This window comes from Pinus tabuliformis, chromosome 8 (genome assembly GCF_031772625.1).
Source record: "Pinus tabuliformis cultivar Carrire ecotype Pingquan chromosome 8, CPIR1, whole genome shotgun sequence".
Classification (NCBI taxonomy): Eukaryota; Viridiplantae; Streptophyta; class Pinopsida; order Pinales; family Pinaceae; genus Pinus; species Pinus tabuliformis.
The window spans coordinates 1,866,469,546-1,866,541,634 of record NC_142294.1 but is presented as its reverse complement, the minus strand read 5'-3'; the positions used below and the strand labels follow the sequence as shown (position 1 = coordinate 1,866,541,634).

The 72,089-nt window shown below is 37.4% G+C and overlaps 1 protein-coding gene across 1 annotated transcript; it reads left to right on the top strand.

Annotated features, from left to right (window-relative positions):
* The first annotated feature begins 48,024 nt into the window (after positions 1–48,024).
* On the top strand, positions 48,025–50,624 carry LOC149243773 (lipase-like PAD4). Its single transcript, XM_089371306.1, has 4 exons — positions 48,025–48,044; positions 48,340–48,688; positions 48,940–49,557; positions 50,073–50,624. Exons 1-4 carry the CDS (start codon positions 48,025–48,027, stop codon positions 50,622–50,624), a joined length of 1,539 nt encoding a protein of 512 aa, XP_089227432.1.
* Positions 50,625–72,089: the final 21,465 nt, after the last annotated feature.

The window sequence follows — 72,089 nt, the reverse complement described above, 5'->3', positions numbered from 1 at the left end:
TGAAACAACAAATCCTAGCAATCGACCAGTCTCTATAGAGAACACACACTTGTGGGGATTCAACTGAATTCGATAATGCCTACACCTCATGAAGATTGCTCGTAAGTGGACAAGGTGATCTGCTCGGTGTAAAGAATGAGCAGGCAAATCATCGAGGTACGGTTGCACAATGTGCTTGATGTCATGAAATGCGTAAGACATCGCCCGTTGAAAAGTGGCCCCGGCATTCTTAAGTCCAAAAGGTAATTTGCAATAAGCAAATGTCCCCCATGGACAAATGAATGTCATTTTTGGTTGGTCGGCAGGTAGAATATTGATTTGATTATAGCCCGAAAAACCATCCATAAAGGAAAACATTTCACTTCCGGCACAATCATCAATAATTTGATCGATATAAGGCGTAGGATAGTTGTCTTTTGGACAAGCTCGATTTATATCCCTATAGTCGATACAGATTCTTATTGTTCCTTGTTTCTTGTTGACCGGAACAATATTCGATACCCAATCCGTTAACGGGATTGGATAAATGAAACCTGCTTTCAACAACTTTTTGACTTCTGCTTTAATTGCAGCCGCTTTCCGAGGGTGAATTTGACGCAACCGTTGCCGGACGGGTTTAGCGTCCGGGTAGGTCTTTATTTCATGAACAACAATGGCAGGATCGATTCCCGGCATTTCCTCGTAAGACCAGGCAAACACATCGCGGAATTCTTGGAATAGGGCTTGGTAAGTTTGGATTTCATCTTCTGTACATGAGGCACCTATATGAATGTTCTCCTCAATTCCGGGCTTCACTGAAATATCAATGGGAATAGTGCGAGAATTATTCCCTAAATTCAACTCTGAATCAGAATGTTTCGTTGGATTCTGAGCGTCTTTGACATATTCAGCGGTAAAGATAGATGAAAAATCATTTTCAAAAGCATCGTCCTTAGGTAAAAACGAAGATCTGTGATGGAGATCTTCCCATGGTAGATCGTCTACACTTAGGATTTCGCGAAGTTGTTCGTCAGATGACACGACTTCGGGAAACGCTATCCATTCTAAGGTTGATGTGAAAAGTGATTCTTCACTGACCACATTCATTTGGCCGATTTGTGTTGAACGCGAGTCGGTAAAAGACATGACGGCTTCATAAGCAATTTCATATGGACTCAAAGGCATAGCATCACCGAATGAGTCTATCTCAGATTCAGATGGGACAATCCAAGGATCATCATAAATAATGTTTTCTGATGTAATCATATGAATTGATGCAAATGAAGGGTCTGCGTTGATTGGAGGGAAAGGAAAAGTTCCCAGTAAACCGGAATCTTTAACTAAACCTACGCCAACGTCCCTATAAGGGATTGTCGTCTTACCGACATGCTGGATACTCTCTGAAGAGGCTGGGTCGGATGAAAAGTATGTCAGCTGATCAATGGTCACGATCTTACCGTTATATGGAAACTTTATTACTCTGAAGACCGATGAAACGACTGCTGTCATAGCATATGACCAACTTCGACCCAAAAGAAGGTTGTAGTCTAGAGGGGCATCAACCACCTCCACATCTAGACTAACGGTTTTACCTTCTACCCCTATAGGCAATTCCTGTAGAATACCAAACGGACGGAACCCACGGCCATCAAAGGCCTTAAGGATGGTCGGGGATTGGTTCAACGAAGGAGAACCAAGCGATCTCCAACATTGAATCGACATAATACACGTAGAAGCTCCCTCATCAATCACAGTCCGATGAATAGGCCTGTTTTTTACTATCATTGGAATTTGGAAAGCCATTTGATGGGGTAGATGCGGTGTACTATTTTCTAGATCGAAGATTATCAGGTTCGGGTCCTGAACATCAACAGCTCCGATAGCCGACAAAAGTAATTTTCGTTGTGCTGGGCATGATTGCAGCACTTCTAAAGCCGACATTGCTGAGGGTGAAACAGCTAAGTCCTCAACAATGTTGTAATTTTGGGCCGCTCTCGCATGTGGATTGAAAGCAGACCTTCGAAGTACACCCTTGGCGGGCGGTTTAATTACTAAGTCTGGGTTAGGTTTTTCGATCTGTAGTGGATCAGAACCAGGAGCTGAGGTTGATGGGTTAGAATGAGAAGATTCTGCTTCCTTACCATCAACAGGATTCTTACTACCATAATCTTGCGATCGAGTCGCAATCCTCACATGAGACATCATCAAAATGGGTTCTTCACTGGCAGTCGAGGAAGAACCTATCATTTTACTTTCCTGCTTTGGAAATGGATCTTTTAACACAGCAGGAGTGGGAGAACCTTTGACTATTTTCACGACCTCGGCCCGATGAGGGCAATCTCTCGTAAAATGATCCTCTTCACAAATAAGACAAGGATATCGAGGTTTGTGCTTTTCGTCATTGGTTTCCGACTTTTCCGTTTTCTCCTTCGGAGCCTTGTCTGCTTTAGCCTTCTTCTTTCCTTTCTTCTTTCCACCGTTTTTTGATTTGGCCGTAGATGACTCTACAGCGTGAATATCGGCGGAAAGTTCAGGAGAAGACTCTCCTGTCGGGGAATCGGGCAAAGTGATTATAGGAGTAGTTGAAGCCTTGGAAGACTTCTTCTTGCTCTTTGTATTCATGATACCAATCATACCATCAGCGGCATGAGATCCCGAAGGAGCAGCAGCGATTTGATTCGATTTTGGAAGATCTGGAATCTTCTCGTGTAACGTACCCGACTGAGTGTAAACTAAGTCAAGGTACTGCGCCTGAGCAATGACTTGCTCCTCAGTAACTACTCCGGCCTTAGCTACATCTTCAGTAATCTTCGGTAATAATGATTTAACAAACCATTCAGCTAAGATTTGGTCCGGGATAAAAACTTTCACTAACCTTCTTCGACGTCTCCACTCATGAATATGATCAGAAATATACGTGGACGTTGATTGTTTTAGTGAAGTTAATAACTCCGTGCCGTTATCGTATCTGACCGGCAACTGAAAGTGAGTTAAGAACGAGGTAGCTAACTGGCCCGTGGTAACTCAATGTACCACTTGGCCGCGAGACCAATGAGTGTACGCTGGAAAAGACGTAAGCGGATCGAATCATCCGAGATAGAATTTGAAGCACACCAGAGGTGGTAAGTCATCACATGATTGGACGGATCCTCTCCAGACTTACCTTCGAACTTGGGTATATCACTGGGAAACTTATTTGGCATTGGCGGCCAGAACGGAAGATATTGAATTGGATCGTTCGTTAGGCGCGTCAAGTCTGGTAAATCAAAAGTTGCGATAAACGGTAACTGCCGGTTAGGATCTCTAAAACTCTGGGTCACAAGACCAGTCCCAGGAGGAGGATATCCAGGATAACTAGGAACAGGAGTCGCATTAGGGATATTATATCCTCCTGGAAAACTAGGATTAACCGGACCGTACTGGGGTTGTTGAGGTTGTTGATAAGTGTACCCAGGATACGGTTGATACTGGTAAACCGGCTGTTGGACAGCTTGCCCATGTTGGTACTGTCCCTGGTACGGTTGTTGAACAAATTGAGGTTGAGTAGTGACAACCGTACTTATACCAGGTTGACCTGTAGGCATCTGGACCGTGGTTTGAATCGTAGATCCAGACAACGGTAAAGATGTCTGAGGAGTGGTTACAGAGACAGTAGAAACCGAAGCTGTCGATACTCCAGAAGTAAGTGCGGCAGATGTAGCGGTAGTTGCAACAGCCGTTTGAGATGGAGTACTAGGTGCAATTGGCGGCTGAGTAACTACCGAAGTTACAGAAGTTTGAACATTTGACTGGACAGGTTGCGGTTGCTGGGGTGGACCAGAAACTACGGGTTGTCCAGCTTGAGGTACCAACTGTATACTTGGCTGCAACACCTGTTGACCCTGTGATGGATCCCACACTAACATTCCGGGGTATTGACCCATAACAGGTTGAGGATACTGAGATCCATAACCGGATTGAGGATAGGATTGATAATTGAAAAGTGCAGTTCCCATACCTTGAACATATGACTGACCTTGAGGTGGTTGATAACCTTGACTCGAGTATTGACCTTGAGGTTGATAACCTTGAGGTAAATACGGATACTGGGGTTGACCTTGACCTTGAGGTTGATACCCTTGAGGCTGATACCCTTAGGGTTGATACCCTTGAGGTTGCCATCCTTGGGGTAAATATTGATACTGAGGTTGACCCTGGGGTACATATTGAGGCTGGGGTTGACCTTGAGGCATGTATTGCACCATAGGTACATACTGACCTTGAGGTTGCCCCCCAGACATGATTTGTGTACCTTGAGGTTGCCCCCCAGGCGTTAACTGAGGCTGCCCCCCAGGCGGTAATTGGCCACCTTGAGGTTGGGAAACAGGAACTGAACCTGACATCATGTAAATGTCTCCTACACCCAATGGTATATTACCATTGTTTCCAGTTAATAACCCATGATCAATGGGTTGAGGAGATGCCCCCGCAAAGGTACCAGAAAGTGATTGATACCCGGTGGGAACAGAAGGACCACCGTGTAAGAAAGATTCAGGAGTTTGAGTAAACACGGACGACTGACCAGACATATTTACAGGAGTATAAATACCTCCAGGTGGAAAGGGAGTACGAGGTGTAGAAAAACCTACCCCTGAGTTGTCTAAATAATTGGTTAACGAAAGGTACCAAGTAGTACTTCTAGGAGGACTGTAAAAGATAGATTCACGCTCCCTGAGGTCAATAGTAAGTTGATCTTCAAGGTTAGAGACGCCTATTTCTTCCTCTGGAGCAAGTTCTTCGATAGCAATAAGACCAGCAGGAAGATTTTCGGTGATAACTCGTTCTACTCTTGCTGAATCTGGAACACTAGAAATCGGAGTAACAGGTTCAAATATTTCAGGTTCTTCGCCTGTATCACTAGCAGACGAAAAACTACCAACAAGTTCAGAAACTGTAACAGCTTCGGGATTATAACCTGTCTCTAAACCTTGGTAATCTGAATAGACCAAAAAGGAAGATTCTCCTTCTTCAGGCGAACCTACTCTACTGCCACTAAGAGGAGTTACAAGGACCTTCAAACCTTCTAAATTACTGGGGTCGTCTCGAGGAGGTTCACCCCTAAGTCTACGGGATCTTCTCAACAATTCGGCCACAGAAACAACTTCAGGAGACTGGCCCCGAAGTCTACGGGACTGTCTCGGTAATTCCGCCACAGTTAAAAACTTTTAACTACTACACACGAAAACAAAGTAAAATCTCAAATCAAACCACCTAAAGTCTCTAAAGAACCAAACAAATTTGAATCACACGCCTAAAGAATCTAGGGCGTCAAACCAAGCACAAACAGTAGCCTTCCAGACCGAAAACACTAGTTGGAGATGAAACCCAACATCGCCGGATTCAGTACAGAAGTGGCGGGTGGAACAGTTACCCCGGCAACCTGCTTAATGAATAGACCGGCACAAGTTCCTCCACTTTAACCGTCTCGAGTGAAGTGAACCCCCCGGAAAATCCAAGTGAGTCTAGCCGACGTCTGCTCCAGGTACAGTGGGATCTTCCCTCCACCGTCACCTCGGTAGAATCCTAAAGATAATGGTCACTAAGGTTACCAACCGCAACAAATGCACCTGGGGGAACAGTCTACACTCCGACAACACGCAAGGGCAGAGTATCAAGCTCAATCCCCTTGCCGGTTCCTTGACAATAATCCAAGGTTTACCGACAACTGACCCTTGGCTCCTCGACAATGGTTAATCCGAGGTTTACCGTTTGTAATACGTGCGTATCTGGCATCGTTCCCAACGAGGGGGGATTGATCCCCTCACTGGTTCGGACACGAGCTCGTGCTTCTCCTTTAAGAGGAGCTTTCCAGAGTACAAATGAGACAATTGGATTTATTCTATCACAAGATAAGCTACTTGTTTGGTTTTGTTGTCTTGGAGAGTTAATTACTCTCCTACTCCAAGACACTAGCCTGATCTAAATTGGTGTTTCAGAGCCCTAGTAAATAAAAGTTACTACGTTGATTTTACTTTAAGCGTTAATTTTATGGTTTTTCTTAAAGACAAAGGGTAGCGGAAGTGAAACCAATGGTGTGTAGACTCGACTCAACCACTACAAAGATGCACCTAGGATGATTTACGCTACTTTTCTCTTTCAATGAAATTCCTAACTAAGAGAGTTGAGAAATGCAAATTTTATAGAAAACAACTTTCTTAGTAAAGACAATCAAAGAAACAATTCTCTTTATATTTCCAAGCATACAAACATGACCACTCCCTACGTGCACGAAAAACTCTTTTTCTTTCAAAAATCTTCAAAGCTACTTGAAACAAAACTTTTCAAAGGAGATGTTTTTGTATTTTCTCTTATTTAATAAAGCATATAAACCTATTTTAACGAAAATCAATCTCAAAAGTTATAAAATCTATGAAAACTTGACTCACAAGCAAATCAAAAAGAAATGTACTCTAAGCAAACCTAACGAGGCAAAAGCCTACAAGGATGATTCTAGGTTGTTTTACTTGACCACAATCAAGTCAAGGACCAGCTAATGCAGAATCAAAAGACCAGTCAAAACAAAACTCAAATCTTTTTGTTCTTTTTGTAAAATGGAATTCAATACTCAATCAACAAGCACTTCGAAATTTGCCAAAGAGACAACTCAAAAGTAAGTTGCTCTCACAGGTAGACTTTATGACAGGTCTGACTTCTAAGAAGGCTGACAAAACCAGAGAGATCTAAGGCTTGACAACTTCTACCGCCAAAGTCACTACAAGACCTACTCAAAAATCAAACCCTAGGGCTTAAACTTCTATGAAATCCACTAAAACACTCAATGCTATCGAAACAAGTTCAGGTGAAGATCTTTGGCAAGAGACTAATGGATCTGGGCAGTAAAAACTAAGAAAAAGAAAAATCTAAGAGAAAAAATGCAAAAAATGGAAATTTCTTAATTTTTAGCAGGGGACGCAGGCAACCAGTTAAGCCAGGTGCGGGCCCGCTCTGTGCACACAGCAACAGTGCGTACAAGGACGCACTGTGCAATACTCAGAGGGTGCGTCCTACTGAAAAAACCAAGAAAAACTAAATTCAATCTAACCCTAAGCTAACCCACCCAAATGCAAAGTCACAGAGCCAAAAACCAGAAAATAAATGACTTTTCTCAGATCAAAGTTGCATACAAAGGAAAAGACTTTCACATCAATGGAGTCCCCAGCGGAGTCGCCAATTTGTCAGGCGGAAAGAGTCGATAGTGCGGACACAACCAACCTCCCTAGGAGCCTAAGACTCTCTAGTGACAAACAAGACAAACAAGAGCAATCCTTCTCTAAACATGCATTTACTATATAAGAAATCAAGTGTTTAGATCCTACCTGTAATCCAACGCTGTTGTAGCAGTCCAGCCTCACTGATCTGGATGAGCTCCTCCTTCACTTTGAAACCTGCATCCACTAACAATCAAACGATTAAATAGCACTTGATAATCTCATAGAATAAAACATATTTAACACATAGACCAAGGAGTACATGAAACAACTCATAAATAACAAGTTATTGAGAAGAATGGACTCATTTGCATTAATAGGAAACAAAAGGAACAATTACAACCTGAGCCTTGGTGTTGTGCAAGTCCCTCCCAGGGTCCATCAAGAGTTCTCCTTTACTTTGACAAAGCTCACCCACTTCCAAATAGAACAAGCAAAGATGGCAATCTCTCCTCACAAGCTTCTAAATGGGAGTCCTAATTCCAGCAGCATCTACCCTTAAAAATCTTTAGCTTCCAACCTCTCCTCCTTCTGGCCCAATGCGTGTATTTATAGTGCTCAAGAGGAAGTTAATCAGGTCCACCATCAATGGGATAATCCCCTCTTTGGATGGGATAGCTCCCTCATTGATGGGATAAGTTCCTCTTTGGTAGGGGTACATGAACCATCTGGAGGCGCTCAATACACGTCGAACAACCTTCTAGAATGCTCTAGAAATGACCACAAGTAACTTTTTAAAGATGAAACTTACGCATTTTGACCTTTACAGGGGGACGCACCTGCCCCTTTACATACAGAGTGTACAAGTACGCAGTTTTTGTGAACATTGGGTGCATACCCGCAGGTAAGGTTGAGAGAACCTGCGTACCCAGAGATAAATACATTTATAAAGACTTTCTCTCTTTTTGGAGTTTGACATGGAGAGCAGAGGCAAAAGACTTGCCCAGGAGGATAGCATGACTGTTGATAGAGACATACTAACTGTAAATAGTCATGGTGACATTTTTTAGTGTAACAGTAGGTCAAACTTTACTTTTGTAGTTGCAACTTCAGTTTCAGCAGCTTCCGGCTTCACATGTGTGAGGGAGAGACCCTTTTCTGCGCAGTAGAGAAGTGACTCTTTTCTGCACAGTAGAGAGAGAGAAAGATGTAATGAGATGAGTGAGTCCAAATGAGGAAAATTCCTTCTATATTTATACACAACGTTGATGTTTGAATAGATGCAACTGTTGGGCTTTTGAGCCTACATGAGTTGTAGGTCAGCTTGATAATAATTCCATAATCAAAATAAATTCATATCTCCATGAATACTTATTGGAATCGGATGATCTTTATATCAATTCTACACCTCTCAATGAGAGGAATCTAATAAAAATATTATCAGCCATGAATAAGATGACCGACATGAAGTTTTTCCCTAGTTGCCAATTTTAACACTCCCTCTCAACTAGGGAGAACTTCATCTGCAATCTGTCTATCAGTCATTACTATTCATCCATCAAATGCACTGCCCTGTACAGCCTGACCCTTGCCCTGCTCTACTCTATTCTGCCTATTCTGCTTTGTCTTGTTCTGCCCTGTACTGATCTGTATGGCTCTGCTCTATTAAGTGTTGCTCTGCTTTGTTCTGTTCTGCTCTACTTTTGTCTGAATTATGAAGAAGAAGAAATGATCGAGGATGTATCATACTGACTCAAAGTTAGTCTCAGAGTTTGTACCACTGGTCCCAGATCAGTCTCAACCACCTCGAAGTCAGTGTCACAGTGAGTACAACTCCACTGGTCCCAGACTAGTATCATCCTCCACTGACTGAAATTCAGTCTTAGAGTGCGTACCACTGGTCCCAGACCACTCTCAACCGACCCGAAGTCAGCTTCATAGTAAGTACCACTCCTACCACTAGTCCCAGACCAGTGTCGGAGTTTCTGAGAGTGTACCACTGGTCCTAGACTAGTCTCAACCGACTCGAAGTCAGCGTCATAGTATGTACCACTCTCACTGGTCCCAGACCAGTACTGCACTAACACGAAGTCAATCTCAGAGTATGTACCACTGGTCCCAGACTAGTCTCAACTGACCCAAAGTCAGTGTCATAGTATGGTACAACTCCTACCACTGGTCCCAGACCAGTATCATTGATCCCAGATCAATGGAGGTCATCCTAGCGTAGGGAGTATGATAGATACAACGATGCATCCATCTGTACTACTATGGTCCCTAACTTCATTTCCCTGCTCATTGATCAGATTAGAGGTACTTCCCATGAGTCCCAAACTGCATGGGTAGGATGCCTTGATAGGATAACTAATCACTCTTGTCTTCACAGGAGAACACATCAATCCTGCTACAATCGCCATGGAGAACACATCAATCCAGGCCTCACAGGAGAACACATCGATCCTGCCACAATCGCCATGGAGAACACATCAATCCAGGCCTCACAGGAGAACAGACCAATCCTTCTACAATCGCCATGGAGAACACATCAATCCAGGCCTCACAGGAGAACACATCAATCCTGCTACAATCGCCATGGAGAACACATCAATCCAGGCCTCACAGGAGAACTAATCATCCTGCTACACAGGTGATAAAATCATCCTGTTCCACAAGAGAGCGAATCATCTTGTCCCACAAGAGAGAAAATCATCTTGTTCCAGTGTGCACCACCAGGGGAGGGTGAGTCACCCTGTGGTCGTATGTTGTTCGAGTAAGAACCGCAAGCCCTCAGAGCTCCCAGAGCTCAATGTATGCAACATGCAGGACCCTTGTACAAGGCTTTCTTGACGACTCCAAGTCATTTGGGAAGATCACAGATTAGATCTTTCCTTGGGGCTTTAACAAGTTGTATCAACCTGTACATCATCTTAATGCGATGGAGCCTCCTTTCTCATTGACTTACCATATCCCATATGATGTCTATCTGCTGGAGCATTCGACGAATACGAGATTCCTCAATAATCGAGTCCCACCTCTGGTTGTTACAGAGAATCACAGTGGTATGTGTTCAAACAGTTCACTGAAGAGCTTCCCTAACCAGGCAGCTTCATACGAGATCATACTCGTAGATATGTATCGGGTCTCGACGGTGCTTATGGCAACCAACTTTTGCTTCCTGCTCATCCATTATATCGAAGCAGAATCCAAAGAGAAACAATAGTAAAAAGTGCTCCAGTGATCCTCCACACTACTTGCCTAATCAGCATTCGAATAATCATGTAGTTTCATATTTCCAGTAGTGGATCTCAATCCATGAGAGATTGTGTCCTGAAGACATCTCAGAAGATTCTTGGCACCAATCTAATGAGGCTCAACCAAATATGAGCTAACAGTGCTAACTGCAAAACATATGTTTGGATGGAGGTTCACGAAGAACATCAACACGAATGAGTTTTTGAAACTCAGAGGCATTTCCCAAATCTCATCTGACATCACTACCATATAACTTCTAAAAGTTAAGATCCTTGAGGTAGTCATAGGCTTGCAATCCACCATACCAAATCTTTTCAGAATCTTCACCACATATTTTCCTTGAGATAGGAAAATTTCCCTTGGCTTCTGCCACACTTCAAGTCCTTGGTTCTTCATTTCAAATTCAGAATCCAATTCCCTCTTACATTTGTGAATGAGAGGGTATGCCCCTATTAGAATGAGGTCATCCACATACAACACCAATATGAGAGGCTTGTCATCTTTAACCTTAAAGTAAAGGTTAGGATCGGCTTCACTCCTAGTGAATCCCAGCTTCATCAAGTAGCTATCGATCCTATCATACCATGCTCGGGGTGCTTGCTTCAACCCATAGAGAGCCTTCTTCAACCTGCATACATGAGATTTTCAATCATAAATATCAAGTCCTTCAGGTTGCTCCACATAGACCTCTTCTTTGATCGAACCGTGCAAGAACGCGATCTTGACATCCATTTGATGTAGGTTCCATCCTTGTGAAGCCACAAGGGCTATGATCAAGCTGATGGTCATATATCTCGCAACAGGTGCAAATATCACATCATAGTCTATACCTTTCTTTTGGTAGAAACCACGAGCAACAAAACGAGCCTTATACTATTCCATACTTCCATCTGCTGCAGCTTTATCTTGTAAAGCCATTTTGAAGTAACAATTGTCTTTTCCTGGGGACTGGGAACTACTTCCCAGACATCATTCTCCATAATGGTCATAGCATCCTTCCATACTTGATGCTTAACGGCATCTGAGAATGATGAAGGCTCATTTTGTATGATTGTGCTCATACTGGTCAGGTATCCATGATACCTGTTGGGTTTCTTACTTTCATGGAAGGTTCCTCAGGGTGCAGCATGTCCTTCAGCATCATCAAGTATCCCCCTAAGCCATGAAGGCCTTTTCCTAGAAGAGGAAGGCTCATATGAAGGAGGATCAATCAGATTCATGGGTTCTTCTACATCAGGCATTGATTCATCATCCTTTTCTTTCAGTTCGCTAGTGTCGGCTTCTTGAGAGCTCCTCAAAGTCAGAAGATTGTCCACCTTGCTGAGAGCCATATCTTCGTCAAAGGTGACATCATGACTAATCACGACTTCCCTTTGACCGGCTACATAGATTCTATAGCCTTTAGTATTTTCACCATAGCCCACAAAAATTCCCTTCTTTCCAGATGCACCCAATTTATATCTTTTCTCTTTCGGCACATGAAAATATACAGGGCTTCCGAAAATTCTAAAATGAGAAACATCAGGTTTCCTATCGGTGAACTTCTCTTCAGGAGTCTTGGAACCCAATGTTTGATGAGGGCATCGATTTTGTACATATACGACAGTGTTTCCAGCTTCAACCCATAGAAACTTCGGAAGTCTTTGATCATGTAGCATGGCCCGGACAGCTTCCATAATCATGCAGTTCTTCCTTTCTACCACACCATTCTGTTTAGGAGTATATGGTGTAGTAGTCTCCCTCTTGATGCCAGCCTCTTTACAAAAATCATGGAACTCATTAGATTCATATTCAGTCCCATTATCAGTTCTTAAGATCTTGATCTTCTTTTCGGTTTGATTCTTGATCAGGGCTTTGAAGTGTCGAAACCAAGAGAACACTTCATCCTTCCTTTTCAAGAAGTATATCTAGGTCTTTCGTGAATAGTCATCTGTAAAAGTAAGATAATATGAATATCCTCCTAAGGAGTTCACAGGCATCATACCAGATATGTTTGAGTGAACTAGTTGTAATATATCGGAGGTCTTGCTTTGACTTGAGGGGAATGGTCCCCTTATGAGCTTTCCTTCGGCACATCCCGGACACACACCTTCTTTCTCTACTTGGAATTCGGGCATCCTTGTTACCATCTGTCTTACATCGGGTATAGCTTTGTAATGAAGGTGGGCCAACCTCCGATGCCAAAGTTCAGACTGAAGATTTGTGTCACAAGACATGACACCTAGCGGGCTCCACCGACCTGATATAAAGAATCAACTCGAAACCCAAAAGTGAAAGCATCTTTAACATTATTTTTCCATATACATACCTTGCCATCGCTGAAGGTTACCTTGTAGCCTTTTTCTTCCATTGCTGAGATGAATACCAGGTTCTTTTTGAGATCAGGTACATATAATACATTATGGAATTTCTAGCCTTCTTGAATGGATGTCCTCTTCCTTGATTTCTAGCATTCCTTTTACCTTTGCTATCAGAGGGATTTTGATCATCATCCCAGTGTGAGTACTTTTTATTAGGGCACTCCCTTGCATAGTGACCTGCTTTATCGCAGATGTAACATCGTTCTTTTATTCCACCCTTAGGTCCAACCTTTCCTTTTGATTTAGTCCCGGAATTATTTCTTTTCGTAGCATGAGAAGAAAAGGTAGCAAGAGGACCTTTAGGCATTGGCATTTCTTGCTCTTCTACCCTTGTTTCTTCTTTAATGCATCTAGCCATTAATTTCTCGAAACCAGGAATTACATTATTGTTCAGAAGAGTAGTCTTGAACACGTACCATTCGGATGGTAATCCTCCAAGAGTCGTGAGTGCCATTTCTCTGTTAGTAATAGTCTCCCCAATAGATAGGAGATCGTTCTTGATCTCGGTGATTCTTAAGAAGTATGCTTGCATACTCTCATCTTTACCCTTCTTGATTTCCCTCAGCTTATTTCTAAGAAACAAAACTTGATTTGCATCATTAACTTTAAATAAACTCACCAGTCTATCGTAGATTTCCTTGGAGGTGTTCAAGTCGGAGATGTAGGCCACCAAGTGCTTGTCGATAGAGTCCTGGATGATCTTCTGTTTTGACTTCTCTGGTTTTCCATTTGATCCATGTAGCAGCGGATGCATTTGATGGAGGCTCAACAATATTGCCTCTTACATGGTCCAGCACTCCTTAATCTTCTAGGGTTAGATCGATAGACATCTTCCATCCGTGATAGTCAGCTTTCTCATGAAGCTTGTCTTCGGTAGGAAAGAGTGTTGAGGACCCCATAGTTCTTTTAGGATAGCCTCGCCAATCTTCTCTTTGGTGATTGCTCTTGCTCTTGCTCGGGCTTTGTCTTCACCTCAGTTCTGATACCATGTTAAGTTATGGTATGTTCTCTGCTTATAACAGTTTACTTCTTTTCCTTATTATATTCCACAGATTAGCAATCACATGTACATAAAGTAAAGTGCAGATAGAACATCAAACAATCGACAGAAAACAAGCCAAGACAAGAGACACAAGATGTGGCGGCTAGCCAGGGACAAACCCCACAATGTGTGGGGAAAAACTTTGATCAAATCTTCTTTTCTCTTCAGTAATTCAGTAGAGAGAAATAGTACAATAAATCTGATTTATATCAACAGTAGCAAACCCTAGATCAGTAGCATCATCATTAGTGGCTTCATCATCAAACTAAGGCAGACGATATCTCACAAGCAGATCGTCAGATCAACTTGATTCCACCACCAAAAGTTGCGGCTTTCAGAGGAGGTTCAGATGAAACTACAGTGCAGTTTAGATGAGGAGATCTTCTAGTCCACGCAGGCCAAACTTCACTTCTGTAGTTGCAGCTTTAGTTTCAGCAGCTTCCTTCAAACTAGGGTAGTCAATATCTTGCAAACCGTCTATCGGATTGACTTGATTCCACCACCAAAAGTTGCGGATTTCAGAGGAGGTTCAGATGAACCTACAACGCAATTTAGATGAGGAGATATTCTAGTCCACGCAGGTCAAACTTTACTTCTGCAGTTGCAGCTTCAGTTTCAGCAGCTTCCGACTTCACATGTGTGAGGGAGAGACCCTTTTCTGCGCAGTAGAGAAGAGACTCTTTTCTGCGCAGTAGAGAGAGAGAGAGATGTGATGAGATGAGTGAGTCCAATTGAGGAAAAGTCCTTCTATATTTATACACAACGTTGTTGTTTGAATAGATGCAACTGTTGGGCTTCTGAGCCTACATGAGTTGTAGGTCGGCTTGATAATAATTCCATAATCAAAATAAATTCATATCTCCATGAATACTTATCGAAATCGGATGATCTTTATATCAATCCTACACCTCTCAATGAGAGGAATCTAATAAAAATATTATCAGCCATGAATAAGATGACCCACATGAAGTTTTTCCCTAGTTTCCAATTTTAACAAAGATCAAGAGACCCAAGAGATTGACTAGGTAAAACAGTTACCCACAGCAAAGGAATTGCAGCCAGAAAGAATTCTGGACAAGACGGTGTTTAAGAAAACAAGAGGACAAGAATACTTCCAGTATTTGGTAAAATGGAAGGATCAGCCAATCGATGAATCTACTTGGGTTACAGAAAACATGCTACAGAAATTAGGCAGTTTTGTAGATGAGCTCATGGACAGGAGCCCATGAAGAATTTTGTCCTCAGGAGTCTGATGTAGGAGCATGTGACTTGGAAGGAAAAATCTTCAAACTTATTCCAAAAATAAATAAATAAAACTACATGAAAAGGAGTGGGGTCCTTTAGCAATCAATTTCCATGCTTTTCTAGCTTAGGATAAGGATAAAATTTAAGAATAAAGATCATGTTGTAATAATCGCTTATTGGATAAGCTGTAGTAAGCTTTATGGATAATTGCTTTAAATCGCTCTATGTAATTAGCATGCTTTTTTAAGGGATAAGGACCGAGAGGGATTATCTATTATTTTAAAAAAGAAATAATGGGATTTCTTTGAGGGGGGTTGGCCCGGAGACATTGTGATCTTGAAAAAAACCCTCTCTCTGTGCATTGGAATTTATGGTTCTTTGTTAACTGGTAATTGTATGCGTGTATCAGTTTCAGTTCCTTCTTCTGAGTCTGAATATCAATGAATTAGCCTTATTTTCCAATTAATACTTCGGCTGAAGCCTTTAGATTGTGTTTCCTTCATATTAGCGAGCCTGGCTTCTTTATTTTCTTTACAGAGTTCTGCGGGCAAAACTCTATTTTACACAGAGAAGTCATGAAAATACTTAGCCAGAGCAGAGTTCCGGACATGAAATTTTATTGAATCTGGTTCATACCCATATCGGGTCTGAACCATTATCGCATCGTAGAACCACAAGTGAATCGGAAGGACCTTTGGAACTATCGAGTGCCGAAACTCCGACAGCTCGGACCCGAAATACTATAGAGAAGGGTGGAAAATAATTTCTGGTCCACGATTGTTATCACATCACAAGATCGGAGTGAGAGGAGCCAAGCCTTTAGAATATTGGAGTCATTGATTACGATCTCCGATAACACTACGTGTTATCGCATCGGAGGAAGGAGCGTTGGAAGGGCCGATTGTAACCACCGATAGTGTTATCTGGGTATAATGCTTTTCTTTGAAGTCTTGCGCCGATAGTGTAATTCTTTGGAATTAACACTATAGTGGTTTTAAAAGTGCTGATAGTGTTATTCTGTTCCTTTGGAACAGAAGCCCGCTGACTGTGTATTTTGCGTTGAAAACGCAGTTTCCTCATTTTAAAGCAACACTAGTATATTATTATAATTCCTATGGAATTATAGTCCGAAAGGAGGAAAACATGCAAAAATATGATTTGTGGCCTATAACAAGGGTTGGAGTGATCAGAGAGAACCTCATGAAGCAGTCAATCTAACAATAGATGAATGACACACCAGTTGAAACAGAAGAAGGAGAAATTCAGCCAGAGTTAGAAGAAATTATATCAAGTTTCGGCCACTTATCTCTATCACCTGCACCCAGGCCACCAATTAATCCCTTGGGTTTATTATTCATTTGGGTTTATAATGTAAATAAGTTGGGTTTACTATTCCCTTAGGTTTATAATATCAATCATGGTCAACCATTTTCAATCATAGCCAACCATGGTCAACCATGTTTGAATGTTGCATTGTGACAAGGATTGTCTCACCATCAAAATAAACCATGTTTATTTTAGTGTTCGTAGTATTTATATTTGGGTTTATCAATATTGGGTTTATAATATTAGTCCCATGGGTTTAATATTATTCCCTTCGGTTCATAATCCCTTGGGGTTTTAGTATTAATCCCTTAGTTTTATTATTCCTTTGGGTTTATAATATCAATCCCTTGGGTTTATTATTCCCTTAGGTTTATAATATCAATCATGGTCAACCATGGTTGATTCTCGCATTCTAACAAGGATTGTCTCACCGTCAAAATAAATCATGTTTATTTTGATGTTTGTAGTATTTACATTTGGGTTTACGATTGTTGGGTCTATAGTATTAGGCCCTTTGATTTAATATTATTCCATTGGGCTTTTAGTATTAATCCCTTGGGTTTATTGTTCATTGGGGTTTTAGTATTAATCCCTTGGGTTTATTGTTCATTTGGGTTTATAATATCAATCCCTTGGGTTCATTATTCCCTTTGGTTTATAATATCAATCATTTTAAACCATTGTCAATCATAGCCAAACATGGTCAATCATGGTTGAATGTCGCATTGTGACAAGAATTGTCTCACCATCAAAATAAACCATGTTTATTTTAGTGTTTGTAGTATTTATATTTGGGTTTACCAATGTTGGGTTTATAATATTAGTCCCATGCTTGAATGTCACATTTTGACAAATATTATCGCACCATGAAAATAAAACATGTTTAATTTAGTGTTTGTAATGTTTATATTTGGGTTTACGAATATTGGGTTTATAATATTAGTCCCTTGGGCTTAATATTGTTCCCTTGGGTTCATATTCCCTTGGGGTTTTAGTATTACTCCCTTCGGTTCATTATTCATTTGGGTTTATAATTAGTGTTTGTAGTATTGATATTTGCCTTTACTCAATGTGAAGTTTATAATATTAGTCCCATGGGTTTAATATTATTCTCTTGGCTTCATAATCCCTTGGGTTTTAGTATTTATCCCTTGGGTTTAATATTCATTTGGGTTTATAATATCAATCCCTCGGGTTTATTATTCTCTTTGGTTGATAATATAAATCATGGTAAACCATTGTCAATCATAGCCAAACATTGTCAACCATGGTTGAATGTCGCATTGTGACAAGAATTTTCTCAGCGTCAAAATAAACCATGTTTATTTTAATATTTGTAGTATTTATATTTGGGTTTACCAATGTTAGTTTTATAATATTAGTCCCTTGGTTGAATGTCTCATTTTGACAAAGATTGACTCACCATGAAAATAAACCATGTTTATTTTAGTGTTTGTAGTGTTTATATTTGGGTTTAACAATGTTGGGTTTATAATATTAGTCCCATGGGTTTAATATTATTCCCTTGGGATTTTCGTATTAATACCTTAGTTTTATTATTACTTGGGGTTTATAATATCAATGCCTTGGGTTTATTATTCGCTTAGTTTTATAATATCAATCATGGTCAACCATGGCCAACCATGGTTGAATGTGACATTGTGACAAGGATTCTCTCACCATGAAAATAAACCATGTTTATTTTTGTCTTTATAATATTTATATTAGGGTTTACCAATGTTGGGTTTATAATATTAGTCCCTTGGGTTTAACATTATTTTCTTTGGTTCATAATCCCTTGGGGTTTTGATGGCAGGGTTACCCCCGCTTACACCCACAGTATGCATGTAAAATGCATGGACACCTTTTTTCCCAGGAATTTAACTCTCTAATGAGTCAAATCTTCAACCATGAATGGTTAAGGCCCTATTCATCAGTTCCTTTATATCGGAACTCAATCACCCCACTTAAACCTCCTATCGGGACTTTAAACCTCCTCATAACCTTCATTATCTCTTTACCCGCATATATATAACCTTTCCTTTCTTTAGGCTTGGTTAATATATATTTATCGCATAAAATCTTCTATCGGCACTATTTTCCTTATAAAACCTTTTACAAAGGAAATGCCACAAAACATGCCTTTTTGCTTTATATGGCCTCTGCACGTCTTTCGAGGTTCCACCTTTATCGCAATTGGGTATCGACTCCTCCGCGGTTCACAATAATACACACCTCCTCCACACCCGATATGCGATTAACTGTCGGACTTCACAAATGCGCCCATATAACCCTGTCGGAGCCTTTTACACTATCGAGAGCATTAATCTTTCGGTTTTCCTTTAAAAACCCTCCGGGACAACAAAATATCAAAAATACATAGAAATTCAAAGGAAAACTCCGCCGGAACACAAAGCCAGATCTTAAATATTATGAACCCGAATCTATGAATCGTCGGGTCTGCACCTTTGTTACTTTTCTGCAGCGCTCCGACCTCCAAAACCTCTGATCCCCGATCAGCGATCACTCCGATCACTATCGGTGTATCGATATATCGCATATCAGCCATCGGAGTATCAGGCCATCGGCAATCAACACTTCCTTCAGCAAGACCCCTTCCACTTGAATTATCAACAAATAAAGGAGTCAAATCCTTTTGCTTCTCCTGCAAGTCTTCAAGTATTTTACGAAGCCGAATGATTTCTTTGGTGGCTTTAGCTGCTGCAACATATTCGGCTTTGGTGGTAGAATCAGTAGGGACAGATTTCTTACGTGACCTCCAGCTAATGGCCACTGATCCCAGATTCATCAAATAACCAGAACTAGAGATCCCATTCTCCTTTTCACCATCAAAGTCAAAATCTGAATATCCAATGAGATGGAAATCTGCAACTTTGGAGTATTTGATGCCAAAAGATTGAGTGCCTTTCAAGTATTTCAACACTCTTTTTGCTGCATTCCAATGACCTTCACAAGGTTGATGCATGAACCTGGAAAGTATCCTTACAACAAAAGTAATGCCAGGTCTAGTAGTGGTTAAAAAAATTAAACTTCCAACAAGTTGCCTATACTTTGTTGGATCATCAAACAAACTTCCTTCAGTGGAAGTAAGCTTCAAATTATGCTCCACGGGAGTAGAAACAGGGTTACAATCATGCATTCCAAACTTGTTTAATAGTTTTCCAACATAATTCTTCTAAGAAATGTAAATGTGTTTGGTTTGTTGAGCAACTTCATTTCCCAATAATAATGCAACAGATCCAAATCTGTCATGTCAAAGATTTTCTGCATCTCCCTTTTAACAAACGTTATATAACTATCATTGTTCCCTGTATTCATGAAATCATCAACACAGACAACTAGATATACAACAAATTTTCCAATCTTTTTGACAAATAAAGTTGCATCATCTAGGTCAAAAATTTTGTAATTCAACTTAAGGATGTGTTCAGTCAACTTTTCATACCAAGCACGAGATGCTTGTTTCAATCCATATAATGCTTTGATGAATTTGCATACCTTATTTTCTTTGCCTTTGATAGAAAAACCCTCAGGATGAAACATGTAGACATACTCTTTCAAATCTCCATTCAAAAAGGTTGTTTTCACATCCATATGATGTATCTTCCATCCTTTTTGTGCTGCAAGAGAAAACAGAGTTCTGATTGTGCCCCATTTCATTGTAGGAGAAAAAGTCTTTGTATAATCAACACCTTCCTTTTGAGCATAACATTTAGCTACAAGTCTAGCCTTATATTTGTCAAGTGAACCATCTCCTCTATACTTGACTTACAACCAATAGGTTTGATGCCAATAGGAGGATCCACTAACCTCCATGTGCCATTTTGAATAAGGGCATCATATTCTTTCTTCATTGCATCCTTCCATTCATCACAATTAGTAGCTTCTTCAAAACAACTAGGTTCACTAATTATGGAATAATTACAATCATGAGAAACATTACCTGTAGAAGAATTGCATGTCTCATAATCATCATATTTTCTTGGAAATTTGCGAATACGAGTGGATCTTCTCAAATATTGTTGAGGTTGTTGTGAAGGACACTCATCTCGAAGTGCAGGTTCTTCAGGAACACTTTCTGATTTTGTAGAAACAATGTTATCTTCCAAATGTTCCTCAATAGAAACATCTTCATGAATTAAATATGGAACACCCACAGACTAATTCAAAATGGGAATTCCCCTCTCAGTATGTGGAGTTGTATTGTCATATTTAAAGTAAAATTTCTTGGATGCAAATTTCTCTTAATGAGCAAGTTGTTTATCAATAGTAGATAAATCTTTTGTAGATTCTAAAAAAATGACATCTCTGGAAAGAATAATTTTTTTCTTTTCTTCATCATATAATCTATATGCTTTTGAAGTATTGGAATATCCCAGAAAAATACACTTTCGACTTCTAACATTTAATTTGTTTCTTTGATTCTTAGGAATAAGTGCATAACAAGTAGATCCAAAAACTTTAAAATGTTGAACTGTTGGTAACATGTTGTACCAAACATCAAATGGTTATTTGTTGTTGAGGATAGAAGGACATCTATTTTTAATATATGTTGCACAAACTACTGCTTCTCCCCAAAACATTAATTTGACATTTTTGAAAAACATCATCGATCTAACCATGTTAAGCAAAGTCCTATTCATCCTTTCTACAACATCATTTTGTTGTGGATTATATGGAATAGTAGTATGGTGTTTGATGTCATTATCTATTATATATTGTTCAAAATATTTTGAAGTATATTCACCTCCATTATCCGTCCTTAAGATACCAATATTCTGTTGATTTTCATTTGTAACCATAAGATGAAATATTCTGAACATACCAAAAACTTGTGACTTTTCCTTCAAAAGATAAACCCAACACATCCTCGAATAGTCATCAATAAAGGTGATTATATATTTATTTCCATTTGCAATTGGTACATGCATAGGTCCATGAAAATCGAAATGCATAAGACCTAATTTTTTGGAAGATCTAGAAACAAAATTATGAAATGACTGTTTATTGTGTTTCCCCAAGATGCAAGCATCACATGGTGTGAGCTTTCTTGGAATAGTGGGAAGAACTTTAATGCCCTATTATTTCATAGTTGATATGACCAAATCTAGCATGCCATAATAAACATGAAGATAAAAGATTATCTTGTTTCACTAACAGAGTTGAATTTGTAGAAGACTATGTAATAGATGAATTACTATTCCATTTCAATAGTGTACCTTCTTCAACACCAGTCATAATTACTTAATATAAAGAACATCCTTCAATATATAATCTACTAAACGTGGAATTTTTAATCTAATTGATCCAATTCTTGATGGTTTAACTTCAGACTTATCAACAAAATAAACAACACCATTAACATTATCACTAAAACTTTCAAAAACATTTTTCCAGAATGTCATATGACAAGTAGCATCTGAATCTAAAACCCAACTATTATCGCATGAAGAAAATGTAGTATTAAAAACATTATCAATATTGAAATCGCAGTGAGAAAGTATATAATGTGTAGATTCATTTCCTTTATTTTTTTAGAATATGATTTCTCTGTCTTGTCGTTAACTGGTTCTTTCTTGTCGTTATTAATATTCTCCCAAGGAACCCTACAATTAACTAAACTATGACCAATTTTTGCACACCTATAACATATGATATTTGATTTAGACTGAAAATTTTTCTGTGTCTGGGCATTTTGATGTCTATCTCTTTGATTGTTGTTATTGCTACCCCCCTGCCTCTAAAATCCATTCTGCCTCGACCTCTGGGATTCTTTCCACCTTTGGCAGACTCATTTTGTGATTTACGTTATTTTTGTGCGTGACACAAGGTTTCTGTATTAGTAGCAGAGACAAACTCTTTCTTCCCAAAATCCTTTTCTCTTTCTGCAATTTAATTCACTAATTTATCAAAAGTAATTTCCTTTAATTGTCCACTAGCTTGAAGAGATTCCAAGTAGTGAGAGTATGCAAGGTGTAGGGCTTTGATGAAGGCAATTAATTGTAAATCTACTTTAACACCTGTGGCTTCTATATCATGGAAAATATCCTTTATTTCATAAGTGAATTTCATTGGATCATTGTCCTTCATTTACAAATTAAATAACTTCAATAACAATTGAATAATCTCCAATTCTGAATGTGAATCATAGAGTTCCCTTAAAATTTCTAATGTTGCATATGTTGTCTTACAGGAATGAATGTATCTTCTTACCTCTTCAGAAACTGATGTTGTAATCATAACATAGGCTTTATTATTCTTGACTTCCCAAATGACACAATGTTTGTCATCAACTGATCGTTCTGGTGCAATTTATTTATCTTCCGCGTCTTTCTTTCCTTGGCAAACATCTTGCCACAATTCATTAAAAATCAATGCACTCTTGAGTTTTCTTATCCATTATGGGTAATTTTCTTTCCCAGAAAGTACAACTCCAACCAAAGGAATTATAGATGTCATGAAATTAAAAAAATCTTTTAGTAATTATGACAAATTGCAAAAGTTTGTATGAGAAATATTTCACTGTCTGTAAAAAATCTGCGAGCTCGATCGACATTCCGGAAAGGTCTACCAAAATGCAACCAAAGTTTAAAAACTTAATAATTTACCAGCTATCAATTGTCGACAATGTTGGCAAAACAAAAGTTCACAATGTAAATGGTGGGGACAACACACAACCAATCCAACCAACGATCGTCGTAGATGGCAGGGACAACAATCAAGAAGACATCATATGCCATTCAATCAACGATCCAATCCAACATATCAACAGTATGAGGTGGAACAAACATGCAGAAAATTATGAGGCCGGTGATTCCGTAATCGGTTGCAACAAAACAACCAATGCGTAAATCGAGGACCCTCATTCATTGTAGGGGCATGCAGGTGGGTGGAAAATATCCCTGACTGTGGTCCTATAAACCATCCATTGCACTCTAGTGGGTTGCAAAATTTACCAACACACGGTCAACCCACGTGTAATTCTAATTCCGCCACGTGTTCTATAGCAATAGCAACAAGCCAATGGATTTCTAACTTGGTATCCTCAACCCCGCTCTTATACCACTATTACGTGCAAAACAAAAAGAACTCCATGATTGAATCATTTTTTATTAAGAGAAATTTTTAAATACTTATACAATCAAAGATAGTTACCAGATCATTACGAACTGACTGGTAGTTTTGCTAACAGCTTGTAAGCAAAGAACTAATTCTAAGCTAGTATTGTACAATATCCTGTAGGATTAGTTAACAAAGTTGCTGAGGCATACCAATGAATTTTCTTTCGAGAATTGTAGGATATCAAAGGGATGACAAAACTATGTTAAGGCTTAGGTTTTATGCTGGAACTATTGTCAAGTTTATTCCTGTAGTCCTTCCTTTGGTTAATCGGCTCCAATATTGTGTACAATATCTACTTCGACATTTTGAGAACATCTTACCTCTCTCTGATCTAAAGCAGGTTCACTTGACCAAGTTGAAGAAGCATCATTTGATTCTTGGAGGGCTCAATTCATGTTGGTATCAATTCATGTGGTCCTTTTTTAACAATCTTTTGGGAGATTTGTTTTTGTTAAATGTGCTTTCTCGAAAAAGTTTTTGGGCACGCATTTTTTATTTCCAAGGATTTTTTACAAAAAGTGTTAAGAGCATTTGTAAATGATGCCCATTAAAGAACAGTCATATTCCCCTGCCATTTGGGTGTCACAGTGACGAGGTTATGAAACCATTCCTTGTTGGCTAATTATGTAAATCTACTTGATTGATCTTATTTATGTGGTGATTGGGAGTGTGAAGCTATTGTCATCAGCAACTTTCCTTTGTAGCAATTTTTTCTTTGCGAACTTGGTATTTTCAAGATGGGTCAAAGATTGCAGGAACTTTGTTAGAAGAAGGCAACGAATGAACTTCGTAAAGAGGTTCTTCAATTGCAGTTTGTGGTAACTCTATTGCAAGCAAAAAATGAAACACTTAAAAATAGGTTGCAAACATTAGTAGCTGAGAAAATCCACAAGGTTGAACATTTGGAATCAACCATGGGAAAATATTTCAAGATGCTTGCAGATGAATTTCAAGAGAATATTGATCTCCTTGATGATTTGCAGGAGGAAGTTGAGTCTTTTTCTTACTCAAATTTGAAGAAGAAACTAAAAGAGAAAAATAATCAACACATTATGGAGATTGATTATTTAAAAGAAACAATGATGGAGCATTATCATTTTCTGAAACAAGATTATGATGCCTTGTCTCAAAAGCTAATTGAGAAGGATGAGGTCATTCAAAAGATGCAAGAGTCTAAGCAAGAAACTGAATTGGAAGTTAGTCATCTTAAAAAATTTGAGATGGAGACAGTTGATGTTAAGGTGCTAAGCTCTCCTTCTTCCACACTTGATGACATTGATTTTCAGATGACTGATGCAGATGATCATGAATCATCACATGTTATTGTCACACACAGTTTTGAAAAGCATACTACTGGTATTTGATCCTGAATTCTGAGCAAAATGGGATATACGGAGGTGGAATTGGGAAAAATGGATAGGGAATCATTGCTCCTATTAACCGTGTAGTGCAAACATCAAGATCATGTCTTGGATACGATCCTATTGCTGCCTCATCACCTACATCCAACTGTGTTGTGCTTGAAGAAAATTATCATGATAAACATATTGATGACATAGCTGTTAATTTCATTCCAGATAAAAACGTTGTGGCACCCAACTTTGAGTCTGAAAAAACAAAAAATGAGTTATCTGCACATCCTCATCAGAATAAATTACCCAACAATCAACATGCTTGTTCAATTGCTAGTCCTGCATTCAAATCATTACAGAAGAGACGTGAAAGAATGAATTGTGGAATAGTGCCAACCATCAGGATCGACTTTGGATAGATCGATGAATGGTCATGACATCATTTGAACCAATGCTTGAAGAATTCATATAATTGTATTGCATCAATTGTTCATTATTCATTTCCATTACCCTCAGTTATGTTTCAGGGGGGGAATTTGTTGACAACGAAGACTGTTGATTCTTTCTTCTTGAAGTTATGTTTTAGAAGGGGGGGGGTGTGTGACAATTAGATGATGAAAAATATTGTTGTCGTTGCTTTGTTGAAAATTGTCATCTTTTGTGTTTCATCAGTGTGATAGTGATAGTGTTAAGACAACTTCAGGAGTGTTGTTGTACGACATTTGAGTTGAGTTTGTCATACTTGACATGCCTCATTGGTTGTTTGTTGGTTGATGGTGTTCCTTATGTTTGAAGCCTTTGTCTTGGTTCTTTACCATCACCTAGTTTCTTTGAAGAATTTTTTGGAGAAGTTGACAATGTTTTCAATCCTCGTGCCTCTGCAACAATCGTAGTTCATAGATCGACCAAAATCATTGGGGTTTCATGGCTCTCATCTTCGGAGTTCCAGTACTTCAACACTTCCCATTCAATGGATCATTATGGGATCTACAATTTAAGCTCCACAATAATTTTAGCATTGGTATCTTTCTCTGTTTTTCTTTGGGGGGGTGGGTCTTTTCCTATGGTTTTTTCTCTCTTTCTCGACTAATGTGAGTTTTTCCATGGGTACCTAATTAGGCCTCATTGTCAGGATCCATTCTTTGTTTTATTTTTTCTTTAGTTACTCCCTATGTTTCACGTAAAGGGGGGTGATGGAGTTTGTCTTTTCCAACACTTCATTTCCCCATGAGCTAAGTATGGTGAGTTGTAAGCTCATGTAGGGACTTGTATTTACCCATTTGTTGTTGTTATAATTATCTGACACTGGGATTCATCCATTGCTATATAATGGAGGCTTTCTATGTACTTTAACATAACAATGTGAGTAACTAAATATAATTTGAGCACTAGCATCTTTGTCTCTTTTTGGGGGGGGAGTTTTCTCCTACGGTTTTTTCTCTTGTTATCCTCTTATGAGATTTTTGTACATGGGTACCTAATCAGGCCTTATTTTTAGGACCCATTCTTTGTTTTCTTTCTTCTTAAGTGACTCCCTATGTTTCGCTTAAGGGGGGTTGTTGGAGTTCATCTTTTCCAATGTCTCATTTCCCTATGAGCTAAGTATGGTGAGTTGTAAGGTCACATAGGGACTTGCATTTTCAAGTTATCGTAGTTATCCTTAACTGACAATGGGCCTCCTCCATTGATATATAATGGAGGTCTTCTATGTACTTTTATATAAACTTGTGAGTAACAAAATACTCTTTCAATCTATCCTCGTTGAGCTTTCTATGCCTTTTTTTTGTGTAAGCTTGGAAGTACTTTATTTTTTCTATTAATCATATATAGGCTGGTAACAAAAAATATGTCTGGTGGCCTCAACCTACCTGAGGGAAACCAAGTTCGTTGGCCACCGATCAACATCATATGCTGTCCAAAATTTAAATAGTTTGAGAATCTCCATCCATGCTAAATAAGCTATTGTATCTACTATAGGTTTAATCATTCTACTATCAAAGTAAATGCTATTCGACCAAATCATTGTAGTAATAAAAAAAATGCATTACTTCCTATCTTATCTTCATTCATTCATCTACTGATTCATTGGGAGCCAGGTCATTAGCACTCAACCTAGGAATTTCATTCTGCAACAAGCTTTGAATTTGTTTGTCCATTCGACCTAAGCGGACATTCTGATGATATTGTTGCACCTATGCAACCTGAATCTCCCTTTGAATATCCTTTAAGCTTGACCCCTCTTGTTGTGTTTATGGTGGTTCCTCCAGATTCCTATTTTCTATCATGGCCCTTGCCAGTAGGTTCTTAATCACCCAGTAAAGTTGGACTGTCTATCTGAATAGCATTTTCTCGCCTCGAGTGTGTCCCAGGTCAATGACCAAGGGATCCCATTCATCCATTGGAAGCGGCTCTATCCCTGCCTTGGCATTCAACTCTGCCTCCCATGTTGAAATTATGGCCTTAACCTGTGCTGGAGTTCCCCCATGGTATGCATGAATGATGTTCTACATTCTTTCCTCTCAATTTTTCTCGCCCCTCTTCTGCTGGGTCTTGTTGGTCAAGGCCATTGACCTTTTCTTTTTGTTGTTTGTATGTTTTCAAGCACGACGACCCCCTCTTCTTCCTCACCTCACTTCAACCTTCATCATTTTTCTTTCAATCAGAGTTACTTCCAGCCACGACCACTCTTGACTTCTTTCCTTGTCCCAGAGCAGGAGCGTCGGAGTGAGAAGGGGAGGAAAATTAAATAGACATGTAAGAGTAGCGTAAGAAGAAACATTAAAACCAAACCATATGTCAGTGTTGGCCTCCGGCTATTCCATGTGAAGCACCATTACGGAGTCTCGATTCCGGGTTTGAGGGTTGTAACCCGAATTCCCCCCAATCCCTTCACAACTTGCCTTCATCCTAACTGTACCTAGATGTAAGTGATTTTAATTCCTCTGCCTCTCAATTCTCCCCATGGTGCAACCTACCCGCAAGCTTCCTGGCTTAGGCTCTACGACAACCAGTTTGATAGACACATAGGTTTTGGGATGCACAGGAAAAAGGATGCAAGTGGCTGACCAAGTTCTAACTAGAATGATAGGCCCGCCAAGGTTTGGAGACCCCGGTTCCTCACTCCTACCCATCTAGACATTGAAATTACCATGTAACCTGACTTTGACTGAATTGGATGAGAGAATGGTGAAGGACATAACCAGGATAGACAACATTCCCTCCCCCAATTTGTCATTCGACCCTCTACCTTGCCATGTCTCCCGTTCCTCGAAATTAGCCACGCTAAGGCATAATTGACAGTCGAATCGGGGTTCGAGTCCCCTAATTCCCTGTTATTGCCCCTCCGCTCCAAATGTTTACCAAGAAGCCAAGCTACGACCAGTTGGCCAAGCTTTCCAACTTTGTGATGCCCCAACACCCCGTTCCTAACCCACTAGGTCTGAAAATCACCCAAGAACCAGAAAAATCTATATTGGACAGATATGCAAGTGGTTTGGATCCCAGACCCCCATTTGTTCCTATTTGGCTTAGAGAATTGCCAAGCAACCTCAGGCCCTCAGGGAAGCCTCAGCCCCTTCTTAGTCCCAGACACCTGGTATTAATGAAAGCAAGAGCGAAGTTCACGACCCAGGTGCCAAGAGCCGCCCCTAACCCTCCATTTATCCTCTTTTTCCCCACCAAGTTACCATATAATGTAGAAATTAAAATACTAAACATCAACAACAAGCTTTCTATGTCTTTTTTAAATGTAGATATGTTTAACTTATATTTGAATTTTTAATAATAGTAATAATAATAAAGTTATAATTTAGTTGGTTTTTTTTTTATGATTTTAAATTTTTTTACCAACATGTGGATGTTCATTATAAATTGATATCTATCTATGTTTACCATCCATTTAATTTAAATATAATCATTAGAAAATCAAATGCACATAAAATTTGAGAAATAATTGATTAATAAATAACATATTTACAAGAGAGATATTGGCCTCTCATTCTTCACTCTCACACACTTTTACATACTTACATGCCTCATCGGCTCACCTAGATTTATACAAATGGATTTGAACCTAAATTAGGTTCTAGATCCTAAACTAACTCTCGAGTAGGGGAATTTGAGGTCTAAAATGGGCCTCCTAAGGAAATTATAAAATATAGTGGAAATAATAAAATAAGATTAGGTTACATCATCAAATTTTAGAGGGAAAAAGGAAAAAACTATTTTATCAACTCGTATTTTCAAGTGATCTCCCTATGGGTTTACTCAAAATTCAAATGGAAATACTCGTTGGATGCAAAATTTGATTCTTCATCCTAGTACCCATGTTACATACTTTCGATAGACCCTACTACATGAAAAATGAGAAATACATTAAAAATGTGATTGCAATCACGTTTTTTCATGTATTTCTCATTTTTCATGTAGCAGAGTTCATTGAAAATAGGAACCATGGGTACTCCTTGGATAAGGAATCAAATTTTTCACCCAACAAGTACTCCCACTCAAAATTGAGTAAAACCTTAGGGATATACGTTGAAAATATGAGTTAAAAAAGTAGTTTTATTATTTTATTATTTATTAATCTTTTTACTTTTTTGCTCCAAAAATGGTGAATCATCGCCTATGGTTGATATCATCATCTTAAATCCTATTGGTTCTTATAAAGTTTATTTTGGTTGTACATTTTTCTTAGGTGGCCCATTTTAGACCTCAAAATCATGATCCATAAAATCTCTCATCCAATCCCTTATCCCTACATAAGAGCTAACTGTTAAAATTGGAAACTAGGGCCAAACTTCATATGGGTCATCTTATTCATGGATGATAATATGTTCATTAGATTCCTCTCGTTGATAGGTGTAGGATTGATCTAAAGATCATTCGATTATGATAAATATTCGTGGAGATATGAATTTATTTTGATTATGGAATTATTATCAAGCTGACCTACAACTCATGTAGGCTCAGAAGCCCAACAGTCGCATCTACTCAAACATCAGCAGTTGTGTATAAATACAGGAGGAAGTTTCCTCATTTTCACTCACTCATCTCATCACATCTCTCTCTCTACTGTACAGAAAAGAGTCTCTTCTCTACTGCACAGAAAAGGGTCTCTCTCACACACACATGTGAAGCCGGAAGCTGCTGAAACTGAAGTTGCAACTGCAGATCCAAACTTTGACCAGCGTGGACCATCAAACCTCCTCTTCTGATCTGCGTTGTAGGTTCATCTGAACCTCCTCTGAAGGCTGCAACTTTTGGTGGTGGAATCAAGCTAATTTGACGGTCGATTTGTGAGATATCGACTGCCCTAGTTTTGATGATGAAGTCGCTAATGTTGATGCTGCTGATCTAGGGTTTACTACTGCTGATATAAATCAGATTTATTATACTATTTCTCTTTGTTGAATTATTGAAGATAAAATAAGATTTGATCAAAGGGTTTCCCCACACATTGTGGGGTTTGTCCCTAGCTAGCCACCACATCTTGTGTCTCTTATCTTGGCTTGTTTTCTGTCAATCATTTAATGTTCTATCTACACTTTACTTTATGTACATGTGATTGCTAGTCCGTGGAATATAATAAGAAAAAGAAGTAAATTGTTATAAGAATAGAACATACCATAACTTAACATGGTATCAAAGCTGAGGTGAAGACAAAGCCCGAGCAAGAGAAAGAGCAATCACTGAAGAGAAGATAGGCAAGGCTATCCTAGAAGAACAAGGAGTGTTGGACCATGTGAGAGGAAAAATTGTTCAGCCTCCATCAAAAGCATCTGCTACTGCCAGGTACAAATGGAAAACTGGAGAAGTCAAAACAAAGAAGATCATCCAGGACTCTATCGACAAGCACTTGGTGGCCTACATCTTTGAATTGGACACCTCCAAGGAAATCTACAATAGACTGGTGAGTTTATTTAAAGTTAATGATGCAAATCAAGTTTTGTTTCTTAGAAATAAGCTGAGGTAAATCAAGAAGGGTAAAGATGAGAGTATGCAAACATACTTCTTAAGAATCACCAAGATCAAGAAAGATCTCCTATCTATTGGGGAAACTATTACTCACAAGGAAATGGCACTCACGACTCTTAGAGGATTACCATCTGAATGGTACGTGTTCAGGACTACTCTTCTAAACAATAATGTAATCCTTGGTTTCGAGGAATTAATGGCTAGATGCATTCAAGAAGAAACAAGGGTGGAAGAGCAAGAAATCCCCTTGCCCAAAGGTACTCCTGCGGCTTTTTATTCTCATGCTAAGAAAAGAAATAATTCCAGGTCTAAATAGAAAAGAAAGGCTGGACCTAAGGGTGGAAGAAAAGGACAGTGTTACATTCGCAATAAAGCATGTCACTATGCAAGGGAATGCCATGATAGAAAGGACTCTCACCGAGATGATGATCAAAATCCCTCCCATGCCAATCAAAGGAATGACAAATTCAATAGCAAAGGTAAGAGGAGAGCTGGGAATCAAGGAAGAGGACAACCATTCAAGAAGGCTAGAAATTCCAAGATGTATTAAATGCACCTGACCTCAAAAAGAACCCAATGTCCATCTCAGCAATGGAAGACAAAGGCTACAAGGTAACCTTCAGCGATGGCAAGGTACGTGTATCAAAAAATAATGTTAAAGATGCCTTTACTCTTGGGTTTCATGTTGATTCAATATTTCAGGTCGATGAAAGTCAGATAGGTGTCATGTCTTATAACACATCTCTTCAGTCCGAACTTTGGCATTGGAGGTTTTCCCACCTTCATATAAAGATATACCCGATGTAAGACATATGGTAATAGGGATGCCCAAATTCCGAGTAGAAAAAGAAGGTGTATGTTCAAGATGTGCCGAAGGAAAGCTCAAAAGGGGACCATTCCCCTCAAGCCTAAGCAAGACCTCCAATATATTACAGTTGGTTCACTCAGGCATACCTCAGGCTGGCATTAAGAGGGAGACTACTACACCACATACTCCAAAATAGAATGGTGTGGCATCATACGATTGTGGAAGCTGTCTCTATGTTTAGATGATGTAACAATGCTTGATGTGGAAGAACCGATGGATCCTATTTATCCACCTGAGCCTTCCTCTTCCAGGATGAGGCCTTCATGGATTATGGGGATACTTGATGATGCTGAAAGACATGCTGCACCCTGAGGAACCTTCCGTGAAAGTAAGAAACCCAACAAGTATCAGGGATACCTGACCAGTATGAGCACAATCATACAAAATGAGCCTTCATCATTCTCAGATGCCGTCAAGCATCAAGTATGGAAGGATGCTATAACCATTATGGAGAATAATGTCTGGGAAGTAGTTCCTAGACCCCAGGACAAGACAATCATTACTTCAAAATGGCTTTACAAGATAAAGCTGCAGCAGATGGAAGTACGGAATAGTATAAGGCTCGTTTTGTTGCTCGTGGTTTCTCCCAGAAGGAAGGTATAGACTATGATGAGATATTTGCACCTGTTGCCAAATATATGACCATCCACTTGATCATAGCCCTTGTCGCTTCACAAGGATGGAACCTACATCAGATGGATGTCAAGACTGCATTCTTGCATGGTTTGATCAAAGAAGAGGTCTACGTGGAGCAACCCGAAGGATTTGAGATTTATGATCAAAAATCTCATGTATGCAGGTTAAAGAAGGCTCTCTATGGGCTGAAGCAAGCACCCCAAGCATGGTATGAGAGGATTGATAGCTACTTGATGAAGCTGGGATTCACTAGGAGTGAAGCCGATCCTAAACTTTAATTTAAGGTTGAAGATGACAAGCCTCTCATATTGGTGTTGTCTGTGGATGACCTCTTTCTAATAGGTGCATACCCCCTCATTCATAAATTTAAGAGGGAGTTGGCTTTTGAATTTGAAATGAAGAACCAAGGTCTTGAAGTGTGGCAGAAGCCAAGGGAAATTTTCCTATTTCAAGGAAAATATGTGGTGAAGATTCTGAAAAGATTTGGTATGGTGGACTGCAAGCCTATGACTACCTTGAGGATCTTAACTTTCAGAAGTTATATGGTAGTTATGTTGGACGAGATTTGGGAAATGCCTCTGAGTTTCAAAAACTCATTCGTGTTGATGTTCTTGGTGAACCTCCGTCCGAACATATGTTTTGCAGTTATCACTGTGAGCCATATTTGGTTGAGCCTCACTAGATTGGTGCCAAGAATCTTATGAGATGTCTTAAGGACACAATCTCTCATGGATTGAGATACATTGCCGGAAATATGAAACTGCATGATTATTAGAATGATGATTAGACAGGTAGTGTGGAGGATCACTGGAGGACTTTTTAGTGTTGTTCCTCTTTGGATTCTGCTTCAATATAATGGATGAGCAGGAAGAAGAAGTCGGTTGCCATAAGCACTACTGAGACCGGATACATATCCACGAGTATGATCTCGTATGAAGTTGCCTGGTTGGGAAGCTCTTCAGTGAGCTGTTTGAACACATACCACTGTGATTCTTTGTAACAACCAGAGGTGGGATTTGATTATTGAGGAATCCCATATTCGTCGATTGCTCCAGCAGATAGACATCATCTGGGATATGGTAAGTTGATGAGCAAGGAGGCTCCATCGCATTAAGATGATGTACAGGTCGATACACCTTGTCAAAGCCCCGAGGAAAGATCTAATCTGTGATTTTCCCAAACGACTTGGAGTCATCAAGAAACCCTTGTACAAGGGTCCTGCATGTTGCATACATTGAGCTCTGGGAGCTCTGAGGGCTTGCGGTTCTTACTGGAGCAACATATGACCACAGGGTGACTCACCCTCCCCTGGTGGTGCGCACTAGAACAAGATGATTCACTCTCTTGTGGGACAAGATGATTCACTCTCTTGTGAAACAGGATGATTCGCTCTCCTATGTCGCAGGATGATTAGTTCTCATGTGAGGCATGGATTGATGTGTTCTCCATAGCGATTGTAGCAGGATTGATGTGTTCTCCTGTGAGGCCTAGATTGATGTGTTCTTCATGGCGATTGTAGCAGGATTGATGTGTTCTCCATGGTGATTGTAGCAGGAATGATGTGTTCTCTTGTGAGGCCTGGATTGAGGTGTTCTCCTTCGCAGTTGTAGTAGTATTAATGTGTTCTCTTGTGAGGACAGGATTGATTAGTTCTCCTATCGAGGCATCCTACCCATGCAGTCTGGGACTCATGGGAAGTACCTCTCATCTGATCAATGAGTAGGGAAATGAAGTTAGGGATCATAGTAGTACCGATGGATGCATCATTGTATCTACCGTACTCCCTACACTAGGATGACCTCCATTGATTTGGGATCAATGATACTGGTCTGGGACTAGTGGTAGGAGTAGTACATTCTATGACACTAACTTCGGGTCAGTTGTTACTGGTCTGGGACTAGTGGTACACACTCTGAGACTGGCTTTGAGTCAGTGGAAGATGTTACTGGTCTGGGACCAGTGGTAGGAGTTGTACTCACTATGACGCTAACTTCGGGTTGGTTGAGACTGGTCTGGGAACAGTGGTACATACTCTGAGACTAACTTTGAGTCAGTATGATACATCCTCGATCATTTCTTCTTCTTCATAATTCGGACAAAAGTAGAGCAGAACAGAATAAAGCAGAGCAGAGCATAACAGAGCAAAGCCATACAAATCAGTACAGGGTAGAACAAGACAAAGCAGAACAGGAAGAATAGAGTAGATCAGGGCAAGGGACAGGCTGTATAGGGTAGTGCATTTGATGCATGAATAGTAGTGACCGACAGACAAATTGTAGATGAAGTTCTCCCTAGTTGAGAGGGAGTGTTAAAATTGGCAACTAGGGCCAAACTTCATGTGGGTCATCTTATTCATGGTTGATAATATGTTCATTAGATTCCTCTCATTGAGAGGTGTAGGATTGATCTAAAGATCATCTGATTCCGATAAGTATTCATGGAGATATGAATTTATTTTGATTATGGAATTATTATCAAGCCAACCTACAACTCATGTAGGCTCAGAAGCCCAACAGTCACATCTATTCAAACATCAACAGTTGTGTATAAATACAGGAGGACTTTTTCTCATTTTCACTCACTCATCTCATCACATCTCTCTCTCTCTCTCTACTGCGCAGAAAAGAGTCTCTTCTATACTAAGCAAAAAAGGGTCTCTCTCTCACACATGTGAAGCCAAAAGCTACTGAAACTGAAGCTGCAACTGCAAATCCAAACTTTGACCAGCATGGACCATCAAACCTCCTCTTCTGATCTACGTTGTAGGTTCATCTGAACCTCCTCTGAAGGCTGCAACTTTTGGTGGTGGAATCAAGCCGATCCGATGGTCGGTTTGTGAGATATCGATTGCCCTAGTTTTGATGATGAAGCCGCTAATGTTGATGCTGCTGATCTAGGGTTTGCTACTGCTGATATAAATCAGATTTATTGTACTATTTCTCTCTGCTGAATTATTGAAGATAAAAGAAGATTTGATCAAAGGGTTTCCCCACACATTGTGGGGTTTGTCCCTGGCTAGCCGCCACATCTTGTGTCTCTTGTCTTGGCTTGTTTTCTGTCAATCATTTAATGTTCTATCTGCACTTTACTTTATGTACATGTGATTGCTAATCTGTGGAATATAATAAGAGAAAGAAGTAAATTGTTATAAGCATAGAACATACCATAACTTAGCACTAACTAATCCACAATTCTCTCAAACCTCCAAAATACTCTGGAACCTTCTCCTATTTACAAGAATTCTCATTTTCTCTCAAAACTATAGTAAAAATACATTAAATAATTATATCCTAATATTTGGAAACCAACTCACTTAGTAAACATTTGACCTAGGTTAGATGCACCTGCATCACCTTTACCATTATTTCGTTTCTTACATTACAAAGCAAGATGGATCTCCTTTTGATGTAGGAACATATATCTCTAACCTTGGTTTAAGGGGGTCATAGAATTTTCTAAATGAGAGCAAATTCTATAAATTAGAAATAGTGAATTTCTCATGTAGATAAAATTGTCTTAGTTCCAGAAGGAATATAGTTTGTTAGAGGACTTTTGATGAGCTAACACTCTTGTCCATGTAGAAAATTGTAAAGAGGGACAAATTGTCATATACTTTTAGAGACGAGGACAAGTATAGTTAAATTAATGAGTTGTTGGAAACAAATTCCATCTTTTCTACTGTAATGGTTGATATTTTAATAAGAAGTGGTTGAGACAAGTTAGCTAGCGGAAGGCTAACATAAAAGGCAATAGGAAGTAGAAAGAGCGAGTAGTAGGAATAGGAGAGGTCAGGGCAGAGTATGCCCATATTGTATAATTAGACTATGAAATTTTGTGAACACAGAAATTGATTATTAAAAGTATATTTAGATGCTTCTATGTTCATCATTGTCAAGGTATTTATAATGAAGTGATTGTCTCGATTTGAATGTGAATAGAAATACGAATGAGTGTATGATTGTTTATTCAAGAATTTTTGTGTTTCTTGTAACGAAAAATGAGTGCACAAAATGTTGCTTAGGAATTGTAATAGAGTATATATGCAGGGGTTTCAATGGATGATAGGTTTTTTCAATAGAAATTTAGCACAGGAATATAAATTCATGTATTAGGGTTCAGAACGTCGATTGAGGAATAAAGTCGATGTGATTATTGATGAATCAATGTCTCTGTGTGGTGAGATTCTAGCTGTAGAGTTTCAACACCATTTGAAGAGTGGTTGTAATTGCATTAGCTCAATATTATTCTACTTTGTGGAAATATTGCAGGTCCAATGTTAAATTGAATCCTAGGTTTGAATGTTGGAAATAAACCAAGCAAATGATTGTGACCAAGGAGTGGTCAAAATGATGATAAGAAATCACCATTGATGTGTAGGGTAAACAAAATTTTGTTGGTTGAGGATCCATGTGGATATCTGAAGAAATCTGCTTTGAAATATGAGGAGCACAGTCATATTTGGGTAGAGAAGAAGGAAATCACCAAGTGGAAACTTGGTCCTAGAAAGAAATACCCTATGTAAGCTATGCTAGTTGAGCAAGTTTTTTGGGAAATTGCCACCAATGTACCCGTTAAATAAACCCTATTGAGTGAAGAATTGTTGGATATTTGTTGACTGCGTTGAAGGTAAGATGGCTTTGAGTATGGTTTTTTATTTTATCATAACATTGAAGGTTAAATCTTGAGCAATGATAGGAGGAGGCGTTGCATAGGGGATTTGATTCCTTTGTAAAAAAGTAACATAATATTCCTCACAAGTCCAACTGTAACGTGTTACGGGAAATGTAACATAATATTTACTTTTTAGATTTAATAATGAGTTCTTTCGATTATTCATTGATCTGGAATGTAGTTGTGTATATCTATGTGGAATACATAGTAAATATGCCTAACTTGGGATTAATAGTGAATGTTGACCTATAGCATTCTAATTACATGAACAACATTGAGCTATAATACTAATTTGATGGTGAATGTCCAGTGAATGTACCCAATTCAAAATATGAAGTTTCCCAGTTGCAAAGACTGGGGTTTTTTTTACATGCCAACATATACATTTCAGTTACTGAGAACATATTCAAGCTTAGATGGAGCCTTGGAATATCAATTGGAATGAAATCCTAAAACAAGTGTACTCCTAGGAACTTTAATTTCATGTGACCACAAGTTGAGGAAGGAGTTTTGGAGAATAGAGTTTGTTGGCAGCTTTAAATCCCTAATGGAAACAATAGTGCATCACCTTCTTTGCATCATCCATGATATAGCGTTGTTATACTAGATCCTGAATTTTTGTCATGAACTATGATACTAAAAATACCACTATTATATTAGCACTAAGTCAAAATATTATTAAAATATCCAATTACTAGGGATTCAAATATAAATTTAATAACATAACCATAATGTTAGTCAATATTATGCACAACATCACATCGCAAGGGGATGGGTGGCACAAATGTGAAACTATTATATTATATTTTAATTATATCAAATACACTAAGCTAATTCTTACATTATGCTTCACTTGTATATATGAAGATGTAATATAATGTTTTATGAATTGGCATATGGACCAAAGTAGGATGATTTGATTAGGTATTAATTAGCCATTTATAAGTAAGTGGCCTAAGGTTATAAAACAATTGGGTGAGACATCTATATCTACTTCTTTGTATTATTGTATATAAATTTATACTCTCCCTTTCTTGATATGAGCTCCATCTTTAGAGAAATCTTAACCATCATGCTTTCCCTACATAATTTAAAGATATAAATCACATATTTCCACTTTGCAAAGGTATGTCATGTAATATGCTTTATACTTATTTCTCAAACCCTTGGCATAATTATCAAAGACGTAATATAAATCACAATATATGTAGATGAAATTATACGAAGTATTATAGATGTAGATGCAAGTCCACGGGGTCTTGGATCAACGGTGATCAGGTGCTTTGTTAAGGCACTCCTTGATGTGAAGTTACCAGTTCAATTCCCCGCCCTAATTGGGTGATATATTGGACATGATGGTGATGTAGTCCCACCCTAAACTTAATATATATAGATATATATATATATATATATATATATATATATATATATATATATATATATATATATATATATATATATATATATATATATATATATATATATCATTCTTAGTTAACATGTCTTCAATGTTATAGTACTTCTTCTTATAAATACAATGAACCACTCTAAAGAATAATGCTTGAAAATGGGTTGCACAGAAAGGGTAATTTCTCTATGTTTGCACCTAGAGTTCCTGGAAGGAAGGATTCTATATTTGTAGATATTATTCCAATACACCCAAGATAGGTATATTTAACTATTGTTTCGTACGCACTGACTCACATAATACGTCCCATATGAAAGGGTGGAGAGGAAGAAACTTTGATAACTCTCAAGCCTTTGCCTACATTATTCATTGTAATGGTCATAAGGAGATGCATGAACGACCATTCTCATCCCTATGATATATTCATACTCATTGTTGCCTTCATCCATGAGGCCATCAACATTGGATTTGGTACTAAAACACCATCCATAGAGAGTCCATCCCAATAATTCATGACATAGAGAGCCAAGGCTTACTTCTTAGCTTCAGCAGTAACATGTCTCATAATTAGTAAATCATGCAAAATGATAGTCATTATAGTTTTTTTTATTCCAATTATATGTCCATGGTTAATAGTAGAAAGGATGAACCTTTAGTTTCCCACATGGACAAGCTTTGATAGAATATGAGCTAATCAGTTGACCACTCTAATGTTTTTCTCAATGTTTCTAACCACAATCCTAACAACATTTAGTAGTTTGTCTTTTGTTACAAGCAATATAAGGTTGTCTGATTTACAAATCCCATCATTATCCCATCTGCCTTGGTAATTCAAAATAATGCCATCAAAATTGGCATCCAATGCATTCAACTTGTCGATGTGATGTTGTAAGGTACCTAGGGAGGAAAATTAATATAATGTACTTAGGAATGATAATTAATGTAATATGTCCATATTCATTGAATAAGATCTAGTATGTGGTTTGTGTATAATAGTTTATGAAACATAATAATGTGACTAGTATAAACCCCTAGTAATACTCTCTCTATACTATAAATACACATACATATCAATAGTTGGTGCATAATAGTTTATGGAATGTTATAATGTGATTGGCATAGATCCCTAGGAATAGTCTCTCTCGAGATTATAAATACAAATACATATTAATATATAGACATGTTGGTTTTTTTGTTACAAAAACCATAACATGCAAAATGATTCTTATCATAAAGACTAATTGATACGATCATCTTACTTGAAAAATTATCTCTATGATCTTAAAGTTAATTATTGTGTTGATTGAATAACCAATTTAAAGTAAAACTTTTAATTTATTACTAAATATTATAAATATGTAAACTAAAACAATTTAATTTTACTATTAAACAACCAAAAATATAAATAACAACATTAAAATTTTACCGAAATTTTATATTTATTTTCATCATAAAAACATAAAAATCTAAAAACCTATGATATATTAAAAATTTATATTAGCTATATATATTTTTGCTCCATCATAAAACCACAACTGCCCAAAAATGAATGGTTGAAAATAATGAAAATAAACTTTACAAAAGATTTAGAATAACTAGACACTAATAATATAATATAATATAATATATATATATATATATATATATATATATATAATCTCTTCACACTAATAAATATATTTATATATTACTAATCGGTCACTACTATCCTTTAATCAAATAAGAGCTGCCACGTCAAGGTGGAAAACAAACATGGTCATTATTATTGAGGTCGATGATAATGATGGTTAATCAAATAAGAGCTGCCACGTCAAGATGGAAAACAAATATGGTCATTATTATTGAGGTTGATGATAATGATGGTGGTGGTTAATCTAGACCTAGACCAAACATTGGTCCATTAAACCTCAAAATACAAATTCCATTAAAAAATCGAGTACAGGTTCTTGACACAATCCATTAAACCTCAAAATACAAATTCCATTAAAAAATCGAGTACAGGTTCTTGACACAACCCTTACTTTGGTGAAATAAGCATTTTCCAATTAAACAAAATATTTGGAATCTCTTTCCATCACAATCTTACTGCATTTTCTTGGAACTCGCTGACCATTCTTTTTCCTTTGGTTTTCCACAGAAACTGAGAACATGGGCACTTCTTTTAAAAAATTAAATATAATTCATTCGGGGCTCTCCGGGCTTCTTTGCTATTGGTACCAGACAAGCGTGGATAATCAACCTTTTCACATTGCTTCGCTTAAACAGAGCGATGACAATCACTGTATTTGACAGTGACAAATACAGTTTCACACACTGCATACCCATTCAAAGTCTTCTATTGTTCTTTCTTGGGTCTTTCCTTGTTTTCCGTGTAAGGAACGACCGGTACCCATTATGAATTATTATATGGGCAACATTCAGTGCTTAAATCCAACGCCAATGCGCAACAAATCGAAGCAAGCAACAATTTCTCACCATGGAAGAAGACTCATCTACCCCACTGTAAGGATAAGCTTGGGATTTTGTTTTCCATAATTTCTTATGAGGATATGGTTGTCATATTTACATTTTGATAAATCAGCTGGAAACTTTTTGGTATATGAAGATTGGGATTTTGTTTTCCATAATTTCTTACGAGGATATGGTTGTCTTCTTTACATTTTGATAAATCAGCATGAAACTTTTTGGTATATGCAGATTGAATTTTTTTAAAGAAGTTTAGGGCGTCTCTGGGATAAAAGATGGACTTTTGTGATCGTTAAAATATAATTTTTTTGAGGTTGGTCTCTGTCGTTTTTAAATTACCCATCCAATCTGTTATTTCCCAGCTAAGCTTTAGGAGGGCTTCCCCTTGAACAGTCTGGGAATTAATCTTCCTGAGGTCTAGGCATGGGAGGACAGCTGTAGTATTAGTAATGGGAGTTTGATCCTGTCCAGTAATGGCAGATGCAATAATCTGGTTGTTGATCTGCAGTTTTTGGCAAGTTAAGTGGTTTCAGTGTGATAGACACCTCAGTTCTCTTGTTTCGAAGCCCACTTTGTATTTGTAATTTCATATATTGCTTTTTCATTATAAATTACCCATCCATCTATTGGCTCTAGGTCCATCATTTCCCAGGGAAGCTTTAGGAGGCTTTCCCCTTGAACAGTGTGGGTATTAATCTTCCTGAGGTGTAGGCAGCGGAGAACACTGGTGGTATTAGTAATGGGAGTTTGATCTAGTCTAGTAATGGCAGATGCAATAATCTGGTTGTTGATCTGCAGTTTTTGGCAAGCTGAGTGGTTTTAGTTTTGTTGACACCTAATCATCAGGATTGGATGAATAAATACAATTGATGTAAATAAATAATAAGAAATATGAACAGTCATCGGGAGATAGAAGTGAGCAGCGTCCCTCATGTATATAATAAAGACCTACTTGAAGGAACAAAATGAATTAATTTGTGGAGTTACTACCTGGCCTAACATGGTATCAGAGCTCCCGAAATTAATTTTTTTGTGTAACTGCTTGTGTCTGAGTGTCAGTTTTCTGCCTATATTATGCTCGGTTGCCTGAAGCCTACCCTAGGCAGTGTCATATACGTCTATGATATTGCATGCGCCTTCTATCAAGCCTGCACCCTCTGTCAAGAGACTGCTGCAAACGTTGTCTCACTGCGTCAATGTCCTAGACGTTTTATATTCTCTCGTCCGACCTACCGAATATGAACCAAAGATTCAATATTGTTCAAGCTAAACTCAAACTTCTGTGAAATACCATTCAAATGCTCCACTGCTCCATTGAAGCCATCTCATAATCCTGATTGCGTGATAGTTATACCACTGCTCCGTTAGAAACCAGAACGCAATATATATTTGATTTATCACTGCCCCATCCATCAAACAACCTCTCCAACTATACCTCGGCCTCTCCATTCATTGAACGTTGGTCCGTTGATTTGAACATTGAAGTGTTAACGCAGTTCTGGTATAATATGCTCCTCCCATCCATTTACGTTGCCCCATCCCTTTACATTATGTGATATGTTAACACTGGTTCCATTGAAGTGTTAACGCAGTTCATGAACGTTGGTTCCGTTTCTTGAACGCTGGTTCCATTGGTTCCATTGATTTCAAAGGCGAGAGGGCTTTGGTTGCTTCGTTAAGAGAAGAAATTAAGAATTTTAACAAACGTTCAATTATTCCTCCATTTGCAATCCATTATACAGTTGCTGCATCCCGTGCTGTCATTGCAGCGCCAAGTCTTCTGCTTCTATACAAAATTCTTTACCGCTCAACATAGTTGATTCCTCCAACTGTCTCAAGATTGTACATTAATATCAGCTCTGCTTGGTTTAATAGGTGTTTTATTTGAGATAGAATTATGTAACGATCAATTGAGTATTGCAAACTCAGGTTATAGTATGAGTGTGTAAATTTGTTTTTTAATTGTTATTCAAACCAGAAACCCAGAAGTACTATTGCATGAAGTGCTGTGAACGCTATGGTCTCACGTTGTATGGTTTATACCTCTGATATGGTACCTCTACACAGGTTTTTTTGTGTATTGGAGCTGCTCCACAATATATTTAGGCTGAATTATATTAGCCAAAAAAAATTTGTTACAAAATGCATTCAATCATATCCATGGTGGAATAGTTCTTACTGGCAAGGAGAACTATCCTAAATGGTCCCGAATGATAAAAACACCCTCATTTTCAATGAGTTGTGGAAAGGAGTGTGCATTGGAGACGGAGACAAAGAGCCAGAATAGCTTAACTCAGACAAAGAGCTCGCCATTTGGGAAAATAAGAACAACAAAGCTTATGCATTAATCGCAGCATCTGTAAATGAAGAGGTGAGTTGCCATATTATTTTCCCAACAAAGCTTATGCATTAATCGCAGCATCTGTAAATGAAGAGGTGAGTTGCCATATTTCGCCATTATCCACTGCTTTCGAAGCCTTTAAAAAGTTGAAAGAACTCTATGACTCACATTCTGCACTTGAAGTTGTTCAACTCATGATTAAACTCTTCACTCTTGAATTACAAAATAATGATCCTCTTGTTCTTGCATCCGAAGTAAAATCTATAATGCATGATATCAAATCCAGTAAGGTTGAATTAGATATTTCTCTTATCGCTTTTCTTAAGGCACTTTATCCTACTTACTCCAATTATCTTGAGTCATTGCAAGCAAATGGAAATCTCAAAGATATTACCTTTGACTCTCTTGTGAGAAAATTTGTTGAAAGAGAGAAAGCTTTTGGAAAGAAGACAACTCCTCAATCTTCTGAAGACGGTGTGTGCCTTGCCCATAAAGAAAATAATCCTACTCAAGATTCTTCTAGAGGAAGAGGTGGTCGAAGAGGAAGAGGAAGATATTTCAGAGGCAGGGGGGGTAGACACTCTCAAGGAGAAAAGGCAGATTTGCATTGCATACACTGCAAAAGAAATGGATCACATGATGCCTCCACATGCAAGTTACCATGGGACAAAATTGAGCAGCAAAAAAACCAATAGAAAGGTAAAACTAATGACACAGACAAAGGTAAAGCACCTAAATCCGCTCACTATGTTGTGGCACAATGTAATATTGGAGTAAATGAAGATTTATTTAATGTTTCACTTGCTTCTTGGAAAAATTATTGGTCGCTTGATTCAGGGGCAACCTGCCACATGACTCATAGAAAAGATTTTTTTGAAGAATTTACTGACAATGTTGATGGAGCAGTATACTTTGTAAACCAATCAAAAATCAAGCCATCAGGACTTAGCACAATTAGGCTTAAATTGCTTGGTCTTCCAGATTTTTTTCTGCATCATGTTCTCTATCTCCCACAGCTCAAGAGAAACTTGTTGTCCTTGGTCTACATCCGCCAACAAGGTCACTCCATTCATATGTTTGATGGCAAGCTTGAGGTGAGAAAAGCATCTGACCACTCACTTGTCATGAGGGGAATAGAAGATGAAAGGCTTCTCAAGCTGCAAGGTACCTTTGCTTGTGCACTACATTTCTCATATAATTCTCATTATGAAGAAGGTATTCTTCCATCAAGTTTATTATGGCATGCTAGATTTGGACATTTGAACTGTGACATCCTCCACTTGTTGAAGAAAAATGTTGTTGCTGGTTTGCCTAAAATTCCTAGGAAATTTAAGCAATGTGATGCTTGCATTCTAGGAAAGCATAGCAAACATTTTTTTCATGATTCACATTCAAGAGCACATAGAAAACTTGAACTCATTCATTCAGATTTATGTAGTCCAATGCCTGTTCCTTCTGCAAATGGAAATAAATATATGATGACATTTATTGATGACTACACCAGAATGTGTTGGGTTTATTTATTGAAGAACAAATCTCATGTTTTTCAAACATTCAAGAACTTTCATAAATGGATTGAAAATGATGCACAATGTCATATTGGGTCTATTCGCACTGATAATGGAAAATAATACACATCAAATGAATTTGAAAACTATCTTCGCCAACATGGGATCAAACATCAAACAACTGTACCTTATAATCCCCAACAGAATGGTGTAGCTCAAAGAATGAATAGGACAATCTTAAATATGGTACGCTCCATGCTCTTCTTCAAAAATGTAAAAATAATGTTTTGGGCTGATGCTGTTCTATGTGCTGCATATATAATGAATAGATGTCCATCTAATGCTATTAGAAACAAGACTCCATATGAAATGTGGTATGGGCATGTTCCTTCAGTAAAGCATATCAGGGTCTTTAGTTCCACCTGTTATGCCTTGATACCAAAGGTACATAGAAACAAACTTGGTGCAAGAAGTCGTAAGTGTATCTTCCTGGGGTATTCAAACACCTCCAAAGCATACCGTTTCTATGATGAGGTCAATAAAAAGTTTGTTGTATCTAGAGATGTAATTTTTCTTGAATCATCCAAAACTGACAATGTTGTTGAGCGGAAACTTGATTGCTTGGATAGATTCGCAAATGCAAAATCATTTCAAGAATTTGATAATCAGATTCCACATCTTGAAGGGGGGATTCCTATACTAGATCAACATTTGGAATCTTCTTATGAAGAACACTCCCACACATGAAACTCCAACAACAGATGATGCTTTAAGTTATGTGATTGATAGAATTGGGAAACTCAATCTTGATTCAGTCCCAACTCAATCAACGGAGCAGCTTGGACCATCTGAGAAAGGTCCCCCAAAGTCGCTGACAAAGACACTTAAAAGTATTCATCCTGATGAGGTTGGAAAGACAGGAACTAGAAATTCAAACCGGAAAAATGGAGGTGATGGAGATGACTCTAATTCACCTGTTGATATGGATATTTCTTATGATTGTGAATTGAACTTGTTTACAGATTTTGAACCAACTTCCTTTAAAAAAGCTGCTTCTAATGATGAATGGAAAGAAGCAATGCAAAAGGAGTATGATGCCCTCATAAAGAACGACACTTGGAAACTGGTTGATCCTCCATTAGGATCCAAACCAATTGGCTATAAGTGGATCTACAAGAACAAGTATAAAGTTGATGGCTCACTTGACAAGCACAAAGCTAGGCTTGTGGCAAAAGGTCTTGCATAGAAGGAAGGGGTCGATTATGAGGAGACTTTTACCCCCACAGCAAAATGGGCTACCATCCGTACACTCTTTGCCCTAGCAGCTCAGAATGGTTGGAAAGTCCATCAAATGGATGTAAAAACTGCTTTCTTGAATGGAGATCTAAAAGAGAATGTTTTTATGTCCCAACTTGAAGGATTTGCTATGAAAGGACATGAACATAAAGTATGCAAACTTGTGAAGTCCTTGTAAGGCCTCAAACAAGCACCACGAGCCTGGTATGAAAAACTAACTAAGCATCTTCTGAAACTCAATTTCAAACATTATGATCTTGATGATGCAATTTTATTTGTCAAGAAAGTTGGAAAAACAGTTGTATATCTTGTGGTATATGTAGATGATCTTTTGATGACAGGGAACGATGAAAGCTACATTGCATCCATAAAGAAGGAATTGGGGAAAAGTTTTGAAATAACTGATTTGGGCTATGTTCATTACTATCTTGGTATTGAAGTAACTCAACATCCAAAGTCCATATTTTTTCTCAAAAGAAGTACATTGGAGATTTGTTGAACAGGTTTGGCATGACATAATGCAATCCTCTTACTACTCCAATGAAACAAAACTTAAAGCTCACATCTATTGAAGGAAAAGAATTTGAGGATGCAACAAAGTATATACAGCTTGTAGGAAGTCTCAACTACCTAACTACTATCAGACCAGATATTTCGTTTGCTGTTGGAATCCTCTCCAGGTTTATGAAAAAGCCTTGTGAGGGATATTGGTTTGCTGTAAAAAGAGTTCTAAGGTACTTGAAGGGAACTCAAGACTTTGGAATCAAGTATACACAAGTCGACGACTTCAGTTTGATTGGATACTTTGATTCAGACTTCGATGGAGACAAAGAAACTGGGTTATCTACTTCATGATATGCTATGAGTCTTGGATCAGGAGCTATCTCATGGAGATCATGCAAACAATCAGCTCCAGCAGATTCCACAATAGAAGCAGAATATGTGGCAGTAGCTGAGGCAGCAAAAGAAATTGTGTGGCTCAGGAAAATTCTTGAAGATTTGCAAGTAAAACAAGTACAATCAACTCCACTCATGATTGACAATACCTCTGCAATAAAGTTGGCCAAGAACCCAAAGTTCCATGATCAAACGAAGCGCATCAATACTAAATATCATCTGATTCGACATCATGTTGAAGGAAAGACAATCCATCTCCGTCATTGTTCCGCTAATGAGTAAATTGCAGACATCTTCACCAAAGCGCTTGGAAGAGAAAAGCTTGAACGATTCAGAATGATGCTTGGACTCACCAACATCCCTTCAGCTTAAGGGGGGAATGTTGACACTGGGTGAATAAATACAATTGATGTAAATAAATAATCAGAAATATGAACAGTCATCGGGAGATGAAGTGAACAGTCTCCCTCATGTATATAATAAAGACCTACCTGAAAGAATAAAATGGATTAATTTGTGGAGTTACTACCTGACCTGACAAGTTTGATAGACACCACACCTCAGTGATCCTGTTTAGAAGCCCAGTTTGTATATGTAATCTTATATAGTGTTTTTTCATTTTAAATTACCCATCCATCTATTGCAAGCTCTAGGCCCATCATTTACCAGCGAAATTTAGGAGGCTTTCCCCCTTGAACAGTACGGGTATTAATCTTCCTGAGGTGTAGGCAGGGGAAGAGAGCTGTGGTATAGTAATGGGAGTTTGATCTTGTCCAGTAATGGCAGATGCAATAATCTGGTTGTTGATTTGTAGTTTTTGGCAAGCTAAGTGATTTCAGTGTGATCGACACCTCAGTTATCGTGTTTAAAAGCTCAGTTTGTATATTTAATCTTATATAGTGTTTTTTCATTGTAAATTACCCATTCATCTATTGCAGGCTCTAGGTATATCATTTCCCCGCTAAGCTTTAGGAGGCTTTCCCCTTGAATAGTATGGGTATTAATCTTCCTGAGGTGTAGGCAGGGGAGAACAACTTTGGTATTAGTATTGTGAGTTATTCCTGTCCAGTAATGGCAGATGCAATAATCTGGTTCTTGATCTGCAGTATTTGCCAAGCTAAGTGGTTTCAGTGTGATAGACACCTCACTTATCCTGTTTAGAAGCCTAGGTTGTATATGTAATTTTATATAGTGTTTTTCATTGTCACATTTTTTGATCTTCATCTCAGATAATGAAGGCATTATTTATTCTTGTTGAATTTGGTCGTGTCGTCCCTATCTCCTCATTCATAAAAATGTGCAAAATTGTATGCACAGAATTCCAAATTTTGAGGGATCCAGACTCGGTTTCCCTTACGGTGCTAATTTACTCATTTGTTGTTGCAGGTTCACTGTTGGTCAAGAGACTGCCGCTTTTCTGGCTTCATGCGAAATACTGTTCAATGCTTGGGAGGAGTCAGATCGTGCAAATAATTTAGAGAGTTTTAGTCTGAAGGAGCATGGAGGCGTTGCATGTGTTGCCTTCCCATCATTTCTGGGAATCGAAAGTTTCATCGACGGAGAGGGGAATATACAAACAAAAAACCAGGTATTCTTGGATTGCGGGAATATAGAAACAAAAAACCAGGTATTCTTGGATTGCCTCAAGGGTGACGATGATAAACCAGCCCAAGTCCATCATGGAGCTCTTAAGTTGTTCCTGGATATTATGGAGAAAACAGATTTCCAAGCAAAGGTAAATTGATTTATCTAAATGCACCCATCAAAAGTAAACTCGATTTCACAACAAGAGGATTTACTTCTGTTATTATAGATGAAATTATTGAAATTCAAAGGGAAAAGTAACATTGTGTTGATGTATTCCAGATCGATCAGTTACAGGCTTCTACTGACTCCAGATAAAGAAAATTCAAACCCATTATATTTGTGGGTCTTTCCTTGGGAGGGGCAGTTGCAACCTTGGCTACACTGTGGTTCCTGTAAAAGAGGATAAGGCAAATCTCTTCCTTTTGTATCACATTTGGTTGCCCTCTGGTAGGAGATGAAAGACTTGTTGAAGCAGTTGGCCGTGAGAATTGGGGAGGCAACTTTTGCCATGTGGTTTCCAAGCATGACATTGTTCCTCGGATGCCCCTTGCACCGATTGAGGCAATTTCTGCGCCTTTGACTGCTATTGTGCCCTATTGGGATGGCAAAGTCCCATATTCTTCTATTCAAGACGCTTGCAGGATTCTTCTTAGTTATGTCCTGCGGTATACTTCAAGCTATGTGTTTGATTCTCAAAAGTGGTTGGACAGGATCACAAAGAGAAGCCCATACAGACCTGTTGGCACTGACATGTTCTGCTCAAGCCATGGCGCAGCTTGTGTTGACAATTCTGACACCGTTTTGAAGATGTTTCATTTGACAATGCAAAGCCATGAAAATCCTTCGGATATTACAGTAGAGGACTGTTTTTCAGAGCATATAGTGTATGCTTCGGTTTTGAAACATGTCATAGAGAACTCCAAAAATGGTAGAAAATTTACATTTAATAGTGATTCAGAATTTTCGTACGACATGGGAATTTCAGTGCAGTTAGAAGCTACTGGTGTTGGAGCGCAGGTAATACACAATTACATCTCATATAATGTTTATGTTTTTTTAGTTGGTTTTCATGAATCATATTAATAAATATTTTGGAAATGTTTTGAAAGTATGTATAGTGGATTTAATGGTTTGAGGTAGGGTGGATGGAGTATGTTATAAAATATTTTACTTCGTCATATATCAAGATATGTAGAGAAGGAATTGTCATTTTGAATTTTTTAACTTTCTGTTATTTGTATAATTTAATGGATTTAATAATTAAGAATATGTAATTGCTATTCAAAAAATTCATAAATTCAAATCTGACTGAGTAAAATATGTATATCTTTATTAACTTCAACATTCAAATTCCTACAATAAGATTGCATCCTTTATCTTACATAGGGAAGGAATCTCATACATTATTATTATATCAAATTATAGGATAGTATTTTCTTGTCTGTATTTTTGAATTTAAGTTTCTACATTTCAGCACGCTAATTGCTGCATAAAATTTTGTGGATAACTTTGCCGAGAATGATCAAGCGCAGCTTGCCCTACGGAGAGCTGGGGAAATTGAAAACAAGTATATCACAAATGTTGATAAGTTAGCTGTTCAATTAGGCCAGAAACAAAGTACTATGGCAGAAATTGAGTGGTATAAAGAGGGTTGTGAGAAAGAGTGTGGCATCAGATATTATGATACCTTCAAGAACCATGCCAACACTCAGGATATCCGTGTTGATAGGCATAGGATAAATCTCGGGGCATTTCGGGATGGCATTATTGAAGCATGGGAGGGTAATGAATTGCCAAGTGATTTCCAATCCCAAAATAAGTGGATAAATGCTGGCAACACATATAGAAGATTTGTAGAGCCTCTGGACATTGCACATTATTATTGCTTTAACGGCAATGGTAACTATCTTTCAGATGGAAGATCTAATCGTCATATAGTTCTTGAGAAATGGATGGAAGAGAAAGAAAGAACTCACATTTCGAAAGGGCGGAGACCTCACACAATGCGTGCATCCCTCACTTCAGACTCGTGCTTTTGGGCGGATGTAGAAGAGGCTTGGAAAGACCTGGAAAATCTAAAATAAGGCCAACACCAACACCAGGGCCTAAAAAATCTTGAAAAGTTTGAAGAGTATGTGGCAAAGATGGAAAACGCTCTGAGCATTTCTTCAGATGTTTTCTCGGCAGGAACCAGGTTCATGATCTGGTGGGATGCATGGAAAGGTTATAAGAAAAATCAATCCCCTGACTGGAGCTCTCCTTTATATGAGATAATGGAAAAGTTAAACGGCTGAATTTGCAGGTATCTGAATGGAAAAGTTGTTTTCTAGCAAGATCTTCTTCCAATTAGGTTGTTGGTTTTGTCAGAGGATCTTCTGTCGGAATTTTCTGATAAATTCCATAACAGACAGACAAAAATCGCACTCTGTTTTTACACAGAAAAACAGAAAAATTCGCTTGCTGGAAACGGTGTTTCAGCAACACAGTTTTTTTTTTCAGTTGCTGAAACAGGTGTTTCAGCAACGCTGATCGTCGTGTTTCAGCAACGTAAACTTTTGACGTCAAGTAATTTTTGAGTTACGAGGTGTTTCAGCAACGGTGACGGTGTAACAGCAACAGGAAAAATTTAACTTGTATTTATCAAAATAAACTAACTGTTGCAGATTTGTCTTCCTCATACAGAGGGAATTTCAAAACTTCTATTGCTGAACATCTACTTCAGAAATTCACTAAGGAACGATTCTGTTCCACACAGATGAACATAAAAAAAACAAATTACATTCAAATTTCTGCACTGCTGTGCATTTCACTGTTCTGAAATTATTCTTCTTCCTCTTCACGCTGCTGTGTGCTTTCTTCTGCTCTGTGTGATTCTTCAGCTGCTGTTGCTGCTTCTTACTTTTCAATCCCTGCACTGCTGTGCAAAAAAAGGGCTTCATTCATGTGAGCTCATGTTGCTGCACATTCTTTCTTAAAAACACAGAAATTACATTCCAGCGCTGCTGCGCTATATTGCTAAACTCTTAACACTGCTGTGTGCTGCGTTTCCATATTCACTAACAAAAAACTATACTCACGCTGCTGCGTGCTCTCCTCTGCTCTCTATCTTTCTCTGTATATCTTTTAATTCTGTTTCTGTTTCTATTTATAGTGCGGGAAAAGTTCTTCACTGCCTTAACTTGCTGATGAAATATCTGCTGCTCATAATTAACAGATTTGATTTCTTGCTGTATTTCTTGAGTCGGTTGTGCTGAAACCCAAGACTGATAAATGTTGCGGCTGGTACTTTCCTTCTCGGCCATGCTTCTTCTTTAATGCTGTTTGGTGAGCAGTTATGACGCAGAGCCCAGATTTGATCTTCTTCCTGCTTTGGGAACACAAACAGGCAAACGGTGAAAAGACTCTTATGGCGGTGGCGTGAATAAGCTGACTCCTTCGTAAGTTCTCTATTGCGGCTTGCTGCTACTGCACGGCAGTTGGAATTAATATTCCAACACACCCCCTTAATTTCAACTGCTGGGCATTCTGTCGTACCCAAACATTTCAATAAAAACTCAAAACTTTTCTGATCCAATGGTTTGGTCAGAATATCAGCAACCTGTTCCTTCTCTGCTCTCATGGGAGATTTAATTTCATATCTCTCCCCTTTAGGAAGATCCATCTGATAGAGTTCTACCGGGGTCTTCATCAGATCTTCAATCTCTTCCTCTGTCATATTGACAAGGGTTTTGGCAGTGAAGCCCATCTCAGCGATCTTGGCAAGAGTTACACATCGAACTGCATATTCCTTAAACAGATCTTCAAGGAACTTCAATTCCTTTCTCCCATTCATGGGTTCTGTCCATTTCCTATCTTGAACTCCATCTTCTAAATAAACAGGGTCATCAACATGACTAGATAAAGCAAACAAAGAATTTGTACCTTCATTTGTTGCTTCTTGTGGTGTGCTTGGAGAAGCACATTCATTTCTCCTCAAGGGTGCGACTTGTTGCCCTTGTGTTGGTGCCGCTTTTTGGGGATGAACTTCAGCCATCTCCTCATCACCTTCATCACGAGACAAACAGATTTTATCATTCACTGTTTTCTCTAAGCTTTCATCACAAGCTTTCTCCTCAATGAACTGAGATTTTACTGTCTTTACTTTCTCCATGCCTTGATAGGCAGTTTTGAGAATATCCCATGCTTCTCTGGATGTCTTAGCTGCTGCTATCCTTGGAAACACACTTTCATTCACTGCTCGATACAAGAAGTAGAGGGCCAAAGCATCCTGCTTCTTATAGTTTTTCAACAGATCATTTTCTACCTCATCTTCATTTGCTGGTTTTTCAAAACCATCTTCAACAAATTCCCATAAATCTTCTGAGAAAAGAAAAGCTCTCATAACTATTGCCCAATAGTCATAGTTTTTCTCATTAAGTAGTGGGAGCTGAGTATTAAAAATACCCACGCATGTGCTAACGCTGGCCATTCCTTGGACTTTAAATTATGCTTCAAATACTTGACTGTCTTTGAAAAATCACTGTCTGTCTTCAACAATAACACAGAAAAAATTCTTGAGAAATACCTTAGATTCTTTCTTGGCTGAGTCTTCACACTGCTGGAGAAGTTGCTGCTGCAAGAAATCTTCCTTCAGCGAGCTCTGATACCACTGTTGGGAATTTTTCTGCTAAAATTCCAAAAACAAAATCAACAGAGCAGAACAATTCTTTGATACCATGTTGGAATTTTCTGATAAATTCCATAACAGACAGACAAAAATCGCACTCTGTTTTTACACAGAAAAACAGAAAAATTCACTTGCTGGAAACGGTGTTTCAGCAACACAGTTTTTTTTTTTCAGTTGCTGAAACAGGTGTTTCAGCAACGCTGATCGTCGTGTTTCAGCAACGTAAACTTTTGACGTCAAGTAATTTTTGAGTTACGAGGTGTTTCAGCAACGGTGACGGTGTAACAGCAACAGGAAAAATTTAACTTGTATTTATCAAAATAAACTAACTGTTGCAGATTTGTCTTCCTCATACAGAGGGAATTTCAAAACTTCTATTGCTGAACATCTACTTCAGAAATTCACTAAGGAACGATTCTGTTCCACACAGATGAACATAAAAAAAACAAATTACATTCAAATTTCTGCACTGCTGTGCATTTCACTGTTCTGAAATTATTCTTCTTCCTCTTCACGCTGCTGCGTGCTTTCTTCTGCTCTGTGTGATTCTTCAGCTGCTGCTGCTGCTTCTTACTTTTCAATCCATGCACTGCTGTGCAAAAGGGCTTCATTCATGTGAGCTCATGTTGCTGCACATTCTTTCTTAAAAACACAGAAATTACATTCCAGCGCTGCTGCGCTATATTGCTAAACTCTTAACACTGCTGTGTGCTGCGTTTCCATATTCACTAACAGAAAACTATACTCACGCTGCTGCGTGCTCTCCTCTGCTCTCTATCTTTCTCTGTATATCTTTTAATTCTGTTTCTGTTTCTATTTATAGTGCGGGAAAAGTTCTTCACCGCCTTAACTTGCTGATGAAATATCTGCTGCTCATAATTAACAGATTTGATTTCTTGCTGTATTTCTTGAGTCGGTTGTGCTGAAACCCAAGACTGATAAATGTTGCGGCTGGTACTTTCCTTCTCGGCCATGCTTCTTCTTTAATGCTGTTTGGTGAGCAGTTATGACGCAGAGCCCAGATTTGATCTTCTTCCTGCTTTGGGAACACAAACAGACAAACGGTGAAAAGACTCTTATGGCGGTGGCGTGAATAAGCCGACTCCTTCGTAAGTTCTCTATTGCGGCTTGCTGCTACTGCACGGCAGTTGGAATTAATATTCCAACATCTTCTTCCAATTAGTTTCGTTGTTTTGTTTATGCGATGCAAATTTTGATCTTAAATTTAAAGGTAAAGGACTTCCTTCAATTTCGTTTCTGGTCTTTCTAGAGAAGGACCTCCTTCCAAGTCAGTTGTTTATTTAAATTAGCATTATGGTTGCAACTTGTTGAACTTCCTGGATTGTTGATTTGGAGAATCCGCAGAAGTGAGTTTAAAAAAATTACAGTTGATTCCAAAATATTCCAAGAAAAGAACAATCGATTCAATTAAGGACGACTGCTGCAGCATTTACTCTTCCGAATGTTCATAAATATGTTTCCCAATGTTTGATAAATACATTTGACATGTATTGTTCAGAGAAAATAAATTTTGTCCACTGGATATGATTATACAGCTGCAATATGAAATTCATAGGGTTGTACATTTATAGGGTGGTGATTTTATATTCAGATTTAGGATAACCGAGCATTGAAAGTTAGGGTCATTAGCACATCATAGTGTATTCGTATCTACATGTATTAGCAGCACCGTATTTATATAATTAAATGAACGATAAATACATATTAATTTATTATAAAACATTTTATTAAAAAAATCATATAAATTAACTAAACAATAATTTTTATCTATTTTAAGTTATTATTATTAATTATAAAAAGAATTAATATATAGATATATATATTAGAAAATACGGAACAAGATTTTTAACTATGGAAATTTTTATTAAGAGAAAGAAATCTTCAAGTAACTTACATTTTAAATTTTTGAGTCACAGCTTTTTGAACCACTAAGTGTGATCTATCATCATGATTGTGACTAATGTTATTTAGACAAGACCATATATACTCTCAGGTATATATAGTATATATCAACTTGTCAAATATACTTATCTACACAAGTCCACTAAGTGCGGTTCATCATCAGGACTTTGATGAATACTACAACAAAACCAGCGATTTGCGCCAGATTTAGCGCCAGATTTTAGTGCATTTTTTTTGTAATTGTGCTGAGCAACCTGGCGCTAAATCTGGCTCTATTGTACAATTTTTAAAGCGTCTTTTTTTGTGCCTGATTTTGCATCATTTTTCACACTAGATTTTGCATCATTTTTTACACCAAACTATGCATCATTTTTTGTGTCAAATTTTGAACCAAGATTTGTATGTTATTTTATGATAGGTTTTCCTTTTAGTTTTGTGTCATTTTTTGTATCTATTTTTCATCGTCTTTTGCTTCCTATTTTGTGTCATTCTTTGCTTCCATTTTTGCACCATCATTTGCATCAAGTTTACACTATATTCTGCATCCAATTTAATGTCTTTTTCTGCATCCATTTTGTGTCAGTTTTTGCATCTAGTCTTACACCAGGTTTTGCATCTAGTCTTACACTAGTTTTTGCTTCTATTTTTGCACTAGCTTTGGTGCCTATCTTTGCACCATGTGTTGAATTTTATTTAGCACCAAATTTTGCATCTATTTTTGTGCCCATTTTTGCACTTTTTTTTGCACTATTTTTTACGTCTACTTTTACGTTTGATTTGTCTCCATTTTTCCCATCCCATTTTGCACCATATTTTGCGTCATTTGTTGCATCCAATTTTGCATCATTTTTAATACCATTTCTTGCATCCAATGTTACATCATTTTGAGCATCCAAATTTGCATCTTATGTTGAGTCATGTGTTGTGCCCACCTTTGCATTTTATGTTGTGTCTAATGGTACATTCAATTTAGAGCCATTTTTTACGTCTACTTTTGTATTTGTTTTTGCACCAACTTTTGCATCCAATTTTGAGCTATTTTTATGCCCATTTTTGCACCATTTTTTGTGTCTACTTATGTGTCCAATGTTGCACCATTATTTACACCCACTTTTTCATCCAATTTTGCATTTTTTTGGTGTCTAGTTTTACATCATTTTCACCATCTGGATTTGCATCTCTTTTTGCCTCATTTTATGTCCACATTTGCATATAATTTTGTGTCTAAGTTTGAGCCTAAATTTGCATCTGATTATGCATCATTTTTTACATCCAATATGGCATCCTTGGTTTCACCTTTTTTCAGCCCCATTTTGCATCTTGTTTTATGTCTTTTCTTACATTATTTTTTTTTTATTTTTTTTTTTTTATTTTTTTTTGCGCTCAATTTTGCATCCCAAATTTACACCATTATTTGCATCATCATTTGGCATATTAATTTGTAACATTTTTTGCTTCTTTTTAGCACTCAACTTTGCATTTTATTTTACATCTAGTTGTCTATCTTTTTTTTGCATCTAATTTGGTGTCCATTTGTGTGTCATTGTTTTTGCCCAATTTGATATCCTTTTGTATGCCATGTCTTGTTCCCTTCTTTGTGTCAACTATTGCACAATTTTTCACTTCTAGTTTAAAACACTTTGTATGTCATTGTTTGCATTTTGTATTAATTCCTAGTTTAACATCCAATTTTACTTTCAATTTTGCATCCAAGTTTACATTTGCATTTGACTTCTTATGTAGAGTATATTTTTCTTTACATATATGACCCCGTTTATAGATTCATTTTACTAATTTCAATTGCATAGTGAAATATATCATAGTTTCTAAATATCATTAAAGAAGATATCACAATTCAAAATCATTTGTAAAGAAATTTAAGGGAAATTGACAACATCCATCCAAAAAAATAACATTGTCATCATATGCAATGATTCATTGACAATTTTCAACACATATGTATAAAATAGCAACATAATACTAATAAGATCAGTATTATTTTTAACTGAAACAATTAAAATTCAAATATGATTAACAGATCAAAATATTTCATGAATATCATTATTCTACGATAAATTAACAACATACATCCAAAGATGGTAATATCACCATACATTATAATTCTCTATCAAAATAGTGCTGATACTTTCCAATATATAAATCAAATGAAACTATAATAATGATAATTTTATCATCATCTTTAATCAAATCAAACTCATCGTATGATTACATGTTTCATTGATATAGAGTAAATTCACAACACCCATCTAAACATAACAATGTCATTCTACACAATAATTTCTTCATCAAAAACAATGCATGTGCATGCCTAGCTACCACCACCAAGATCATCCTCATGATCATCTTGACCATCCTCATTAGTCTCATCCACATCATCACCAACACCACAACTATCATCATCATCTCCTCCTTCACCACCATCATCCTCATTCTCATCCTCATCATCTCCTGATATATGTTGAGCATAGTTTGGATCATCATTGTGATCATCGTCTTGGCAATCATTACCTATAGCATTCCGACAAAAAAAAAATATTACAGGTTAGTATTAATTACATAACACAACACGTGTTTGTTATACAATGCTAACCATAAAATGAGGTAAGATATAATATCTAATAGTACTAAAAAATAAAATGAAAATACGGTTCAAAAGTATATTGGAAATCCAACTAAGATTACATACCATCGAGTCCATGGAATTTGAGCCACCAGTTGAAGGCCAGTAGAATCTCCTAGCAAGGGTATGGTGAGATAAAACTAGGGGTAGCCTGTTGCATGTTGTGGGCAAACTATAGCTAACTGCATTGATTAATTGATGAAGGATTTCCTTATGGATCCACAACTTTAGGGAAAACTTGCTTGCTTACTAGCGTGCCATGAAAGTTGAGCCATCAATTGAAGGCCAATAGAATCTCTCCTAGCATAGGTATGGTAAGATAAGACTAGGGGTAGCTTGTTGCATGTTGTGGGAAAACTATAGCTAGCTACATTGAAGTTCCTAATATAGTGCGCTTTAATGCATCACTTTCTTTTGGATTATCTGACTTGCTTAGAAGGTCAAGAACGTTTTGGCTCAACAGAAACAATTTATAAGCAGAAATTGAACATCTCAATACGTTATAATATAAAAAACTAGTAAAAGCTGGTGGACCAACAAATAGATAAATTACTTAATAAAAAAACTTGAACCAAAACCTTAACTTGATAAATATGTTGGTTTGTTTGAGCAAGACACTTAGACATGTTTGTGGCATTGTCAAATATAGATGAGTTTGCAAAAGCATAACCTATAGAAAAGCCTTTAGGATCTCCTCCTCCTAGTTTTTCTCTTACATTCGTTTGTAAATTTGAATTCAGAACGTCCTGCAAAAGAAACAATTACTTACTACAAAAGGGCTACAAACAAATCAAGCATATGATATCACTAATCTAAGCATGAAGTATTTTCAATTGAGATAAAAGGATGCACAATACTGACAAATTGAACTTCTTACAAGTTTCCACAGTTTTCATAGATTAGATATTTCTTTCATGTTCAAATAGAGTGAATAAATTTAATACCTCTCTCGCATTCATAGTATTGTTTTGTGAGCATGTCCTAACCACCTTTGACTGCACAAAGTTTGCCTGTTCAAGAGCCTTTTTTCCCTTGAGAATCCATGTTCACTATTCCTCTCAAAGATGAGTCCCGTTTAACACTTTCTGCATGCCACTGGTTCATTCAATCCATTCCTACTGCCTGCTGGAGCATGTGCCTAGGGGGCATTCTCAGAATATCATTTCCAAAACTTTCACTTGAACCCGTATTCATTTTACTTACCCAACTATATCACCATTGATTCAGTCATATTGATCGATTTAAGAGATCTGTGGATGTAACAATTCCCATTGATTGTACTATGTGTCAATCATTACTACAGTGTAGCATTTTATATGCAATGGTAAAAAAATTCAAATATGCCTTCTGCATTACTTGCTCAAAAATGCTACATATTAGAATTTCAATATTTAATTAAGATAAGATGATGAGAAAAAAATGGGAGTCATACTTAACAAATAAACAAGGAACAATTGCTAAATAATAAGCAGTCTCTATGGTCATGTTGTTACCTCATTATATGTGGTCTAACACTTGCTCTCAACCTTCTGACTAACTAGACATAGTTAAACAATCGACAGTAATTGAAACAAAACCCCGAGGCCAATGTGTAATACAAATATAATTACATGCATGCCCTAAGGACACCATGTATAACAAACAGAAACATTATTTGCCAGTGGATCAAGATTTTTTTTGAGCTAGCCAACCACAGGGATTAAACAGAACTCCACACATATTAGCTACCCACATTCTCTCCATGGCTGGAGAGGTCCACACCTGGCTTGCATTTGACCTCCCTCTATGCCCCATGACTACCATTACGAGAACAAACACATACGAATCTACTATCGATTTATATCAATTCCATTACCTCCAGCAACATAAAGACGTCCATCCATCAACATGTACCAAAAGAAAATTTCAGTCAGAAAAAGAAAGAGAATAGGTGAATTGTGAGGATACACCTTTCATGCTGAACTATCGGAGTCCCCTCTCACCCTTCTCCCCACCATTGACTCTAGGAACTCTTTTTCTCTTCTTTGTGTTGTTCAAGTGCAAAGGTACAACCGATCAGTAATGCTCTATCTCAAACATGACAAATACACAACCCCAAGAAGCCAGCAACATAGAGTAATGAATGAGACTCACCCTACAGTATCTGAAGAATCTAAGTCCTACTGATGAATATCTAAACGTTGTACCCTTGCCATATGATTGTTTCTAGAAGGTGTTGCAATTGCTGCATCACTACCTCTTGATATACCACTTCCACTTTCCACAGAAATTGATTGCCCTGGTGCACTTGCATAAGTTCCTAAACATCTACCAGCAATTGCATTTGAAGGATATTCTCCCTCCCCTTGCTGCAGAGTTGATTTATTTTCGTCAACATTCATTCCTGCACAGAATAAAGTTAAACATTTGCTCAAATCAAGAAAGGAATTAAATATCTAGAGCTTTGTTAGGAAAGAAGACTAAAAGACATTTACAATCCAAACTGCCATTAATAGTTGATAGCAATTAGCAAGCATGATCCTTCATTAGCAACTTTTATCTTCTTATTAAATCCAAACATGTTTCTATAAATAGAAGGTTGGCCACTTCAACACCTTCACTGAGCTGGTAATCAGTACTATGATCCGATGTCCTTTTTTCCCAGTGCAATATTGTAAAATAAGTTTTTATTGTCAAGACCTGATGTCTTCTATAGGGGCAGAGGGGAAGAATTAGGAGGTATGAGTAAATAACAACCAAGGAGAGACCTAACTTATTGAGCCTTATTGTATCCAAATATATAAAACTTCTGAAACTTGATTGATTTTCTTAATTCTGCAATTTCTCACTATGATTTGGATGATAGTAATAAAAGCATGTCTTTGCTTCAGAATCTCTCTCTCGCGGGGGCTTACTTCCTAGAAAAACCTTCAGTTAAACTTCAATTTAAGCATCTCCAAATGAGGCATGAACAACCCTTGAAGCAAACTAGGGTTGCATGAGTAAAAGTAAAAGCCCTAAAGTATCATTTTGTTTCTGTCTATTTGTAATCCTTGGCACTGACTGAGACAATTCCATAACATAATTGGGACCAAATAACTGGCCTTCAACATGTTTCTGTATGGCTTATCTAGATTCTAAAATACAACAATGAACGCATATTAATCTTCTGGAAACATAGAAAACATAACATCACACTTCAGCAGATTAGTAATTTGCCAAATATGAAGGTAGATATTTCTCATTGTAGTTTGCATTATCATCCAAGTTCAATTTAAGTAGCGTGTAGTTTTAAATTTCTTATGTGGAGAGGCATTGTAGATCTACTGTACTGTCCAAAAGTGGTTATTGTAACTCTGGTCATACAGCTGCCAATTAGCTTCTATAAAAAGTAGATTGGATAGTATTGTTTTATTCATTTGAATTCAAGGTAAAACTCATCCAAATTGAAAAAACATATAAGAGATATCAATTTGTTATAAACACTACATCTTCAGCTCCCTCTGTTGTTTGTTGTGAACTTTTACATTTAGCTATCCAACTTGTTATTTTACTAGCCAACCTGTTATGTCAAATTAAACTAACTCAACATGCAATTTTCTAAATTGATCCTTAAATGTCAACAAGAAATCGTTGGAAGAATCAGCTTTAACCAGACATTCCTTCCTCTTCTTCTTGCTATGAGCCCTCTTTATTCCAGCACCAATGGAAGTGGTGGCTATAGCCTGATGATTGGTAACAGGAAGGGCACTTTCATTATTTTCAATAGTATCGTGGACTACCTTTGTAGCCTTTTGTTTTGCAACTTCTTGATGAATTACAGAGGGATCAATGGCCAATAGGAGCTAATAGTAGAGCTAATAATAGTTTTCTTTCAATTTAATGAAAAAATCTCTAATCCACAAGGTGCAACCCAAGCAGGAACTACTAGAATAGTCACCACTGTCATCAAAGCAACCTATCCTCTCATTTTTGGTTGACTCTTCCCCAACTTAAGAAATACATACCTTGGTCTTTCATGATCACTAGAGGCTACTTCAAAGCCTTCTTCTTGATCTCACAGTGTTGGGCATTGTTACTTCCTTCAACATTTAATTGTGGGCTTGCTTCAAATGATCCAAGACACTTAAAAATGCCTCTGTTCAAGATGCCAAGCTAGAATAAGGCACTGGTTATATTTTTGTTTTTTAGCCATAAATCTGTGATTTCCACTCTATGTTTAACAGGCTGTGAGGCTTGGTTCAATGTGGATATTTAAAGGGCTTTGTACTACCAAGGAAAATTCCCTCTAAGTTTAAGATGCAGTGAATCTTGGTTCAATTTGGATATTTAAAGGGCTTTTTGTTGCCAAGGACAATTTCCAGCTGCCATATCCATTAAAAAGGGGCAGTGGTCTGTATTTCTGAGGTGCAAGCAAGTTGGGTTTCTTGACATTAGCGGATATCTTGAATCACAGGTTTGATGGGAGGATGCCTCTCTTGCTGCACATTTAAAACAACACATACACTACATTTCTTTGGGCTGCTGTAACAGATATATTACTGTTGTGCAAAGTTTGTTTCCAAAGTGTTTGAAAATAAACTCATGCTTGTGTAGTAGTTTGTATTGATTTGCTTGAATGAAAGTTTCACATGTGTGTTTGTGAGCAATAAACATTCCGTAATGCTTGGTAATATATTCCAGTTGTTCTTATGTGCATTATAACCATGTTATGTGAGTTTTAGCACTGAAATGTCTTATTATCTTGGGCAAGAACATATGAGTATAACTGCAACCTAAATGGTTGATAAAATTGTGTGCATAAGTTATTCTTCACAATTTATGCCCACTTCAACAAAGAAAATGCAAATCTAGGTTTTCATAGCAATATTTGACATACTGTTTATTTTTCTCATTCAGAACCAAAAGTGGCAATTCCATAGTATGTCTAGAAATGCTTGAAAGACTGCAATACTTTTTCTTTAATTCAGATGAAGTGTGACTGTTATCATTAATGGTCTTTTTCAACCTTTAGTAATTCATTGATTGTAAAATATTTAGAGAATAGTCACTTAGAATTAATTCTATGTTTCATGCTTCAACCCACTAGGATCAGGGTCTTTTCATAACTATTGCAATCTATGGATAGTTTCAATGATTACTCTTTCAGATTCAAAAAAATAAATGCATGAATGTGTTCAAGTGTTGGTTTTGAAATGTTGTTATTTCAAGCTGAAACTTAGATTGGTTGTTTGTAAATTTATTACATGCATTTCACATCTGAATAGATTGTACCTTATTACTTGGAATTACAACATAAGAAAGTCTTGGTTTTGTCACTTAGGTTTCCAAGTAGTTTTCCTATGAGATATATTGTTGAATGTATGAAGAGATGATGTAAGAAAAGCACCTGGCAGATGTCTTGTTGAGCAATTTGCAGCAATTGATAGAGCCAAGTGTTGCCTTTATAGGCAGTATATGATACACATAGAAACTTTACTTCCTTTTATGGTTATCGCCATCGGGATATATAGCAAGAGTCTTATTCAGGGAAGCCTCCCTTTTGGTGATAAGATAAACCTTGAAGAGTGTTATATGCTAGGTTGCACCAGGCAAAACCTGAAAACCCCATGGCCCAATGTACAAGGCACTCATCATTTTTTTTCAAAAGACTAGGAGTCAACAGGTACTTGTTGACCATTTATCTCTCCTCTCTATTCTTCTCCCTCAAATTTCGCAACCCTGTGGGGAATTGTATTAAATGTTACTAGTATGATGACCTTTTATAAAAGGCCTAGACAACTTGGGACTAGATCGTTGAGTGAGTACACTCTAGAGTGTTTTTTTCACCTAGCTAATTATTCTTGCTTTTCAACAATGAATAATTAACTGAGTTTTTTCAATCATCTACCTCCAAAGCTGGAGTGGTGGCTTTTATGATTGAGCCCTGGGTTCGTCCTAATGCCTAGAGTCGATGTATATTACCATACTAGGACATATCTAAAGTATCATGAAATTTGATTAGGTTTTGATAGGATTTTTTAATTTATTAAAAATTCCCGCAGAATGGGATTGTTAATTAAATTGTTCAAATTTTTTTAAATAAATGAGCCTAAAAGATGTTGGGGCCCGGGGGCTTATAAGTACTTAAAAAATATGCTCTCCACCCCAACATTCTTCTAGAGTCCACTTTGAGGGTCAAAAGATGACTTCTGGCCCCTCAAAATCCATTTTTCCTATTTTAGTGGTATAAAGTGGTGACAAAAATTGAAAAAATTAATAAATGGTGGACAAAATAAATATGTCACCAAGTGGAAATGATGTGGAAAAACAAAGTGAATTCAAAGACTAAGTTAATGATGACTTGGACAACCACATAAGAGGGCCAAATCTCAGTGCCAAGTGGAGGGGTGAATTTGTGCTTGCTACAACAGTTTGGGGTGACCAAATCCCACCAAATGTGGTCCATCTTCAATTAGAAAGAGGTCTGAGTCCATGAAGTTGAGTGTTGGCAGTCAAAGGGCAGTAAAAATGGGAGTTAACTCCCCCCATCCAGCCATGTGTTAACACATAGCTATTGGCCATCTATTACAGCCTACGTAGGCTAGCCAAGATCCTCCACGCACAGGCCTGTACATATGTCATTTATTGGAGGATTATTCACAGAAATTAAGCACAGTTTGAGGGAGTTTGTCTCCCATTCCCTACACTCATCTCATATGTGGCTAGCATCTACACCAATGCACATATCTCAAGAAGAATACGCTACCAACAGAGGAGATGCTACAACAGTTTGACTTCACACTTGGGAAGCCCTTGTGCCACATGGAGAATTCAACCCTCATTAGGATTTCCACCGCTATGCCACTTGTTGGATCACTTCTTCATTGGGATTTTCTCCCAAATATGCATAAATAAACCCACAGACCTCTCATTCTCTCATGGTTGGGAAGGTAATGCTTGGGTATATCCTTCGATTTTATTATTGCACACGATAATAAAGAAAAGTATTTGAAGGTTTTATCTTGGCATGATGGTGGGGATATTTTCTTGATGCAAGGTATATTTGTGTTTTTTTGAATTGGTTTTGTTGCATTTCTTTTGGTCGAGCAAGGTCCAAATAGGGGTAGTATTGCCTAGGAAGAGGTAGACAAGTATTTGACTATCCTCTAATAGTTGTGCAAATTTGAATAGATTTCATTGTGTGTTTGTGAATAACACAAGTTATTTTTTTCTCTTTTGCAAATCTATTCCTTGAGTTTATTAATTGTTGGATGCAAGTATCTTAAGTGAAGCATAGGTTACTTTTGAAAGATTGAAGGTTTGGGGAAATTTTTGGTCATATCAACCAACCTTCAAGAGCTAATGAAGTCATGATCTTGCCATCATTAGGGGCAGCCAAAGACATCCAAAAGGAGGACATTGAATCTAAAAAATTCTTCCCTCAAAATTCTAATTTTTTTCTCTTGGTTACCTTATTTATGGATTCATTGAAAATTTAAGCTATTTGAAGGCTATTTAGTGGCTGACCTAAAGGCCACAAATCAGCCAAGAAGATTTGGTTTAACCCAACATTTCTTGGCTACCATAGGGTAGAGTTTTATTCAAGTTTTAGTATAGTTAATTTGTTAATTTTTTCTAATTGAGTTTGATCACTAATCTAGTGGATGCCCAAGTAAGCTTGACCTCTTTCAAATTGGCTTTTGCTAACCTTTTTTGCAGGTATCAAGTGTCTCCTAAAGCTGATTTGTCTCTCCTCTTTTGGATTGATATTGGGCAGCAAGGAACTTGCTTCTTGGGCAGATTTCCTCTACCTAAGAAAGATGATTTTTGTTGCATTTGAGTGGCCATATTTTCCCTTTTTTGGATTGATATCTGGCAATTGTACTAGAAGACCTAAAACTTCATTTTGAGATGATTTTGGGGCAGCTTTTGAAAGGGAAAGAACATTTGTGGATTTGGACAACAAGGACAAGCAAACTCTTTAACTATCAGACCCTTTCATTGTACCTTTCAGAGTGGTTCTACATTCCAAGGATTCTTCATGGATTCCCTATTTTGTAACTCATTTAGACTTCTCTTTTCATCCATAAAGGGAGTTCTATGTTTTGTTGGGTTTTGATCCTATCATTGAGTGAAAGATCAAACCAAATTTTGTAACTATTTCCAATTAACTTCTAGTTTGATTTTTTAATCACTTCTAACTATTGGAAGGAGGTATCTCTCCCTTTTGAGGGATAATTTGTAAACTTCCTCCAAAAACAACTTCCTTTCCATCACTCATTTCATAAGAGGGAACCAATATAATATAGAGGCACTTGTTCTTGGGAGCTTGGTGACCTTTTCCCCTTGGCATCCCACTCTTCCTCATTTGAGGAAGGTCTCCATGTGATGGATTGAGTGGTTTGTTTTTGTCACTTAACACTAAGTAGATTAAATGAACACTAATTACTTTCATTTTCATTCTCTTTTTTGCTTTCATTTCATGCATTGTAATTCATATGCTCTAAACTTCACATGCAAAAATACTTAGATGAGTCTTGTGAACCATTTTAATTTATTTTGAGCATTCCATTTTCTTATAGTTTGTATCTTGCTCTATTGCAGTTCCAAATCTATTTGCTTATTTTCGTAAGTTGCTCTTGTTCCTTGTCTTAAAGGCATCATTTACTTATTGAGGCATCTTTATCACTAGTTTGGCAATTGTAAATCCTTTCATCTCCTTTTGAACAATTAGTAGATTTGAATTTTTTTGCACTTAGAGGAAATTAACTTCTAGCTTAACTAGTTGTATAGTTTTATAGGGCTCCTCTTCACCCATTTCTTTTCCAAGCTTGGAAATGGTAAACACTTGACTTGATAAATTAGTTTGGGCATGCCCAATGTTGGATCTACTTGCGAGTGGGTTGACTTGAAAAATTAGTTGGATACTCATTAATGAAGCTAAGCTTCTCCATGTTGGATCTCCTTGCAACCATCCTTATCTTTTCTTGGATAAAGTTTTGGATCCTCCACCCTCAGTTCAGTTAAGAACCCTAAAGAGCAAACCGCAACTATGTCTAATGGGAGGCAAAAGGTTCCAAGGTATTTTCCAATGTTAAAGGATACAATAACTGTCTCAGATAATCACAAATTTCTTCTGCTAGAAGTGGCTAGCTAACAGAATGTCTGCAATTCCTCTGCCCTAGGATAAAATAATGCTAACCTAGCAATAGAAAGTTAGGGCTTATAATAATCCATTCATTAGCAATACTGAAAAATAACTATACGCTCAGAAAGTTTAGGGGATTCCATCAGTTGTTCACATAATGTGTATAAACAGCGCAGACATTGTCAAAGTTGGTGAGGGTAAGTTTAGATGGATCAACTAACCTCTATGCTGTGTCTTTCTAAGCCACGGAGATTTGTACCACTGCCTCCCTGACTCGTGCACTTTCCTTCTCTCCTGCCACCGATGGCTTCAATCTACGGATGATCTAGTATTGCTGGCCCTTTTTTGTTCCCACCGCGTCTTTTTCTGTTTTTGTTTATCTTCCCAAGTCCCCTCCTTCCGCCTTTTTTCCTATTCCAAATCGGGGTTTTCCCAGAGCGAATGATCTATGGTCAACATATTGAAGATGGGAGCGAGATCCATAGGTTCTAGTGTTGGCCCTTTTTCATTCCCAACGCGTCTTTTTCTGGTTATCCTCCCAATTCCCCTCCTTCTGCCCTTTTTTCCTATTCGAAATTGGGGTTTTCTGGAGTGAATTGGGGTTTTTTGGCGCGAATGATCTATGATCATGCATCGAACATGGGAGTGAGATCCATAGGTTCTAGTGCTAGCCCTTTTTCGTTCCCACCACGTCTTTTTCAGGTTATCCTCCCAATTCCCCTCCTTCCGCCTTTTTTCCTATTCGAAATCAGGGTTTTCTGGAGCGAATCTAGGTTTTCTGGAGTGAATGATCTATGGTCAGCACATTGAACATGGGAATGAGGGCCATAGGTTCCAGTGTAGTTAGGGCAAGCCAAAAAAAAAATAACCTATTTATTGGCCATGTATATTTATTTCTTGAAATTACAATAATCTCTAGTAAATACATAAATAAATATATATACATATTCATCATCTCCAATTAACAACTACACATTAAGCAAGTTCATGCACTCCTATATGGATAAACATGCTTATTATCTTTCATGAGTTTCATCAAAGATTTAACATATTATTCATCAACTTTGGATATTCATCATCTCCAATTAACAAATATACATTAAGCAAGTTCATGCACTCTTATATCGATAACATGCTTATTATTTTTCATGAGTTTCATTAAAGATTTAACATATTATTCATCAACTTTGGATTGGGCAAGGATGGTTTCTAGTATATGACCTAGTGTATGATTTTTTTTCAATTGTAGTTTTTAATTTCATGATTAATTTGGTTGTAGTTTTTACTTCCATGATTAATTTAGTCTAAGTTCTCTAGGTAGTCATTAATGATCTATTCGGTGCTATGTGGGGGTTTTACTTTTCAACAAATCTGAAGTATCTATGTTGCATTGGGATCTAGTGACCTTGTTGAAAAACCCTAGCAAACATCTTTCAAGCCATCTACTACCACTAGTTGAACTTGAGATTTCCCAAAAACTAAAAGGAACAAATAAGGGTTGCTTTGCCAATCCACTCATAACCTAATCCACTTTGGTGATGAAGGGAAACCAACTATAATATATCAAACACCTTCCCTCATGCACAGTGTGCATAGAGGCTCTACCCCTGTAAAGGTTTGAACATGTGTTGTTTACATTGTAATGCCCATAGTTGTACCATTTATACTTTACTCCTGTCTCTTTGGGAGGAATAGATCACTTAGGCATCATTTTAGGATTTATTGATTTATGCAATAATTATTTTAGTCATGATTGACTTAGGTTGGAAATGCCATAGTGATTTTTTTTCCAATAAGAAAAAAATATCATTTGTGTATTAATATTAATGCAAAGGTGTAATTTAGATCATCTAACATATATTAAATATGCTTCACATGTATGACATGGTAGTATAATATGTTCAACATCTAATGTTCGGTAAATATCAAAATCCCCATAGCATTTAAACAATTTCATGAGAATCTAGTACCGCTTTCCTAATGTACATTCAAACTAGATAAGCAACTTGATATCCACGTTAAAAACTAGCGTCCAAAATTCAATAGATATTACCCTATTAATCAGAAGTGTAGATCTACATGAAAAGTTAAGACTTCAACTCGGGTTCAATCATTATCATAAGAGTGTCACAACAATGGTGGAGAATTTCATAACTAAAAATGCAAATAGCTAACATGAAAATTAGAATGGTTAAAATAATGGAATAAGAAATAAGACTATAACAATTCCATAGATGACTTTAATAAAAATTGTTATCATTGTTGTGTATTGTAGGTGCTAGGAGAGGCCATGGAAACAAATGAATTTATTTCCAATGAAGACACACAACATGATTTAGGGCATCAGGTACTTAAATATTACATTAATTTATGAAATATAATAAAATGAAATTTAGTTTCTCATCCTTGTTTTCCTAAACCTAGTAATTTATATAGTTTATTATTCAAACATGAAAAAAAATAATGCATTTCATTGATTATTTTAGGTGGAAAATGTGTTTGCAACAAATACAAAGTTGAACCCTTTTACTGTAAAACAACCAAAATATGTACACAAGGGTGGACCCCATACTCTTAAAGCACATTGCATGAGAAAGTGGGTGGAAGAAGATATGACAATTGAGTTTGCAAATACAATAGAAATTGGTGGCAATGAACAAGAGGTTAGTCATGATGATAATACATGGAATTAATACTTTGATTCAATTGTTATACTTTGTGGGTGTTATAAATAAGTTCAACTATAAATTAATGGACAATATAAGTACATTATATAGTGTAATCTCTAACATTGGAAAAAATAATGCATGTATCAATTATTTTAGGCTGGCAATGGAATCAGAACAAATGAGGAGTTTAATCATTTTGATAGATCAATACAAATACTTGCATATGGACGTGGCCTACGCCGTACAATTAAATCATGCAAAAAGGAATGGGTGGAAGAGGATTTGACAATGGAGTTTGTAAAAGCAATAGAAAATCAACACAATGAACAAGAGGTTGGTCATGATGATACTACATGCATGGATGAATGCTTTGAGACAACTGTTGTTTTTGGATGTTCCTAAGGTAGAAAATCTAAGAATATGAAATTGATGTGGCTTGTTTTTAAAATAATGTGTTCAAAAATAATATTTTTAATTTATTGTATATATGTATAATATTGTTTTGTTGAGTAATTTATTGCATATATCTTTGAAATGGATCCATGTTTTATAAAGTAATTGTTATCTAACATTAAATAATGGTTGCATTTAATTATAGGTAAACGATGATGATGATGCACCTACTAATGATCAAGATCCAGCTAGACCATTACGAATTCAGCGAGATGATCCAATTCATCCTTTAAACCATACTAGGAGAAGAAGAGAAGCATTGAAGAGAGCACTACCATGTGAAAATTTTGAGGAATTGATGCAACTAGCATACATTGATGACATGCCATCCACTACTCAGAGTAGAGATGTTGATGGAAATGTAATGCATGAAGAAGGATTGAACGAAATGCTCACAAGTTTCTTTGGGGATGGAAACAATGATGAGGGTGATGATCCTATGCATAATAATGATGATGTTGATATAGAGGGAAATTACCACCAACATAATTATGATGATATCAACATCAATGAATCAATTAAGCAAGCAGCAAAGACAGTGGTGTTCAAATCGGGTGCAAGTAGAACATCCAAGCTTTCATGCACATTAATATTATTGGAAATCAAGTTATTATTTGGTTGGTCAGACAAGAGATTCACTACCTTACTAAAGTAATTTGAATTATTTTTCTAGTTTTGCACTGTCAATTTGTGTCCTCAATTAGAATATAAGTACTAACTTCATTTAATTTAATTTGAGGTGGATTTTACATTATGGTATATAAACAACGTTATAAATGACATTTCTAACATGTGGGTTTGAAAAAAAAACTTACAGGGCTCTAAAGGATAAAATATTCCCTGAAGATAATGTGTTGCCATCAACTTGTAGAGAAGCGCATCAATTGTTAGTCAAGTTGGGGATTGAATATAAGCAAATTCATGCATGTAAAAATGATTGCATCTTATATAGAGATGAATATAAAGACAATGAAGAATTCCATGTTTGCAAAGAGAAAAGATATTGTACAGATGTACAAGGTTGTATAGTTCCAAATAATGTTTTACGACACATGCAAATTATTCCTAGACTACAACAGATGTTTCATTGTAAATCTATTGCACAATTGATGGATTGGCATGCAAAGAATAGGAGTAAAGATCGATTCATGCAAATTCCCATGGACTCCAAAGCCATGAAACATATAGAGGAAAAATGGCCAAGAAAATTCAAAGATGAACCTCGCAGTATTAGGTTAGGACTTGCAATGGATGGAGTGTGCCCTTTCTCTTTCCTAAGCTCAAATTATAGTGTTTGGCCAGTTGGACTGATAGTATACAATATTCCCCCATGGATGAGTGTTAGAAAGGAACACCTTATGCTAACTCTCATCGTTCCAGGAAAACATCAAGTGAAAAAAATGGATGTTTACATTGCACCTTTTATCGATGAGATGCAATTGTTATGGAAAGGCATAAGAATGTATGACATATCACGTCCTCCATCAAATAGGTCCTTCATGTTTTATGGCATACTATGTTGGACAATTCATGATTTCCCAGGACTTGGAGTTTGTTCTGGTAAGAGATCAAATAATTTGCATATTCGTAGTACATCATAATTTATTTTCAATTCAAGTTGTATATAAGTATTACATTATTATTGTTTGCTTATGTAAGCTAGTTATTGATTATAGGGCTACAAACAAAAGGGATTTTTGCATGTCCAAGATGTGCAGAACAATTTGAGGGGTGATATTCTAAAGATCTACACAAAGTTATTTATGCAAACAACAGGGTTTTTCTACCACCTGACCATAAGTTCAGAAACTGCCTAAAGAATCAATTTGATGGAAAATTTGAAAATAAATCTCCTCCCAAGGTTATGGGTCCAGCTGATTGGCTTAAAATGTATGGAGATGCTAAATCAAAAGCTTGGAACCATTTTTTTCCTCATGATCATTCAGTTGAGGAACCAGAACAAGTTATGGTTGAAATGCTAAAAGGAATGAAAAGGAAATCCATATTTTATGATCTCCCTTACTGGAAGGATCTATTAATATCTCATTTATTAGATCCTATGCATGTTTTCAAAAATGTCCCTGATTC

Excerpts from the sequence above, each read along its gene's own strand:
- LOC149243773 (XM_089371306.1), top strand. The coding sequence starts at position 48,025 with ATGGCAGATGCAATAATCTG. Across the intron at positions 48,045-48,339 it reads ATGGCAGATGCAATAATCTG|GTTCACTGTTGGTCAAGAGA; the intron begins GTTCTTGATCTG and ends TTGTTGTTGCAG. Across the intron at positions 48,689-48,939 it reads AAACAGATTTCCAAGCAAAG|AGGATAAGGCAAATCTCTTC; the intron begins GTAAATTGATTT and ends TTCCTGTAAAAG.